Source organism: Pholcus phalangioides, unplaced genomic scaffold (genome assembly GCF_987345545.1).
Source record: "Pholcus phalangioides strain wild (caught in Gottingen) unplaced genomic scaffold, Ppha-v1.0 ptg000003l_1, whole genome shotgun sequence".
Lineage (NCBI taxonomy): Eukaryota > Metazoa > Arthropoda > Arachnida > Araneae > Pholcidae > Pholcus > Pholcus phalangioides.
Window position 1 is genome coordinate 55,077,932 of NW_028301596.1, and position 72,089 is coordinate 55,150,020.

General features: G+C 36.0%; 2 protein-coding genes and 1 non-coding gene across 3 annotated transcripts; all 3 read left to right on the forward strand.

Annotated features, from left to right (window-relative positions):
- The first annotated feature begins 7,833 nt into the window (after positions 1-7,833).
- On the forward strand, positions 7,834-7,942 carry LOC149088907 (U6 spliceosomal RNA). Its single transcript, XR_016195456.1, has one exon. It is a non-coding gene; the product is annotated as a U6 spliceosomal RNA (small nuclear RNA).
- Positions 7,943-15,054: 7,112 nt separating this feature from the next.
- Positions 15,055-20,694, forward strand: LOC149088908 (uncharacterized). Its single transcript, XM_089250558.1, has 3 exons — positions 15,055-15,120; positions 16,644-16,759; positions 19,178-20,694. Exons 2-3 carry the CDS (start codon positions 16,644-16,646, stop codon positions 20,415-20,417), a joined length of 1,356 nt encoding a protein of 451 aa, XP_089106684.1. The 5' UTR covers positions 15,055-15,120; the 3' UTR covers positions 20,418-20,694.
- Positions 20,695-37,845: 17,151 nt separating this feature from the next.
- LOC149088909 (uncharacterized protein F54H12.2-like) lies at positions 37,846-39,165 on the forward strand. The gene has a single exon (XM_089252410.1). The coding sequence runs from the start codon at positions 37,846-37,848 to the stop codon at positions 39,163-39,165; it is 1,320 nt and encodes a 439-aa protein (XP_089108536.1).
- The last annotated feature ends 32,924 nt before the right edge of the window (positions 39,166-72,089 follow it).

Below are 72,089 nucleotides of genomic sequence, written 5' to 3' on the forward strand. Positions count from 1 at the left end.
AAAACTTTAATTCAGATTATGATTTCTGGCTGTCCAGTCAACGAGTTACACCGAATTGACTTCTGACCAAGACTTTGTAGACTTAAGAACATGTGCGGAAGCATTGGCTTGTCGAAACAAATATTGTCCAGAAGTTATAAGAGGAATAAGTGGAAGCAGATTTTTTACCAGAATGTCTTGATACTCCTCTGAGTTGATTTTGCAGCTTATGAAAGCGACTGGAGTTTTTCCTTGGCATGCAAAAAACCTCCCCAAACCATCACTGATCCACCTCCGAATTGATGTTTCGAAATTATGGCTCTGTTGCGGCGTAGATCATGCCAATAACATTTAAAGCTATCAGGTTCATCCAAATTGAACTTCCTCATCTGACTCGGCAATGAAAGATAAATGCTGTTTGGCCAATTCACATCTCTTTTCTCTGTGCCGTTAGGAAGTTTGTACCTCGCATTTGCATACCAACATTTGCAATTTTTTTTATTGCATAATACTTTCTTCAACTGATTTTGACCATTATATACTATTATTTAAATATTTTTTTTTCTGGAATAGTGCAGCACTCGCCAAAATTATTTTCACTGGAAAATGTTTAGTTTCACTTATACAGTCGATCCCGCTTATAACGTTTTTTAAAAACCGCAACTAAAAACGTTATAAGCTAGAAAGCATTTTGCAAATGTTTATAAGAATTATAAGATAGTTTTTCACCGACCATAGCATATTTATGTCATTTTTAATTTATTAACAAACATTAAGGCACACATAGTGATTTAATAAGAAGTTACTGTATTTGTGTGTTATAACCGACAAACCAGTCACGGCCCAGGCTCTGTCCCTCCAGGGATATAAGCCTTTTACCCTTGCGGGTTGGGTCGCGCTGGGGAGTGTGTTATAACCAGTCACACTATATATAACAGTTTTCTTTTATAACAGTCAAGTTTCCGTAAAACCTGGATGACATCACATGGTGCATTTTCTTGCCTTTAAACAAAATATCGGAAAGTTTCCGGTCCCTTAATTGCTTCTGCAAATGTTACAACTGGTAATGACTGTCACTATGACATCTACAAATTTAAGAGAATTTTTATTTTTCCCTTTAAACACACATAGAGCTTTTATTTTTAACTTTCTCTCTGAGACACTTTGACTCGAAGCATAATCTAACGCTTTTATTTCTTCATTTTCCGAAATTTAACAGGTCATGAAATCATCGTATTGGCTGTTCTGTGACGAATCGAATTCCAAGAAGTACAGTTGAGAAATCCGATTTTCCTTATCTGAAAAAAAAAAACCGCTTTTTAATGGTACTTGATGCTGGCGTCTGAAAAATCTGTGAAGTTGTGTATGTTTTCTGTCGATGTCACTCTTTGGCGGTTTGATTTTGTATCAATAGATTCAGAAGTGGATGGGGAAGGCCGCCGTTTATTGCTTTGTTATATGCAAGTCTATAACAAGGGTGGCCAACTTCTTTCTGTTCGCGGGCCAACATAATGGTTAGCTATAGCGTCGCGGGCCGCATCAGTGGTGCAACTTCGATGTATAAGCCGCTCCATTATTAATTAAATTGTTATTAATATTGTTAGTTATTAAATTAATTTCATCACTAGAAATAAGAAGTTTGTTAATCAAGAAATCTGCTGTTGGAACCCCGATAGTTCAAATAATGATCACAAATTTAATTTTTTAACGGTACTTTTACCTTGTCGCGAGCCGCACAAAATCACTTCACGGGCTGCATGCGACCCAGTTGTTGGCCACCCCTGGTCTATAACACCAATATGAGAAGATTCATTTTGTGAAATCGATCTAATGTGACGAATTTGAATAAGACCGCAACGGAAAAAAGTAACCTCTTATGAGAACATTTTCTGGTTCTTATCTAAACAAGCTTCCTATTCACAGACATAACTTCCATCAACCATGAGTATTTGAACAGTGGTAAAAGGGCAATTATGCTCTGTAAAATATTGTTGGACAAAGTGAGAGAACAAGAAAAAAAATGTTCAACGCTGCACACACATAATCACCATTTTCGTTTCTTTACATCAATAAAAGTACGCTGATTTAAAGGTAGGAAAAAGCCCGATGTGAATTTACCGAACGTTGTAAGCGGGAATAGCAAAATTTTTATACCTTGTATACGGGTAAAGTTAACTTTATCAATATAGGAAAAAAGTTAAATTCACGAAAATTAGTCGTACTAAAAGCGAGAACGACTGTAATTATCACTATAAATTTTCATCTAGATATGACGATTTTTAGTAGTACTTGAAGTTCTTTCCAGCACTTTAAAACAAATTAAGAACATTAAGGACTCGGACAATGCCGTTTATTGCATTTCATTCTTAAAATCTTAATACACTTAATATACATCAACCACTATATACATACATTTTTTTTAATTGAATAAAACATTTGGAATTAACAAAAAATATGTTACTAAGTTAACATAAATGCATTTAAGAGTAAGTACTGGCCTTCAAAAGTAGTTAAGTTGTCTTCGATACGGACCTTTATATAGTTATTTTATTTTTGTTCTCCGTTAAGCCAACAGAGAGCGCTAACTTTTCTAATGAAACGTAAAAATCTTAGGTATTGCGATCATTGTATAATTAAATATGATTTGCATTGCATTTTTTTTATGTTTGATTTATTCGAGAAGCTTTATTAATATTGATTCTTCATCTCAGTTTTCAAATACACTAACTCTACTAACGTTGCAAAATGGCGATGGAATTGTTTCCCCGCATAATCGGGTATCCCGCTTTCAAGGCAACGTGGGAAAGAAGCGTTGTCAGCTAGATTTTGCTGTCCTTCCCCAACTTTCTTCCGACTTTTGAATTCAAATATATCAGCGAATATTACATTTGGAAACGTGGAGTTTTTTTTTTACTTCTAAAGAGACAGGGCAACAACTTTCTTATTCGGTTTTTGAGGACAGGGTGTCTGTATAAAAAGTTAAACGTATGTATATTGTCACACCGACTGTATGTATGTTGTCACAACTATTAACGAATGTGCATTGTACCCTAGGAGGGGGGGGGCCCAATATCCCTCCTTGTCATGCGGAATTTTCTCAGGCACAACCGCACCCCTCGGGGAATGAGCTAAAATCACGTAAGTGACAGAGCCAGGTTGTGCTCGGTCTGTTCTGTTATGTTTTACATAAAAAGTTGATTTTTATATTTTGATAATTATATAAAAACCCTTGCAAAATGAATGACGCATCTGAAATTTGCTCTATTCGGGTACTTTTTTCTAATTGGAGGTATACCTCTAGGATTAATGGTTCGCCAGAATAAAACGTGGCAAGGGGAATTATGGAATCTCCCTGTTTGTGATATGACCCTATTATATATAATATGTAAAGTGTTCGAAAGGATAAAAATTTTGTGATTGATTATGGAAATTTTCTTTCAAACCGAGCACAATTCCGGTCTATCACCTCGGGCAATCTACTACTAATTGAGTTATGCGGGAAGTGTGAGTGTGTATACCTAACAGTCGGAGTGCGTGAATTAGTGCTGCCATCTATACTTCAAATTGTGAGTGGAGTGTAATGATTGAATATTTGTAGCGTTGTAGGGCTGCTGCTCTCTGTGGCAAGCTGCTGTGATGGTCAAGTGGTCATAGTGGCGGACTCGCATCGCGAGGTTACGGGTTCCCACCGTCGCCGCAGTGGTGGTCGGCTGAAGTTGGTTTTCTGTGGTTCCCAACTTTCGAGGTGCGAATGAAAGCCGATCTCCCCGTTAAAAAGTCTCATCGCAGAGAGCAACAGGCCTACAACGATAAAATCTTCAAACATTACACTTCACTCATAGTTCAAAAAATATGTGGTAGATGGCAGCACTATAACAAGCATTACACAGAAACAAGCTTCACGGTAGATTCACAACACGGACGCGCACATTCCAACATATACCAATTCGTTAGAAGTTCCGCAGATGAATATGGACAAGGTACATGTGTGGTTTAGTAGTGCTCTCTGTGGCAAGACTTTTTCAATGACTCGCATTCGTGCCTCGAAGTTGGGAACCACAGAAAACCCACTTCAGCCAACCAGCACTGTGACGAAGGTGGGATTCGAGCCCGAGTCCGTGTTGTGAACCTAACGTGTAATTTGTTTCTGTGTAATGCTTGTCATGTGTAGTCGTTCTTTCTTTTTTTCAAATCGAGCACAATTCCAGTCTATCACTGAGCAATCTACTTCTAATTCAGTTACGCCGGAAGTGCGAGTTTGTATACCTAACGGTCTGAGTGCGTATAGAGCGTTGTGTCTAATTTTTCAGTGCTGCCATCTATATTTCAGAAGTGAAATGAGTGAAGTATAGTGATTGACTACATGTACCATTGTAGGCCCGTTGCTCTCTGCGGCGGGACTGGGAGATTGTTGGTTTGAAACTGATATGCTGCATAAAAACGAACAAAATATGTTGTGATACTATATATACATTATTTGTTTATATGCTAAATACCGTTATCTTTCGTAACCATCAGAAACACAGTAACCGTTATTTCGATGCATACACACTTTACACTGGTATTCAAATTAAGAAAAAAAAAACGTAGCTTCCCATACCACATGTATTCGCCATCATCGCCATTTTCATTGTGCATATCGGTTCGAAACTAACAACCCTTCCATTTTGTGAACCGTAAGATGTAGTTTTAATTTCATTCAATAGGTGACAGCTGGAGATTTAAGCTTATAGTGGTTTCTCGTATTGATAACAGCAAAACATGAAATATACAATTCACAGATTTTATATTTTGCTATTACCAATGCGAGAAACCACTTGAGCTTAATCTCCTGCCTTCGCCCATTGAAAGTCAAAAAAGATTCTCGGAAAAAAATTTCCCTTCAATTTTTTTTCCCCCACGGGTTCGCAAATTATTTCTCCCATTTTTAAACCGGTTCAGGAAAATATTTTAAAATAATTTCGGCTGTGTGTCTGTACAACGAGAAAAGCATTGAATTAACTGTGAACTAAATCGTACAAGGCCGGCGCCTCCACACTGCTTGTAACGTCAGCAAGTAGTCCATTTTCCTTCAAAATATTCAGGGGGGGGGGGCGAAAAAAACTCCCTGCTCGTGCCAGTATCGTCACTGTGCGGAAAAGAAATGATCCGGCTAAGAATTGGCGATTTCTATGCCCCATATCCAATTACCACGAGGTGTTTATGAGCCAACCAGGAAGATTCTACGCCAAAATAAAAAGAAACGAAATAAGATGTTATCGGGGTCACGGTCGGATGTTATAGTCACGTAGAGTTTATGAGATTGGTCCAGCACCTGGGCTGACCACAGAGAAACAGAGGGCTCACCCGAGCCAATCAGCCAAGACAGCAGTGGCCCAGCACTGGGGCTGGCCACAGAGACAACCGAGGGCTCACTCGAGTCACCCAGCCCAACACAGCAGTGGCCCAGCACTAGGGCTGGCCACAAAGACAAACAGAGGGCTCACCAGAGCCAACCAGCCGTGACAGCAGTGGTCCAGCACCTGGGCTGACTACACAACAGCCGAAGGAACAAAGACCTAAAACCGGCAAAAGCAAAGACACTCGTGGAAAATAAGCTGCGTCCGGAAAGCACGCGACGGGCGGCAGCTCAATAAATGTGTGAAGACCGCGCCCACTCTCGGGCAACTGTCGCGCAGCTTGAGGTTAAAAGCAAACAGATGCTCAATATTGATATTATAAATTTTCGAAATGTAAATAAAACATTCTGGAATTTTCCCGGGGTTTTTTGGGATCGGGTCTCCGGAGTGTGACCGAGGGGTGGCTTTGGAGTCTGCTGGGTTTGTGGGGTTCTCCTGGGCTTGCCCTGGGGGGGGGGTGTTGCAGGCTGTAGGCTGGGGCTTGCTCTGGACGATGGAGGTAGGGAGACCGGGTCTCACGGCCTGAAGCTCCAATCATAGGGATCGAGGGCTGGAGGCGCGGGACCGGGGGGGGGGCTTGGAACACAAGCCCTTCGGCCCGGCGCCGCCAGCTCTCTCCAGCGTGGTCCAACCCCTAGAGGTAAAAGGCTTTTATCCCTCAAGGGACAGAGCCTGGACCTCGACTGGTCTTACATTTGCAGACGTGGTAGGTGGTGTACGAAACCTGCAAAATGGATTTTGTAAAATGTGCGGTGAATTTTTTTTCAGCAATACTCATCTTTATTTATTTGATCACGATCTAATATACAGGGTGAATCAAAAATCGTTGTCCATAGAACTATCTCTGAAGCCGTTTACTTTAGAGATGTATACTTTGGATTACAAAAAACAAATTCAAATGATACGCGTTTCTTAAAATGTCGTAATTTATTTGAGGGATAGTATAAATAAATAAAAATGAATCCACTTTTTATATATAGTCCCGTGAGCTAAAACACTCAATTAGAAAGTTGTTGCCCTGTGTCTCTCTTGACGGCTAACAAAAAAAAAGTTTAATACTCACTAAGATATTTGAATTGAAATATCTGCGAAAAGTTAGAAAAGAACAACACATAGACTAACAGAAACGCTTCTTTCCCTCATTTATGCTGTTCTATCCCAAGTCTTCTCCGATTTTTGGATTGGAATATCTCAGCGAATATTACGCTTGGAAACGTGGAATTTTTTTGTTTGCCTCAAGAGATATCGAGCAACAAGTTTCTAATTGTGGGGGGGGGGGTGTTTAGCACACGGGGACTGCATAAAAAGTTATTTTCTTTATATTGTTATGTATATATATATATATATATACGACACTTCAAATTAATTACGACATTTTAGGAAACCACGTGTCATTTGAAACTTTACTTCTAAAGTCAACTGTTGCAGAGACTGTCCCATGGACAAACAATTTGAATCACCGAGCATATCAGCAATAATTTTCATTTACTCATTAGTCATTCCATCGGCTGCATGGGCATTTGGTGACGATCTGACCAGTACAGTTTGGTGAATGAAGGTTTCATAGAACCTTTTGATTAGTCCACATGATTTCAAGTGACTAGCGTCCATCATCTTGCGACCGCACAGCGAGGATGGAAGCCACGGGCACGAGAGACGACATTGGCTGCTCGGGAAAAGACTGGAATTTAAAAAATCACGTGTGTAATGATTGAAAACTGAAAAATAATTAAATATTTTTTATGTAAGAATTTTCCTCAACTTTCTTGTGTCAGTTTTTTTTTTTTTTCAGTGACTAACATAACACTTTCCTTTGGTTTCTTTGGCGATTGATCGTTTTCAGCTTAAAAAAAAAAATTACATAATCGAGGGATCAGTGACCAATTAATAATAAATCAATCAAGTAATTAATGATTAATTAAGGAAGAAATGTGAATTGGTATCTAGATTAGTGATTATTGTACTCATTGGAGGTATTAGAAGCAGGTGAAGGCAAAACGTTTGATTCCGAACCACGGCTTCAAAGTCCGAAAGAATGATCATTTCAACCTTTATTGGTTCTAATTGCGATTTAAATTCTGGCAATTAATGTTTTTAACTGATTTCTTGAAAGAAACTATATTTAAAAAATTTTTGTGAAAGTTCGAGGGAATTAACCCGAAGGAAAATGAAATAGGCCAAGGCTTTGAATTAGCCACTAGAGCCAAAACATTAGCTTCTAGAACTATATAAACCGTAGCTTCATTATGGAAAATTACAGTAATTGCGTAATAAATCGCCTTATAGCAACAGTGAAACCTCGCTACAACGGTATTCAATACAGTGAAACCTCGCTACAACGGTACTCAATACAGTGAAACCTCGCTACAACGGTAACTCAATACAGTGAAACCTGCCTATAATGATACTGTAGGGACCGTCGTGAGTTCGGTCCTCACATGGGGCAGTTGAATTTGTTTACTACGCTTCGGCTAATACATATACTAAAATTGGAACGATACAGAGAAGATTAGCATGGCTCCTACTGTAGGGACCTAGAAAAATATTGGAATAGACAGGTTATCGTTGTAGGTAGTTTGAGCATTTGCGTTATTTCCTATTGAATGGAAATTCATTCCGGAAAAAATAAAATATCGTTATAGGCAGGTTTATCGTTATAAACACTATCGTTATGCACAGGTTTCAGCGTATAACGATAAACCCCTCACCAATAATTTTCTTTTCAAATCTTGTTTGGAATTGCCTTTGGGGGGGGGGGGGGTCTAATATTAAACTCTACTCGATACAGCGATATCCTTTACTATGATGAATCCTCTACAACGATATTTTTCTAGAATATAGTGAAACCTCAATATAACGATATTCTGCGGACCAAAAAAAATCGTTGTAGAGCGATTATCGTTATATTGAGAGGCAGCAGTTTATATAACAATAGGGTACAGACATTTCCAAAACAAGACTTGAGAAAAACATCGGTTTTTAGAGGGATTTATAGTTATATCGACCGCGACAATGATATAAAGCGTATATTTCGCTCGTATGTTTTCGTTATTTGTGGCGATGAAGAAAATTCATCTCTGCCCCCACGGAGACTCGAACCCCGATCTCTCGCTTGCCGGGCGAATGCTCTACCATCTAAAAAATAGATACCAGATAAAATAAATGGATAGCTAATAGATAGAATATAGCAACCGTGGAGCGAATATATATGTTCAAAGGCTCCGCACATGGACGGCGGCAGCAATCAACTAATAGCTCGTGAATGACATAGACCACCAGATGGCCACATGTATATAGAATGTCCTCTCCACTTGTTAACAAGTGCACCAAGTCTATATTCACCAAGTGTTATGCGGTAAACTACTTTACAAGGTGCATGAACTAGCTGAACTTTTTTTTATTCATCAACTAATTAACTAGAATTGTTTTTACTGTGCATAGAAACAATCATAAATACATTTTATGGTAGCACTAACAACAGCATAAATTTGGCGATACCTGATGATAATGTTACTTCTTGATATAATGATAACACCCCACCCAACTATGTATATAAATAAATATATATGTATATTTTTTTTTGGTTGGCAGAGTATTGTTATATCGAGGATCATTGTATTTATAAATAATATACATACCCATTAAAGTTTAAAAAGAAATTATACGAAAAGATATAGGAGAGATTATATACACTCATTGCCATAAAAATTTGCGCACCGAGAAGAAGTCGTCAAAATGAAACGAAATTTTACACATGTAAGTACTACGTTGATATAAATAAGTGATTAGAAAATCCAAGAAAAAGGATCATTTATTGCAGAAAAAAGTACAGATGAACAGAAGTTTTAGTACTCTGTTGGACCCCCCTCTAGCGCGAATGCGCGATGCGATAGGAGCGGGCATTGAGGCATACAAGTTCCATATGATGTCCTGAGACATCTCGTTCCACAGTTGCTGTAAATGCGCCTCTAGTTCGACCAACCTCGTAGGGTGTCCGACTTGCCGTCCCAAATGATCCCAGATATGCTCGATTGGTGACAAATCTGGGGATAGAGCAGGCCAGGGAAGGGTGGTAATGTGGCGGAGGCAGTCTTGTGACATCCTTGCTGTGTGTGGCCTAGCATTGTCTTGTTGAAAAATGGCTCCTGGGAGCCCTGCCACGAGTGGCAACACATGTGGCTGAAGGATGTTATGGACGTACCGCTGGGCTGTCACTGTGCCATGGATCGATATTAGGGGTGACCGTGTATCGTAAGCAATGGCACCCCGTACCATGACACCAGCTGTGGGAGCGGTGTGTCGCTTGAAAGCGAAGGCAGGATTGAAGCGTTCACCACGGGGCCTCCACACACGAACACGATTGTCATCACTGCTCAAGTTGAATCTCGATTCGTCGCTGAAGACGACCCGTCGTGCTCGACACCACTCCAAACGGAGGCGTTGGTGGGTGGGTGTCATTGGCAGCACACGTAATGGGCGCCGCGATACCAGATGTCCTTCAGCCAGGCGCCTTGTGATGGTTCGGGAAGACACAGGGGCCCGTAGTGAAGCTGCTGCCTGTGTCTGGATAGCCACCAATGAGGCAGTTGGCTGTACGCGTACGTTTCGGATGATGTGATGGTCTTCTCGACGACTGGTCTGTCGAGGGCGTCCTGAACCTGGTCGCCGTGTATATAAATGACGTCTCTTCTGTCCACTGGTCCCAACACCTCCTCACAGCAAAACCAGAACGGCCTAGTTGACGAGCTACTCGCCGAGCTGACCACCCAGCTTCCATCATCCCGATGATTCTTCCCCTATCGAACTCTGACAAATGCTCATATGGTCTTCGACGGCGGCGTAACGGCATGTCTACCTCAGCATTTCCTTTGTAAACGATTAAATACACTCCAGCAAGCTCTGCTTACCTGTTTTATACTCCAAGGATAACGGAGTTCAACGTCCTCTAGTGGCATTACGCAATGCGCAATCACGCTGCATTTCTGCAAATGATAGAAATGCAGACATGCAAGGGTCATGAAGACACATTCAGACACGATAATTTTTGAATGTACATTGCGGTTAAAACTATATTTTACAGCGTTTTAAACTTTGACATCGAAAACAAGATTTCACGAGTTTTGCAACCTTTGAGACCCAATGCCCATCTCAATGGAAAATAGCCGTAATTTCTTTAAAAATTGAATTTTCATAGGACATGGCGTAAGGGACGGGGCCTCTTAGTGCCCGAAGAGCTTCTGATGACCATTCACAGCAATTAGCATCAATTGTAAGAGAACTGAATGGAGCCCATTGAATTGCTCAGAGAGGGCCCATGATTTTGTTAATATGGCTCTGCCCATATGGGGGGGGGGGGGCTGGCGTGGAAACCCGTCACGAATCTTACTGGTTTTGTTTTCTCGCACTAACTTATAAGGTTAGAAGAAGGGGCCGTGGAAAGTCCTGGACTGAGGCCCTCCAAAAAATAATGCAGTTTATAGGGATCCAGAATGCGTGGGCCATGAGTTTATTGATTTGAAATTGCTGTTCGACGTCACCGATTCTTAACGTGTCACTATTTTATAAATCCGATTGGTTATACAGATTGGGCTCAAAGTCAATAACACATTTCATAATTTATATACTTATATGAAATCAACGAGTTTATGAGAAGGCAGTGCAGTGAAATAAATATATTGCTAGATTTTTTTCCTGGAAAATGAAAAAAAAGTTCGAAATTTCTTGCATAGATCGCACTCTACCGTTTATAACTGGTTAAAATTAATAACTTCGAGATGAATCATGAGAAGAATAGATACTTGATCACGTATAATCGATACTGCAGATCATGTTAGCAAATACATGAATTGAAATAAAGTAAATTTAAGATACGACTCTCTCTCTCTCTTTCTTGGCCTACAGTATATCCATCAAAGTGTAACACTTATTGGAGAAAAGCGGGTCAAAACTCAAATGCCAAATGTTACCGTTTGTCAAAATTTTGCTTTTTGTTGTTTACATGTTTTGAGGTACAATTCAAGCAATGTGTGAAATTTTGTAGAATTTCTTTTAATACGCAAGAAACAATGCTTGACCATTACACTGCAAACATCACTGTATGATGTCAGTTTGTTGATTTTATATTGATTTTTAAAATAAGTAACGAACTTTGGCGCACCCTGTACATTACACATAGCCGCTGAAATGTCTTGCTTATCTTCCAATCATTTTTTTTTTTTTGAAAATTCTTTGTCATAGAATCAGTTTCCAATGAAGATATAATTGAAATTTCAAGCAGAAAAGAACGTGACAAGAAAATGCTGGAAAGAAGTTTTGCTCCCTTTAAGACCCAGCGTCCATCTCAATGGACATCACATTATCTTCGTGCAAATGCTTAAATACGAGTGCAAATGAAAAATTCCATGGAATAAGTAAAGGGTATAGAGATGCTGTAAAAATAATAGTGAAGGAAATTCCACGGTAAAGGAATTTTTTGTGAAAGAAACAAAAACGAACTTTATATTGTATGAGCCAAGAAGCACGATTACTGACATAAATCGTGGCAGCCTTGCCACCTTAGTGTTGCCAACGTAGAAATATGAAGGGATTGTTGTCAATACCACAAAACGTCGATAATGAACCTTAGCACACGATAAACATATTTGCTGTGAGCATTTGAAGTTATGTCCGTTGAGATAAACGCTGGGTCTGAAAGGGCTAAGAAACATTCAGTATTTTTGCTGATCTCAGTACAAACGGGACAGAAACTTTTTAACTGAAAGGTAGAGGACTGGAGATCATATAAGAAACTGAATTTTGTATCACGGTGAATATACTGCTTCCTAATAAAGTAAATGACATACCTAAAATGGGCGCGTTATTTGGATACTTTCTGAATAGAAAAAATATATTTTTATTCAAACGGTTCACAATAAAAACGGTGTACAGTCGACGCTAGATATAACGACCCCCTTCGTTCCCATCGAATACGGACGATATACTGGAAGTGTCGTTATATCGAAAGGAAACCATATATGACAGACGTTATATGAAAACGTTTGAAACTTATCCTACCGGCCGTTGTAATGGAATGGTTGCTATAACGTGGGATCGTTATAACAATCATTGACTGTATAAGTACCTTACTTTCCGCACGGTATACCTGGCACAACCAAATGGTACATCGTGCATACCTCCAGCAGTTGTGATCCGATTCCGAACTCAAGTTACGTACAAGTTTCTTGCCTATATATCAGGTCCAAATTTTCTGTAAGTTTTCCTTTAAGTATAATCAACTTTCCCTCTATGGTTCACCCGCCATAAATAAAATATTGAAAAAGTTTTAGTTTACAAAAACTGACATAAATTGGTGCTGCTAGAATATTTTTAATTGAAATAATACATCAACACAGCAAATTAATTAATTAGAGTGGATTCTGAAATTAGCTGAAATGGTTAACAAAAGGTGAAATATACAGTTTGCATTTATTTTACTGTTATCTATAAACTGATGAAATCTTGCTCAACAAAATTGAATAATTGTTACCTTGAATTTTATTTCCAATCCCCTCTTTTTAGTGCGATTTTATAAATCTCTGAAAGCGTAAAATTTCAGCAGCTCTCAAAAAATGACACCGACGAGGAATAAACTCTTTTAGATAAAAAGTTATTGTGCGGTAAAACACTCTTGTCTTTTACGGTCACTGGCGGAACAAAAAAAAAAAATCGTCCGTAAAAGAAGGATGACCGTTAATCAGGGGTTTGAAATGCATGCTTTCATTATACAAGGGGGAATTACTATTTGACCTTAAAAGGGGGGGGCGTAACTGCATCTGAGGGGTGTCCGTTAAGAGGGGTTTTACTGTATTCACCATGTACAGTCAATTTGCGATAAGTTGAACACTGATCTGTTTAAATCGAAGTTTTCATTCACTCCAGAACTTTTTCCGTATTTTTAGTGTGTGTGTGTGTGTGCTAAAATTTTCCCTTTTAACTCCCTTAACTTGAAATTTCCTTCCTTTGAGACGAAGTTTTCGGGGGTGAGAGAAATTTAAAAAAAATGGCATTCAGCAATAGAATTTATCATTTAGCAATATAATTCAACGTTTAGCAATAGAATTCAGCGGATTCATTCGTCTGTTTGCAAAAAGTGAAGGACTTTCTCACGGAAAAAGACGTCAATGTAATTGAATAAAAATCAATTCAAAATAAAGGAAACTGTTTAGTTCATGAAAGCAAAAGTTTGAGTTTGTACTGATTCAATCTCATTTAAAATTAAATATAAAATTTAAAAATTTTGAAATTGGAATTTAAAAATTTCCATTTTAAATAAGCTTGAGTCAATGAAATCTCAAACTTTTGCTTCATTTCATAAACTGAACAGTTTCCTTTATTTTGAATCAATTACTTTATTGTATGTCGTAGTATTTTATCCTGCGTGAAAGCTGTTTTTAATGCATTTTTTTTAAATTTACAAAAAAAATTAAGTATCAGAGATATGTAAAACTTTATACTGGCATAGGATAGAACAGACAATGAAGAACATTTGTAAATAATTTAAAGTAAATCAATGGTTAAATAATATTTTTAATAATATTTCTATTAGAGCAAAGTTTTTCATCATGTTAAATCACAGAAAATCAGCCATCTTACACCATAATTAATGAGAATATTTATACTCTTCTCTATTAATCTGTTAATTCTAATTATTTGAAGTGCATCACCAAACATAACTGAAAATACAGAGCATAGAATTTATTCCAATTTAAAAAAAAAACAACAACAATCAAGGCACAAACAATTACACGAAAACTAAACTACCAAATTCCAAAGCATTTTCCCACACTTAAAGCAATCCTCCCACATTTTTAAACTTCCACGAAAGCTACATTTTTTTTTTTTTTCGTTTCCCAAATTTTCTTCCCAAAAAAATTGAATGGAAATAACATATCGCATCGAAATAGAGAAAAATTGCTTGTTATTATAGTTCCGACAACGAAAAACTGAAAAACATAATCATGTTAGTCGACTGGAATACGGGACAACACAATACACACAGCTTAGCACATACTATTTTACTACAACTCCTACAATCCCATACTCAGTGATGTATAAATCATTATTACTATACTCCACTGACAAGATTTACTCGCTGTCAGGTCAGATAAGACAACCTTGATCTGATGATGATGATGGTGAAGTAAAAAAAAAAAACAAGAAAAATACCACTGTCACTAGATGGCGGAGGAGAAAAAGATGTGACATGTCTAGACGGGTCAACGTCATTGTATTTTCAAACGGCACGAAACAAAATGTTTATTCGGGCACGAAAATATTTCATTTTCATTTATTTTGTTTGTTTGTTTTCCCCCCCGAGTTGTTTCCAAAACCCAGATTTTATAACAAGACAGTTAATAAAGTGGAAGAAAAATAATAATAATAAAAAACAATTTTTTCTCAGGAAATTACGTAAAAGGAAAGTTGTTTTTTCTCCTCCTATTTGTTGGTACCTGGTCGTTTCAAGCGATATTTGAATATAGGAAGTGTTTTCTTTTTTTCAATTTTCTCCTCCTCGTCAATAATAATAAGAAAAAAAGAGATTTTTTTCTCTTATTTTTTCCCATGCGTATGCTTTAGGGCTATCCAATGGTCTTGGATATCGAGTATATAAAGGCGAGTTCGATCTTCGATTAGTATCTCATTCGTTAGCAAACTTTCTTACATTAACCAACACTTGTGTTTTTGCATTGCACGCGCTCTCAAGGTATGGATACCGTCGTCTTATAATACTGTAGTATATAATTCTATTGCATTGGATATCGTGTTTGGATTCTTCTATCTCTCGCTTTTTTGGAATTATACGCCGTCACTGTACTTAGAAAAATCGAATATCTTAGCTTTTAGGGTTTTTATCTCTGGTGTGGTTCGAGAAAAAATATTTTTCAAAATTTTTCGCTTGAACGTGATCCTATTATTGGGAATTAATTTTTGAAGAGACTTTAAAATTTTTACGAATTGGCTACTATATCTGTAACTATTGAATATTGCTTGCTTTGAATTGGCTCTAATTTAGTTTTTAAGTCCGTTTTATTCCTCCTATTTACTAATTATAATAAGAACCACGTTTTGGATTCTCTAATGTTTTGATTATATTCCTCCCTTGAGCTTTTAAAATCTGCACGAGCCTACTCATAATCAACTATAGTCATGATAGTGCTTAAAAAAAGTCATTAATGAGCAGTTAAAAATGGTTTTTATTATTACCGTTACTGTACTTAGAAAAAATTTGTTAGTTTTATGATTTTATGTTTGGTGTGGTTCGGAGCCGGTTTTTTTACTGAATATGATTCCATCATTAGGAATTAATTTTTTGAGACTTTACAATTTTCATGAATTGGTTACTATCAGTGTGTTAGAACATTGCTTGCTTCGAGTTGGCTCTAATTTAGTTATAAGTCCGTTTCTTCCCTTCACTGATTGTAATGCCTTTTGAGCTTTATTAACATGCTTAAACCGTGTTTTTGGATTCTCAAATGTTTTGCTGATACTTCTCCCTTGAGATTTTAATATCTGACTGAGCCTACTCATAATAAATCAGTCACGGCAGTGCTTAAAAAAGTCATTAGTGAGCATTTGAAAATGCTTTTTAAAGTTAGTAACGCCTTAAAAAGTCATTAATTGTTTATAATCAAATACGCTTTAAATTGTAAAATTTAATTTTTTCTATATTCCAAATCTCACATCGATAGGAATTATTTGAGACAATTTTATTAAAATACAATAAAACCGCCCATTGGGCTAGCTAGATGTAAAGTTATAACCCTTTTTCAACAACTTTCAAATTATCCAATTATACCTATAATTTCGAAAGAAGTTATCTAAGTATTTATTATATGATTATTAGTTAGTAATTGAACTATTGAAGCAGTATTAATTATCATTATAATTTGCGAAAATGTTCAAATACTAGAATAGGTAGTATTTGTGATATTAAGTATTAAAAGGATAAGGATTTGATCTAAAATTATAAGTTGTAGTTTTTCTGTGATCAACATGAATTGCCAGGGCTGTAACTACGCTTGGTAACGGACAATGCCCCGTAGTCTGAGATTGGGGCCTCCAACGATAAACTGGATTAAAAAAAAAATTTACGCCCGGGGTTCGAATATTAATCTTGCTTCGAGGTTGTTCAGCCCACGGGAGCAACACTGTTGCGTGAGAATACTATTTATGTTATTGTAATTATCATTATTTTTCCTGCCTCATGCGTGTGTTTTCATTTCCCAGATGCTGAAGATGAGAGCGTGTTTCTTGTTGTTGCTGGTAGCCGTTTGCTACGTCACTGCCGAACCCGACCATCATGAAGACCACGAGCCTGAAGATCTGAAGCTCGCACCGACAGGGTGAGTTAGATTCGATACTATTCATTACAACGTAAAAGCCGTGAAAAAAAACGGGATATGCCATAATGATATCGCACGAGCTCTTTTCTGGACTCTGTTGTAGCTTCTTATCTTAATTGCTAAGAACCTTCGAACGGTATTCCCATCAGTTTAGTGATTAATACTGAGTAGTTTTAAAAAATCAGAAATTATCATACTACTACCCTCCGGGCCGGTGGCTCTTTCCAGACGTGGGGCCTGGTGCGAAAGTAGCAGCGGGCCAGAAGTGTCTCAATAGTTTATGGGTCCCTTAGAGACGATTTTATATATTCTGTGGGGTGGAGGGGGGGGGGAATCCGCATCCAACAATTCATACATCACTGTATTACAAATGTTCAGGAATGCTAGAAATATTCGTACAAAAAAAAGTAAATAAAACAATTAAATGATAATTAACAGCAACAAGAAAATTAATGAAAGTTTTCGAACTGAAGAAAATTTTGAACTGATAGAAGAAATATAATTCTCTAAAACCAATTAAAACAAAGACCTAATGAAAAAAAGTTGTCTGAAAAATAACGAAAAATAATGAAAATTCAGAATGAATCGAAAATAACGGAAATAATTGACTGAGATAATTTCAGCAATCAAGAAGGTACAAAATAAATGAAAGAAATAATTCCAGAAATGGCAGAAATTCCGAATTCTGAAAATGATGAATGTTCAGAATTCCGTCATTCATGGAAATTCAGAATTTATGAAAGAAACAATTGCCCAGAACTCTGGTGGAAATTCAAAATTTATGAAACAGGATATTATATTATATTTTCAGAAATAATTCCAGAATTATTTCTTTCCGGATAAAAATAGATAAAAATGCAAAGATTTAAAGAGGAATGAACATATTAAGAGATTATCAAAGAAATAATTCCAAAATTGATACAAACTCTAAATTTATGAAAGAAATTATTATTACCGTAAGTGCGAGATCGCCTAAACCGCACCTGTCGCATCCCCCCTTCACGCAAGGGCGGCTCTTGCCCCGGGTAACTCAATTTAACTACAAGATCAAGATAGACGTATCAAAAATGGCTGCTAAATCTCACAATACATTATTTTGCATCTTTGAATATCCAATAATTTCGTGGATTTTGGCTTTTTATCTCAAAGGAACGCTCTAAAGCAGGCTTCTTTAACCTGTTGCTCGCGAGCACTACAGTGCTCTATGATACGGCTCAATGCTCGTCTAGTTTCATGCTTTGGAGCTCATGATCACAGTAACTCCCAGTCTATTTAAATTACCCGCACCCTAGTGGCACAGTGGCAAGATGCTCCCCTTCCTCTATGAAGGTTGCTGTCAAGGTCCATTGGTTCGAATCCAGCCAAAAAAACGTCAGAAAAAGTTCTCTCTTTACCTATCTCGAGCCTGGAACGACTACCGATAGATGGTCCTTTCATTTCCCACTCAACTCCACTAGTTTGAAATTGCCATATGGCGATGTATGACTGGAGTTGGTGTGCGGTATAGCAGTCTATTTAAATTGCATTAGAAGACTAGCAAAAATCAGACAAGTTCGAGGACATGTCTGAGTTGATACATGGGTGCTCCGATTTTTAACGCTGCTCGAAAAGAAGACTCCCTTTTCTATAATCACACACACACCACTGCAGCAACTAATACTTCATCCGTGATTTACAAGGCTGTAGCAACCGAAAAATATACCTGTTCCTAACTATATTTACCAAATAATGAAAATATTGACAGTTAATATATTCTGTTATAATCAAGTTATATATGGAATTGATATAATTAATCTATATATTTCAGAACTTCTGAAATACATCATAATGTAATTACTCTAATTAGTATGTCAATAAAAAAGTTTTTTTTTTTAGACTGGATGCAAATAGATTCTTAATCTAGATTTCATACGAGATAAATGGATAAAACTGATTAATTACCAGTCATTCGAAATTTCTATCAATCAATATATTTTTATTTTATGATATTCGAAAGATTTTCCCAATTCTTTTAATTGAGATAATATTTAAATTAATTAAGTTGAGCCTATTGGCCTCTCACAGGTAACAAATAAATAAATAAAATAAATTTATTTCAAGATTCAAAATGTTTCAGTTCGTTTTCTGAATCGAAGTATTAACAATTCGAAGTCTGAGTTTGTCCAGTGCTCTGGGATTTAATTTTTCAAATTGATAACGATTTATTGATAATTTAAAGAAAAAACAGTTTATTCTACATTCATCAATGATCAGACTTATTAAATTAATTATTACTCCAAAAGAATTTTCTTAAAGAAACAGCTATTATACTCGGCATTTAAATTTAAAATTTATCATTCAAACTTTACATATATGCAATTTAATAAAGCGTTTTAAATGAAAAAGCTAAATTTGGTAACTTATGAAAATTGTTTTCAGACTGGATGGAAAGCATGTTCTGGTGATAAAGGACCAAACTGAGCATCATCACCACCACCACCATCACCACCATCATCATCACAAGCACGGCCACGAACACAAGCATGGCCACGACCATAAGCACGAGCACGGGCACAAACACGCCCATAAGCACGGACATGCCCACAAGCACGAGCACGGGCACGAACATAAACACGAACACGGCCACAAGCACCAGCACGGCCACGAGCACAAACACGGACACACCCACAAGCATCAGCACGGACACAAACACGAGCACGGACACAAGCATCAGCATGAACACAAGCACGGACACAAGCACGGTCACTTGCACAAACACGGACACCAACACGAGCATAAGCATGGTCACCAGCACAAGCATGGTCACGGACACGCTCACAAGCACGGACACGGACACAAACACGGCCACGAACACAAACACGGTCACGACCATAAGCACGAGCACGGACACAAGCATGAACATGGTCACAAGCACGAGCACGGACACAAACACGAACATGGACATAAACACGAACACGGACACAAACACGGACACGAACACAAACACGGACACGGCCACGCACACAAACACGGTCACCAGCACGGACACAAACACGAACACGGACACGAACACAAGCACGGTCATGCCCACAAACACGGACATGAACACGGTCACAAACACGAGCATGGACACAAACACGAACACGGACACAAGCACGAGCACGGACACAAACACGGTCATCAACACGGACATAAGCACGGACACGAGCACAAGCACGGTCACCAACACGGCCACAAACACGGACACGCACACAAGCACCAACACGGACATAAACACGGTCACCAGCACGGACACAAGCACGGACACGGTCATCAACACGGACATAAACACGGTCACCACTGGAGCCACGTCGGCCACCACCACGGACTCGGAGGACATGCTTTCTCCCACGACTTCGGCAAACATATTGAAGACGTTGAACCACACGCAATTCCCGAACTCGGAGGACACAAGATCGAAGGTGGAGAAGAAGGTTTCATGCTGGACATTGAAGACCACGAACCCAAAGGCGAATCACCATTGAGCGATGACTTGCCCAAGGAAGACGACGGTCCATCCATCTCCGGTCTGGAACATGGAGCACACCTGTACGGTGATCTCGAAAGCTACCCAGACTTGCACGCCAGATTCCCAGAATACCACACCCTGAAGAGGCTCTTCTCACCCATCAAAGTGTAGATTATAATACAAATCATTTTGGTTAATTTATAAATTTGCCTTTGCGGTTTAAAAAGATCAATCTCACTCCGAGATGGAAACACTGATCGACGATGCCATGTTTCTCTCACCTGTGCATGAAGTCATACATTACTTAGCATTTGTAAAAAGTAAAACGAACATTCTGCTGAAGTGTGTTCTATGTAAAAAAATATGTACAGGTAGCATTGAAGAATCGCTATGTAGCAAGAGATGTCATATTATTATTATTTGTATAAAATATCAGTTTTGTTAAAAATTCCTTTGAGTTTTTCATTTTCTACTGTTCTTGACTCTGATTTTATGTCTGAAAAATTTAATTTCAGTATTAGATTCAAGTACGAATGGCTGTTGTTTCTACAAAAATCTTGATTCGTATATGATTAAGTCGGGCATATGGGGCAACATTAAGTACAAGGTAAAGTTTCTTCAGCTTTATAAATTTTTTGAATTTTCCAATGCATACAAATTGCAGCAATATTTTGAGATAAAAGAAAAAAAAATTTATACAAGAAAAATTAAAAAAAATAATAATAACTACCCTATATATATATATATATATATTAAAAACTTGAAAAATCAAAAAAACTAAAAAAAATGAAAAATTTAAAACTTGAAAAAATTAAAAATTAAGAACTTAAAAAAATTAGAAATTTCTACATTTACAAGTTTTTAAAATTAAAAACCTCTAAATAAATTAAAAAAAAACTATAAAATCAAATAAAAACATCAAAGAAACTAAAGACTAAATTTAGACAAATTAAAAATTAGAATAAAATCAAAAAAAGTTTAACAAACCAACAAAATATAACAATTTATCAAAAATTAGAAAAATATTTGCAAAAAAAATTAGAAAATTCAATATTAAAGAAAAATTAGAAAATTCAATATTAAAGAAAAATTAGAAAATTCAATATTAAAGAAAAATTAGAAAATTCAATATTAAAGAAAAATTAGAAAATTCAATATTAAAGAAAAATTAGAAAATTCAATATTAAAGAAAAATTAGAAAATTCAATATTAAAGAAAAATTAGAAAATTCAATATTAAAGAAAAATTAGAAAATTCAATATTAAAGAAAAATTTTAATCTAAAAATCCAAAAATTTTAAATGAAAATTTCGAAATTCAATTGAAACAAATTGAAATCTAAAATGCTTCAAAATAAAGCATGAAAATAACATTGCAATTTTTTTTCAAAATTCAGAAATCCAAGTAATAATGTAAATTTTTTTAAAGCAATCATCTAAAATGTTTATAAATTAATAAACTCAGAAATTACCAAAAAAAAAATTTAAATCATTCTTTTTTATAATAATCTATGATAAGCTTAAAAAAATACACCATCTGGAAATCACAAATAATTGCAAAAGTTAATAAAAATTACGAATTCAGGGAAAAAGTGAAAAACACATTAATTCCTATAAAAATCAATACGTTCAAAAGCATTACGATACCAACTGAAGATAATTAATAATTATCTGCAGTTGGTATTATTATTTTAATAACTTTTACAATTATTAAATTCTAAAAGTATTCTAAAATTCTAAAGGTATTCTGAAATCATTAAGTTCTAAAAGTTACTAAAATTTATAAATTCATGAAAAAAGTTAGAATTCTATCCAGGAAAATTAGATATCAGAGAATGACTGATTCCTGGTTAATAATCAATACGAGAAGTTGGATTATAAGAAATAGTCATGAAGAATGTAAATTAGATCGTATAGCGGGAAATAGAACAAATTCCAATTAAATCGATCTGCTCGAAACGAGGAAACCATTTGAATGTAATTCGCTTATAAAGAGCCCATTCAAAAATACAAAATAACAAATTTTGTCTCTTATTACTCAAAAACGCAGACTTTACACAAAAATCAGTCACGCGAGAGGAATAACAAACACGCTTCGATTTCCTACATAGATAATAATATAACAACAGTAAATTCATATCCAATGTAAAATCTTCAAACTAAATGAGCCGTTACTCATTTTCAAAGGGCATATTCGGTATAATATGCACGCATTTTCTCGCTTCCTCTTATATGAAAATCCTCCCGTAGTTATTGAAAGGAAAGTAAAATTACGAAGTATTTTTCGTTGATTACACGAAAAAAATAGAAAAGTGGAGTCGAGAAAAGATATTGACGAAAATTGTTCGTAGCGTTGCTCTCACATCAAGTGTGACTAAATAGGCGAAGGAAGTAAAAAGGACGTGCACCCTAGAAACAACTAGTAGTTTGGTCTTTCACTTTTTTGATGGAATAGCCATTTTTAAATATAACGGAACTAGTTACTGATGGTTATTCGCCCATGCGAATAATAATTCCCATTTCAAAGTTCTTCTTAAAGGAACTTTTTCCAAAGTCTTCTAGGAAAAATAGCGACATTTCGCTGTTTCTAACACAGGAAAGAGACTTACTTTTTCCCACAAAATTTCTCAGGTTCAAGCAAAGTTTAACTAATATAGACATCTAATAATATATAGGATAGTTTTAACTCTTAAATGCCCATTTTTTTCGAGCTGATTTTTTTTTCTTCAAAGTTAATTACACGTATTGGAAAAGGCGGAGAAAAATCATTTTAAAAAATCTTTACTGTACTACTTATACAGAGCTTTACTAAGGGCTGGAAAGCCTCAAAAATCGCTCATAAAATTAATGTTATTCAAGTGATATCATTTTTTCCAAGTATATAACTACTTTCTTTGTGATTCAAACTATAATAAGAAAAAAAAAATTGGGACCGCAAACTTCAAATTAAAAAAATAAATAAAATGAATGCAAACAAATATGAGGGTTTTAAGGAAGCTTGATATTCCCTAATTGCCAAAATACAAGGCATCAAATTGAAGTCAACCCCGTTGGCGGCGCAGTAATTGTTGGTTGAAGTTGGGTATCTGCGGTTTTCTAACTTCGAGACGCGAATGCAAGCCGGTGTCACATTCTACGCGGAGAGAACTCGGACTTCGAACACGATACAGGGAATTCAGACATATACCATTTTCTTAAAAGTATATAAGCCTGATGGCAGCACCGAAATTACACTAAACAAGCATAACTGCAACACAATACGTAAGGGCCGCTTATATACGCATATACACACATTCAACACATTCCTGCATGTGACAATTCGCTAGAAATTCACCAGAAGAATGTTGACAAGTCGCAAGTACGGTTAAGTTGTCTTCGTAAGAATGACTTTGTCAACCTTATGACTCATCTTTTACTCTTATTTGTGGAAGAAAGATTGAAAATTTCAAGGCATTGGGGATTATAATTATTTATTATTTGCAGAATTTGCATTTTCTTGTTTAATCGACTACTTTGCATCCAGTGTGTAATAAATATTTCTTGAACACTTGGACCCCTGCTGTCACCTGTTGAATAAAAAGAAAACTATCTGTTATAATTCTTGAATTAAAATGAATGTTGGTTTCAAACCAATGTGCAGAATGGAAACAAACAACATGTGGTATGGAAAAACTACGCATATATATATTTTCTTTCATGCTGTATACCGGTGTAATTTTCAAGCGTCATAATATCGGTTACTATGCATTTATGTATGCTGCAAATGCGGTGATCGGTATTATTGTGCATGGAATTCATACCGGTTCGTTGCATGAAAATATAAATTCTATAGTTTCATACCACTTGATGTTCATTTTGATGCTACACATCGGTGTGAAACAAACAACTATTTTATTTCGGGTATTATACCAGATAGTTTGTTTTTATTTTATTAAGTGGCAGCAGGGCTGGCTCCAGCTTAAACATTTGTATACAGGGTGTCCACACTCTTATCGTTGTCCAATGTTTTGGTCCATTTGTTTGGCTGTCCAATGTTTTGGTCCATTTGTTTGGCTGTCCATTTTGTTTTGTTTTTAGAGGCATCTTTTATTCAGAAAAAATAATTTCAAATGATTTCACCCATCATCTTAAATTCAGTTCAAAGGGAAAAAAATATTAACAAAAAAGTTGCAACATAGAGCAGTGGTTCTCAACCGCTGCTCTATGAGACGCACACGGGAGTTGCACTCGAGCAAAGTAAAATGAATCAGTAAATTTTATAGATAATTAAATAATAGAGGACGCCTACAAGGTTCTGCCATAAAAATTATGTACAAAAAAGGGCTCCTCGAGTCAAACAGGGCTCCACCATAGAAATTATATACTGAAAAGGGCTCCGCGAGTCAAAAAAGGTTGAGAACCGCTGTCATAGAGATTTACCTTACAAAATGGCACTAATGTAGTAAAGGGAAGGGTTCGAAATACACCCCCTGCTAAAAATTCGCATGTATAGAGCTGCTATATCTTGCAAAGAGTATATCAGGAAACTCTTCAGAACCATTCAGTCGACCAGTGACGCAGTTGCTTTGCTCTGTTTATTTACGATTTAATTGTTCAAAAATAGTTTTTGTTACAACTTGTTACAGTGCGAAATCAACTTTGAACAGTTATATTTACTACTTGAGGGAAAAGTTTTTTAATCAGTTAGCGATTGCTAATTATATCAATTATATTGTATGATTATAGATCACTACTTGAATACTGCGTTGCATAGTCATCATAGTCGTGTAGCTATAGTCGTTTAGATAAGGGGTGTACCACCTTCTGATTCTTAATAAGAATCCGATTCTAAACTATGGATTTGATCTTTAGTTAAGAATCGAGAGGCAATTTTGCTACCACATTCTTAACTACAAGTAAGAATCGTTTTCCTTCCGTAATTCAGAATTGAGTTAAGAATCAGGTGACACCCACTTCTTAGCAGACAATTTTTTTTTCTTCCATGCGAGATAACTTAAATTCTTAAAATTGAAGTTTTTTCGTTTATATTTATGATCATATTTAAAAAAATTAAAAAGTATTTAACAGATGCCACTTTTATTTCCGAATAAGTAATTCGCCAACTTTTGAATTTATCGAAAGGTCGTGTGGGGAGAGTGGAAAACAGTGTTGGAGTCTATATACAGCACATATGTTGGTAATAGTGATATAAAATATCAGATCATCTCGATAAAGTTTGATCAATTTTGCTGCATTTATCAAATTTACCAGTGATTATGCATAATTCTCAAATTTTCAACCCATAAATACCATGATCGATGGTTCGTAAATACTTCAAATTTTTTATGTTATGGCAATTTGTAGATTTGAAAATTTTTCTAAACTTAAAAAGTGAGAGAAAATTGAATTTTTCACACAAAATATGTGAGAAGTAGCTCTAATCGGCCAAAATGTAACTGCACATGAATATAAAAATCATTATTAACCTACTGCAGCGGTTGTTTTTTCCCACACACTTAAATGTATGTAAGAAAACCGACAGTACAGAAGTGATTTCAATTTTTATTATTACTGTGTGTATATATTATCTGATCACAATTATTTTTTTATTTGGATCACGAAGCAGCTATGCGATGCATGTACAGTACCAAGTACAGAGCATTTTGCCATGAAAAATAATTTAAGAAAACAAGAAGCATATTATAAAAATTATTGTTCGTCTTGTAATTTTAGCTTTACTTACATGCATAATGTAAACATAACGATGACATTTATCACATTAACAGTAGATTGACGATTATGCATAATGACCTGGAAATGTGATAGATTCGAGGTAAATGTGAGCAAAATTTATCAAACTTACCGAAATAGCCGATGATTATTCATAACAACAGTAGCTCTTTGGCACTTTCACCATAACATACCCCGTGGACGTGGGAAGAATCTTTGATTCGAATCATATTGAATAGTTAAGTATGAATATGTTTCGGTTTTTTTACTGCAACATGGCTCAAAAAGCATTATGTAGTTATCATTTCTTCGCAACCATGTTCACTTTTCCTTAAATTAACTCCGCCATTTTTTCAGGCTATAACGTCATTCTAAAATTTCTTTTCCTCTTCTCCCATCTTGTCAACAACACGTTGTTGTTAATTTTTAGCTGGGCGTTGATTGGTTAGTGGCAAAATTCCTTAAAAGGGAAATTTTTCGGCCTGTCCATCGTCACGTGACCTTAACAATTGCCTTTAACAATCGCATCGTGGTTGCATTCGGAGCTCGATTCTTAAGGCGCTTCTTACGAATCGATTCTTGCGTATGGATGATTGGTTATTAAGAATCAGAAGGTGGTACACCCCCAGGAGCAGTCTTAATTTTTATTATAACGGAATTCCTAAATCCGTCTCTTCTGAGTATCAGAGGGAAACTCACCATGTATATGCTTGTGATATATACAGAGTGGGCAAAAAAGTCCGCGCGCGTGTACAAACTTTAAAAATTCATAAAAACCGGAAAAATAACCGAAATAAAAAACAGTTTGCAGAGTTAGTATCGCTAGGTCACGGGAATTTTTTTACGAAAGAAAAAAAATATCTAAAAAATAGCCGATAGGTGGCGCTGACGTACACAAGCCAAAGAAAATATACGCAAATAACGAACAGAATGCCTCCAAATCGTTTATTACAGCAGTATGTGTTCCACATCACCACCACCACTGGGGATAACACATTGCAGGCGAGTCACAAATCCAGCAACGCCAGAGAGCAGCAGGTCCACATACATGGTTTACAACGGTGAACTGGTTGCGGAGTAAGAGCGCAAGTTATTATAACCGTCTCATTTGCTTATTTCCACCAAAGTCGGTCGTACCAGCGACACCTATCGGTTGTTTTTGAGTTTTTCCTATCTTTCCGTGACGTAGCGATGCTAACCCTGCAAACCGTTTTCATTTCGGTTATGTTTCCGGTTTTTATGAATTTTTAAAGTTTTTACGGACTTTTTGCCCACCCTGTATATATATTTCCTGACTATACTTGGATTCATTTTGATTGATGTATAATCATTTGTGACCTTTTTAATACTGCGTTTAACACTTCTATGTCTTATTCATGGAAAACAACTAATTACAGTGAAACCTGTCTAAGACGGACACTTATGAGACGGAAACCTGTTTAAAACCAAATCAAAATAGAGGCTGTTAAATGATTAGTGCTTTGATTTTCACCTTTATAAAACGGAAATCTGTCTAAAATGGAACATTATTTCAGTCTCTTGACGTTCCGTTTCGTACAGGTTTCACTGTAGATAAATATATTTAAGCAATAAATATAACTAATATATAAACCAAGTCCAAAAAAATCTGCTAAAATATGGTCATTGTAGGTTTTTTTTTTCAGATTGAGAGTATTCGGATATATGTTATTACTGATTTCATGAAAATTCTGAAAATTGAAGATAAATAAGTCATCTATATATCTAAAATCACTAATTTTTTCACAAATTGAATTCTCAAAATAGTACAGAAAAATGTTGCCAAAGGCACTGGAAAAACTAGTTCTCATAGAGGAATACCAGTAATTAGTCTGAAAAGATCCGTGCCATTGAAAAAAACAGGTGGTTCTCAAAAATGCAGAACTTGGAGAGATATAACCAATCAATTTTTTTCCATATTAATACAGTTTTCATATTTTTCGAATGAAAATTTACAAATTTTTGAAATATCATCATGAGGAATGATGATATTTCATCTGTTTACTATTTAATAAATAAATAGTAAACAGATTCTCAAAGCCATAAGTTTCCATAGGTTGCAAATTACCATCCCTAAGAAATTGCAAGACTTATTATTATTATTATTTATAATGAAGCCAATGTTTTTTCATTACTCATTTCATTAAGAATTTTTTGTTTTGGAGAATGTGAAAAATTTTTAAACCAGTTTTGTGTGGTTATAACTATTGGTATTACAAGTAAGATACCTAAATTTTACAGGATTTTAATGAAATTTAACAGGGATTAACAAATATGGAGATTTTAAATTATCATTAGAAATTTTTAGTTTTTTGAAATGTGCGAGATTTCTTTTGTGAATTTCCTTGATAGGTCTGTCTGCTTTCACATATGTATTATTATGCATGTGTGTGTGTGTGTGTATTGACTAAAAACTCTTAAGCACTTTACAAAATGACAGGTAATTATCGGCAGCTTTATCAACAACTGAAATGATGAATTTTTTCCGTTTCTTGCAGTAATTTCTTATTAACAAAGAAATCATCAAAAAGGATATTTTGCTTACTTGAAGTTCACTGCGGATGACGTAAATAAGCGCTATTGTGGTAGTAAGCACGTGTAGCAGTTAGTTGTATGTTTTGGTATCTTCGAGCGCATCCGGGAATCGTTTTTACGTCGTTGTAGACTGTGCAATGACGTCAGCCGACGCCACTTTTCAATAACTCTTGTAAGAATTAATGAAATACATCTTTTTGTAGTTATTATAGCACTTTTTGTCGTTCCATCATGACGTCGAAACCTGCATGCGTTTTTCGAGATTTTCACCCTCTCAACGTGATTTGCGACACCATGTTCCATTGCAATTTTAGTTCCTCCTGATGCCTAATAACAACCCTGTGAGCTTCTAGGTGTATTAACAGAACACTCTGTAAATATTTATTTATTTACTAATTATTATCTATATTATAATTATTAAACATAAACAACTGAAATAAATGAGTTGATAATAACGGGAAAGTGGGGACGGTATATGGGAACTTTCCCTTATAAACGATGTCCATAGGCTAATTTAAGTTTTTAATTCAAATACTTCACAATACAGGGATTCCAATTAGATGAATGTTTGATTCCTGCCGGAAAATCACCCGGCCTCCCCAGAACCTTCGGAAACTAACATGAAGTACGAAACAACTTTTAGGATCATTTATTAATCAACATTCACACCAACAATCTCTCAATGTCATTATGAGCAGGAACAGTCATCATCTATTCAATTGGAATCGTTGCGTGTTTGCGGAAAAGCCACGAACGCTTTCTAAAGATCACATTATAAATTAAAAGAGAGTTTTCAAAGAAGCCTCCTCTCGTGAAAGACATTTCGACTTAGCTTATGATTTGATCAGCTAGAAAGAATCTCATGAATATAAAAATCATCAAGATCATCAGCATCAAAAGAAGTTGGGCAAGGCAAAATTATGGGAACATCCCGTATATGGAACGTTTGATCCTAGTATAGGCAACCGAATTTTTTCTGAAAAAACATGTCGTTATACCTAGATTTATCAATATTACTCTCTATGGGACATTGTTGAGACAGTAATTTAAAAAAAAATTAAATAATCTTTATTCAATAAAATTCCTTCAAATTCACATTCAAATTCGAAAAAACACAATACAATATAATGTGTAATGCGATGCGATAATGCGATATATATAAACATATGCAAGTGTATCGATATATATGAGTTGTCAAGGGGTAATTATACCCGTACTGAAAACCAATCAATGAAATTAATGATCATAATCAAAACAATTTTCACAGTCATATATATATAATGCACATGTTAATAATAGTCATAACATAAAGCGGCAATCTTAATTCAAGTACCGTATTCGCATAGTCCCGTGATATATATTCAGAAATAGTCCTCAATGTTAGTGATAGCAGCAATGTAACTAAATAATTCCTTTTTAAATTTAGAATATGAAGCTATATTTGTTAATTCGAATGGCAAGGAATTGTAAGTTTTGGGAGCTAAAGAGACGAAGTGTTTTTTAAATATCTTTTTTCTATGTAAAGGAATTTAAAATATTTCACCTGGTTTCCTCAGAGAAAGGATTTTTTTTTTCGGAGAGCATAAATTCTTATTTTTATGAAGTGTCAATATCGATTTGTAGACAACCACGTGTCGTAAACTCGAAATGTATGGTAGCACCAGAAGTTAAAACCGTATGATTTAAAAGTTATTAATTACTGACGAATGAATTACTAATAATGTAATTACTGATGAATTGAGAGAGAGAGAGTTTTTTGCATCTTTCATTTTTCCATCATTTCTGAAAAAATTTGTAGCATGACTTCAGAATCGACCTGTATACACATTAAAAAAACTAAATTAAATGGACATTCAAAAAATGAAAAAATGGATTTAAAATTTAAATATAATCCACCGAAATTTCATTTATTTCAATTTTTGAAGAAATGCCGAACAACATAACGCAAACGCTTTGCTTTACCTAAACCAAAATAAAAAAAAATTCAGCTCCGATCCTTGTTGAATAATTAATATACAAATCGTCTTCAATATCGCGAAAGAAAAATAAATAATAGACCGAAACCAGGTTTATTCCCTTTTATCCTTATTTTTGCATCTAAGTCAAGATTTCTAAGAATCTTTAATGGAATAAACCAAATCAGTTTCAGCTTCCCAAAAATAATGTAAAAAAAAAGGGATGTAACGAAAAAAGGAGTGTTTCAAAGGAAAGAAAAACTAATAACAATAATAATGCCGAAGTTTTAATTAGAATCTAGCGAAAGAAAAAGAAACAAATTTGTTTCCAAGGAGAAAAAGAAAACATAACTTTTTTTTATTTTCTCTTTGAACTTAAACCAAAAATCCCCGTGATTCTCGAAAAGCTTTTAACATTAATTTTTGCTTTATCTTTAGAGATTCTTCTTATGCGTAATCTATTTTTTTTCTCATTATTGTTCCTTGCGATATCCGTTTCTTCTTGAAAAGTTTATCTCGATTTGAGTTTGGATAAAGATATTTATACTCGCATCCGAACAGTATAAAGAGATATTTATTTCTGTGTAACAACATTTAATTAAACTGACATAAATAAACAACTGAAGTACAAATACATCGATTTCATATATTTCACTTTATTTTTCCTATCATTCCTTAAAAATTTGTAACATGACTCTAGATTCACCCTGTACACACATTACAAAAAACAAATTAAATGTAGATTCAAAAAGTCGAAAGATGCATCTAAAATTTAAATACAAAGTATCCACCGAAATCGCATTTATTTCAATTTTTGAAGAAATTCCAGCCAACATAATGCAAACACTTTGCTTTACTTAAAATAAAAAAATTTGTCTCTAAACTTTGTTGAATAATTAATATACAAATCGTCTTCAATATCAAGAAAGTAAAAAAAATTAATTAATTAAGTCCTGCGACCGATAGAAATTCCGCATATCTAGCGAGCTCTCAGAAAAGTTTGCTCATCACTGTCGTAAGAGATCCTTCTTATCCGAGATTAATTCATTCCTTATCCTTCTTATTATTCCTTGTGATATCCGTTTCGTCTTGAAAAGTTTATCTTGATTTCAATTTGGACGTAAAGATATTTAAATTCGATTCGAACACTATGCAAAGGTATCTATTTTCTGTGTAACAGCATTTAATTAAACAGACAAAAGCACATAAATACAACAGCTGAGAACATTTGACAAAAAATAATGAATTTTATTTCCCTATCATCCCTCAAAAATTTGTAGCATGATTTCAGGATCACCCTGTACACACATTTAAAAACACAAATCATAAGTACATTCAGAATATAGAAAACTGCATCTACAACTTAAATATAATCCACTGAAATTCCATTTATTTCAATTTTTAAAGAAATGGCAAACGACATAACGCAAACGCTTTACTTTTACCTAAACCAAAAAAATTCGGCTCCGAACTTTGTTGAATAATTAATATGCAAATCGTCTTCAATATCGCGAAAGAAAAGAAATAAGGGACTGAAACCAGATTTATTCTCTTTTATCTTTATTTTCGCATCCGAATCAAGATTTCTAAGAATCTTTAATGGAATAAACCAAATCAGTTTCAGCTTCACAAAAATAATATTTAAAAAAAAACTAGAATATAACGGAAAAAAAGGACTGTTTCAAAGGATGGAAAAACTAATAATAATAATGTCGAAGTTTTAATTAAGGAAACTTTGGATATAACTTTCTTTTATTTTCTCTTCTTTGAACTCAAACCAAAAATCTACGTGATTTCGGAAAAGCTTTTAACATGAAGTTTTGCTTTATGTTAAGAGATTCTTCTTATCCGAGATTTATTTTTTTCTCATTATTATTCCTTGTGTGATATCCGTATCTTCTTGAAAAGTTTACCCCTCGATTTGAGTTTGGATAAAGACATTTATTTTCGACTGAACAATATAGTGACATTTGTTTCTGTGTAAGGAAAGGTGTTTTGATCAAATGAAATCTGTTGGATTTATAATAAGACTCGGTTATCTGGTTACCTATTATGTAAAGTAATTAAACTGGTCGATTTTCATAGAAAGCAATTATAATGAACTCCGATTTTAAGGTCAGGGAAATATAATTGCGTCGGGTATAACGAAATATTAAAACTGACTTTGAAGTTGAAAATTAAAATAGACTTTGAAAATGGAAATTAAAAAGATTTTTAAATTGAAAATTAAAATAGACTTTGAAATTGAAAATTTAAATAGGCTTTAAAATCGAAACTGAAATTGACATTAGAATCAAAAATCATAACACATTAAAATGAAAAATTAAAATTAATTTTAAATCAAAAATTGAAATTGATTTTAAATCAAAAATTGAAATTGGATTTAAATCAAAAATTGAAATTGATTTTAAATAAAAAATTGAAATTGATTTAAAAATCGGAAATTTAAGGTGACTTTGAAATCTAAATTTAAAATCAAAAATTGTGACTGACTTTAAAATCGAAAATTAAAATGAACTTTAAAATCGAAAATTAAAATGAACTTTAAAATCGAAAATTAAAATGAACTTTAAAATCGAAAATTAAAATGAACTTTAAAATCGAAAATTAAAATGAACTTTAAAATCGAAAATTATAACTGGAAAATTAATACCAACTTAAAAATCAAAAGTTAAAATTGACTTTAGAATCAAAAATCATAATTGATATTAAAATAAAAAAATATTGATTATAAAATCAAAAATTAAAATTAACTTCAAAATTAAAAATTAAAATTGCGGAAAAAAGTTCAAATATTCAGATTTATCATAGTCCTTTATTTAAGCAGTCTTATGCCTTTCAGCATGGACTAAGAGCCCTAAAAACTCTGCTCTAGTTGAAATATTTCATTAAAACTATTATTTAATCATTGATTTATTTCAAATTTGATATACATATTTTCTATTTCATATGCTATATTACGCCAACACAATTTATACAATTCCTCCAACATCTGTCATTTTACACATTTTCGAACATTAAAAAATGTGTTGTTAACACCTTGCGCGAATGATGAAATATCTTGACATGAATCTAATTGAATAAAAATTGAAAGAAAACTGCTCAGTCCATGAAATACGGCAAAATATTTGAGATTCTATCTTAAATATTTTATTTATAACTTGTTTCTTTTAAACTTGAATTTTCTCACAGAGTTCAATTTTAAATGTGATTAAATAAATTAAATTTAATGTTTTGACTTATTTGATGGACTGAGAGCAGTCTTTATTCAATTAAGTTGTTGTCATGCTGTTTTATCGCTCATGGAAGGTGTCGACAACACATTTTATTACTAAATGTTAGGATATTTGCTAAAAAACGTAGGTATTGGAAAAATGGTGACCATTTTGTTATTATAGAACAGCATATAAAATCGAAGATATGTGTGTACTAAATTTAGAATAAATCAATGATTAAGTAATGTTTTTAATGATTATTTCAGTAGTATGAGCATGACTATGGCGCTTTTTTTCCGGCACGCCCCCTGTGCTGTGGACCCTCCGTCTCAGGTGGGCGTGGTCCAAGGAGGGGGCGTGGCCATATTGGATGGTCGTGTTGTTGGACGGTGGTTTTCTTTATGTGCTGGCTGTCGTTGGGTCACGTGATGTGAACACTCCTGGGGGCGTGACGGCCATATTAGATGGTCGTGTTGTTGGACGGGATTTTTTTTTTGTGACGTCATGTTGTCGTTGGGTCACGTGATGTCCCCCCTCCTCTAAAGGTGGCGTCTCTCTCCTACAGCGATCACGTGGCGCTCATGTTGATATTTTCCTGTTTGAATGCCGTTGGTGCAAGACGTCCGTCATGACCGATGCTAGTCCTCCAGCAAAGAGAATGAGATCAGAGGTAAGTTATTTTGCATACTGTGTTTATTTTAGCTTTAAAAAATATATATATAACAAATAATTTAATTTTAATAATTTGTGTGCGTAGGGTTTCATCTCGCATTTAGCAACTATCGTATTTTTTCACGCTCTAACATGATTTCTTTTTTATATTTTTCAGGCTGACCAAGAAAAAATGGCGCTACCAGTTCATTTTTATTCGCTAGGAGACTCCGTAATGGCAAACGTCTGCACCTACAAAGGAAAGATTTTAGTGCACGTCCGAAAATTCAACTGGTACAACGGTCGCTGGCATCCTACTGATCTTGGTATAGCTATGAACCAGGAAGCGTTCAGTTCTTTTTTATCATCTTCGTACAAGGTCACCTACGAGCTGGATTTCGCTACTGCAGTGGCTTACGTGAATTCTTCGAACAGCATCCAAGCAACGGTCAACCCTGCAGGAAAGACGGTCACGCTCAACAAAGAAACTACCTACAAAAGTTTGACAAAGAAGACATCTATCGAGTTGAGCAAAACTCAGTGGGAGAATTTGATGGAACAAGTGCCGCACATTCAATTGAGTGTAGAATGTTTCAAGCTGGACGATATGGACATCACTTCGTGTTATGAAGAATATGTGTGTTTCGACAACCCTCGAGAGCCAACCATGCCAGAACAGGAGTCCATGAAGGAGTGTCTCCATACTGCATTTCGTACGCACATCGTGAAGAAAGGGGACTTGAAGCCGGAGAGGTATATTGAAAAAACAAACTATCTTAACTCTCTCCCGGAATTTGTGAGTGCTGTGCAGTTCGTTCGTATTTATGATGTTATAGACGAATTTATTTCAGCTTTACCACAAACCAATGGTAATCCGAGTTTGTTAAACCTAGTGAGTCGCGATTTCATGAAGTCTATAAAATTCACTGATATTGTTATGGACGCAAAACGTCGCCTGGTTGATTAATTTGTATCTGTTAGAAGTATGTGAAATAAATCCATTGAATTAAATTTTTGTGTTCGTATTTTATTTATATTTTTTGAGTGTTTTTACTATTTATTTAAGTGTAACTCAACAAAAGTTTCATTATACTTATGGATGGCGTTAAGGCAGTTTCATTCGGTCCAGTAACCGTTGTTGAAGTTGAAAGTTATTGCAGGCGCGGGTTCTGGGCTGAGGACGCTGCGAGATTTAAGTACAGAGTTTTAGAATTTGAAAAGATCTGGATAAATACTGTGAAATGGAAAAATATACAGATCCAACAGAACCAGGTAGTTTTGGAGGAATAAATTCTTTGCATCGAAATTTAAAAGAACAAGGTTATAACGTTTCGCAAAATGAAGTTAGAAAATGGTTAGATGGTAATGAAGCTTATACATTACATAAGCCAGCGCGGAAGAATTTTCGCAGGAATCGTGTAATTGTTGGTGGTATAAATGAACAGTTCCAGGCAGACTTGGTAGACATGCAATCTCTGAAAAAAGAGAATAATTCGTATAAGTATATTCTTACCTGCATCGACGTGTTGTCAAAATATGCTTGGGCTATCCCTCTGAAAGATAAAACTGGAGAAGAGGTAACTAAAGCATTTAAAAAAATATTCAAAGACAGAATTTGTCAAAACTTGCAAAGTGACAAAGGAACAGAATTCCAAAACAGGGTAGTACAAAGATATTTTAAATCAAAAAACGTGAATTTTTTCACTAGTGAAAGCGAGAAGAAAGCTTCAGTCGTGGAAAGGTTCAACAGAACGTTGAAACAGAAAATGTTCAAATATTTCACGTTCAAAAATACTCATAGATACATCGATGTTTTGGATCATTTGATCAAGAGTTATAATAACACTTGGCATCGTAGTATCAAAATGAAACCCATCATGGTGACAGAGAAAAATCAGTCTCAGGTATGGCAAGAATTATACAAAGACATCCTTGGTGAGAAAAATATAAAATTCAAGTTTTCTGTCGGTGACACTGTTCGAATAAGTCGATCAAAGATGATTTTTGAAAAGGGTTATGAACATAACTGGACTCGCGAAATATTTACTATAAAGCAAAGAATAGGCAGAGATCCCCCTGTTTACAAGATAGATGATGCTGATGGAGAACCTATAAAAGGAACTTTCTACGAGCACGAGTTGCAAAAAGTGATACCTAGTGAATATTACCAGGTTGAGAAGATCTTGAAAAAGCGTAAAGTTAAAGGGAAAATCGAATACTTTGTGAAATTCAGAGGTTACCCCAATAAATTCAACGCCTGGGTCCGAGAGTTAAAAAGGATATAAAAAGACAGTAACCACTAACTTGTGACTCATTAGGAAAAATGTCTTTCTTCCTAACACTTCCTAGCGATAGCTCAGCTGCGTACTACCCAGGTAACACGATATCTCATTACATTACCCAACTGCCAAAACCGATTCATTTGTCCGGAGATTGGGAATGTGGACTATCTGAAATAATTTACCCTCATTGCTGGTACAACGTGACGGAAGACTGCAATCTTATTGGATTTGACTTGGGTGATGGTGAACTGCAAGGACGACATATTCCAGCTGGGAATTATGAAACGGTGCCCGATCTAATAAAAGGTATTGAAATTGAATCTTTCAAAAACAGAATTACATTCCACTACAACCACAGCTCCAAGAAAGTAAAAATTATCCTGAACGATGGGGCAAGATTAATTTTGAACACTGGTATTGCTGAACTATTAGGTTTTGAGCCCACACTTCTAAAAGAAACTACAGAGAGTCCTTTCGTAGCAGACACAAATGTATTTTATCCTGTTTTGTACATTTACACCGATATAATAGAACCACAAGTGGTGGGTGACGTTCAAGCACCCCTCCTACGCGTAGTAAGAGTTAAAGGAAGAGACAACGAAATAGTTAGTGCATACTATGACCGACCACACTACTTTCCTCTTTCTCGACGAGTATTTCAAACCATCGAAATGGAGATAAGATCAAGTTCTGGTAAACGCATACCTTTCAACAGAGGTAAAGCCATTGCAGTATTGCATTTTCGCATTAGACAAATACTATAAAACTGTTAAATATACAAGTTCAAGATCATTTTCGAGTGAGATACGAAACTGTAAAGATGAAGGTTCCATATCACTGCTGTACAAAATCGTTCGAACAATATTATTTGGAGCAAGCAGGAAGAGGATTACCATACTATTCTGGAGTTACGTTGCAGCGAGGAAATGGATTAGGCAATATATTCGGGAGTTTATTCAGAGTCGCGTTACCATTTTTGAAGCAAGGAGCCAGAACTGTTGGAAAACAAGTACTAAGATCTGGAGCGGACATTGTGGGTGACGTAATCAAAGGGGATAAAATAAAAGTTGCTGCCAAGCGTCGTCTCAAGGAAGCTGGAAAGATCTTAGCCGATAAAGCACTGAACAAGACAAAAACCATGTTTGGTGAAGGCCATAAAAGGAAGCGTCGAAAGGCTCAACGCGTCATTTTTGCAAAGAAACCCAAACGGAGTACACGTGACATATTCGATTCGTGATGACTTACCGACTCAAAGATTCCCCTGAACTTGTGAAGTCCGAGCTAAATTTATTTTCTTTACCTGGCACGCAAACAGTAATAGAAGGTGGCAAATGGGTAACTTATCACCCAATAGCAAATGTATCAGATGGAGGTCCCATAGAATTTTACATTTCTGGCAGTGGAGAAGAATACTTGGATCTCACACAAACCCTGTTGTACGTCAAGGCCAAAGTGGTGAAAGGAGATGGAAAATTTTTGACCAAAGAAGACAAAGTAGGGCCCGTAAACTTATTTTTACACTCTATGTTTTCACAGGTTGATGTTTCACTTAATGATCGCCTGGTTTCGTCATCAAACAATACTTACGCTTACCGTTCAATAATTGAGACACTTTTGAATCACGGTATTGATAGCAAGACAAGTCATCTCACTACCGAACTGTATTATAAGGATACTGCTGGAAAAATGAACATCGTTGATCCTGAAGCAAAGGACGGAAACGAAGGACTAGCCGAAAGGGCTGAATTTATAAAAGAAAGTAAGACGGTTGACATGATTGGATCTATCCATGGAGATATTTTTTGCCAAGGAAGATTATTATTGAACCTCGTTTCCCTAAAGATAAAACTTATTAGAAGCAAGCCCGAATTTTGCCTCGTATCTTCAACCTCAAAGGCCGATTACAAAGTCATGTTAGATCACGTATCTATTCAAATAAGAAAAGTGAAAGTCTCACCGGGTGTCCTCGTTGGTCATGCCAAAGCATTGTCTCACACATCCGCAAAATATCCGATAGATCGCATTGTATGTAAGGTCTACTCACTTCATCAAGGAAATATGTCCTGGATTCAGGATAGTATAGTAGTGGGCCAGTTGCCTAAAAGAGTTGTCGTTGGTTTAGTAGATAACGATGCATTTTCTGGCTCGTACAATAAATCGCCTTTCGAATTCAAGCACTATGATTTGAATTACATAGCAGTGTATATAGATGGCGAGCCAGTACCCTTCAAGCCCCTGGAACCCCAGTTTGACCAGAATCAATACGTACGAGCCTATCACAGTTTGTTTCTTGGAACAGAAAAGGCCTGCAAAGACGAAGGTATTGATATTTCTAGAGAGGAATATCCGAATGGCTATTCGCTCTTCGTGTACGACTTATCAGCCGATTTATGCCACGGTGGTCATTTCAATCTAATTAAACATGGAAATCTACGACTGGAAACCAAGTTTAAAGCACCGTTGCCTAACCCAATCTCCATCATTGTGTACTTGGAGTTTGATAACGTGATAGAGATCAACCAGACCCGCAACATATTGTTTGATTTCAGCAGTTGAATATGTATTCCTCCCAGATAGAGAAAGTGTTAAAGAATGAATCACCAAATTTTATCGGCGTGTTTCCCTCTGATAAGATACCCAAAGACATTATTTACCCGGCTTCCTTTGTGGTCAACAGCGATGATCACACCAAGCCTGGGTCACACTGGATGGCGGTTAATTTACTGGATAAGAAGATAGTGGAGTTTTTTGATTCGTATGGACAGAAGCCAGAAGCATACGGAAAAGACATCGCTTCATTTGTTGATAGGTTCCCAAAAGTTTTGCGGAATGAAACACCTCTACAATCTCTGACTTCAAATGTTTGTGGCCAATATTCTATGTATTTCTTAATCAAGCGCAGCGAAGGAAAATCTATGGAAGATATTGTAAATTTTCTGAAAATGAATGGTTGTGACTTTACTTTGTATCAATATTTCAAGAAGAAATATGGTGTAAGAATGATTTTTAATAAATAAATAATAATAATAAAAAAAAAAATTAAAATGAATATTTCTTGTGTTTGTCGTTATTGTGTAAATTACTGTTTGAAAATAAAAAGACAAAAATAAATCAGAAAAGACAATTTTTTTTACATTGTTGATTACATTTATTTTTTTTTTCTCATAAATTAGTACATAGTTAACCACGAAGGGTTTTTCATTTCTTTCATAGCTTCATCAAATAATTTTTTTCCAGTGGGTACATTATTTTTATTCAATCGATTTACACGTTTCTTCTTCTTCTTCATAGAATCTTTGAATAGTTGAACAATATCGCTTCCAGGTACAACTTCACCTTTATACACGAGTTCTCCTTTTTCGTTCCAGAAAATCAGTTTGTTATTTTGTTTCATTTTCTCGATCAGTTGCTTTGTCATCTGCTTTTTCTTTGGAGCTGTAGATTTCAATATAGAATTTTCATATTCTATTCCATCGGATTCTTTGGTCTCGTTGTCGACTTTGACGTCGGCTTGAAGTTCTTTGGATGAATTGTCAGCAATTTGCAAGTATTTTTGCAACACTTGCAAATATTGTTTTGCTTTCTCACCGTCATCAAGAACTTTTTTCTTTAGAACGGAATTAATATCTTTGTCCAACAGCCCGAGTTGTTCTTCGACGGCATTGAGATGTCGGTCTGCCGCAACAATGACGTACTTTTTAGCGTGTTCCATTTACTAATGTGGAGATGACGGAAATCGCAGCGGGTAATAACAGGCTTAGAAAGCCGTTTCCTTTCTGAACCAATATGCGTCTTTTTGTATATAAAGGTACCTTCTTGGCGGCTAAATTTCTTAAACTTTTTCTATACTTGCTGAGTTTATCTCTTCGGGATTTGGTAACGGGTATATTTCCTTTTAGTAAATTCAAACAAACCTCACACAAAGCTTTGATGACGCTATTACGACTTTTTTTAATCAAGTCGAGGCGTTTCTTTGGTTTGGCTTGGGAGATCTGTTGTAGGAGTTCAAGGTGGTGATGCGCGTATCGAGACATCAGGATCACAAATGGGGAAAATTTATCTGTTGCCTGCTATACATACCGAATTTTACAGCCTTGGTGAGCGCGCAGTGGTCAAAATTCGCACTGTGCTTGAAGCACTTCACGTGAACAGGGGGTAAGACAGAAACTCGGGGAAAATCTTCTAGGTCGTTGCACTCCATGTCACAAACATAAGTTATAAACTTACATTTCTCGAGTCCCTTGCAATATAGTCTGGAATGGGAGCGGGATAAAAAGGTTAGTATGTCCGTGAGACTTTCGTAAGGGAAGTCACCGCCGGACCAAGACATGTTATGGAGATTGGCCATCACCCATACAGCAGAACACTTCTCTTTCATCGTTAATTTCGCCCATTCGAACGGTGGTTGGAAAATGTAAACGCCGTAACTACCAGAATCTACCGAGAAAAAGGCAAGTTCCTTCACTATGTATCCCTCCGTCTCAGACTGGAACCCTTCGAAGTCAATTATTACACTCCCCATGACCGCTGCTGTTGGTAGCTCAGCTAAAACTGACTTATCTGGACTGATAGACGTAGTGTATATCGTCTCGGAAAATACCGGTTTTTAGCCTAAGCCCCTCCTCTGTAACCGGTTTTAAATCAACTAACAAGTATCCATACGCCTGTTTGGTTGCGTCATCAAAAACTTCCTGTAGAAACTTGCTTTTACCAGGGTACATCTGTCTCGCTAAATGTTGTATTTGACTACGGTCCCTAGGATTTTTAAATAAAATCAAATAATGGGCGTTCAGGGAAATTTCCCTCATCTCACTTCCTTTATGGAAAAAGTTCTGGACTATAAACACCACCGACAAATTTTTATGATGACTTCCTCGTGTGAAAATATTTGTTAATCGCTTGTCGCCACCCAATTCTGACATCAAATCGTCAATAATAAACAATGTTCTCTGACCGATGAAGGAGTTGTAATTTTCGGGTAATCCCTCAATAAATTGAACTCCTGGAATTTCTTCGTAAAATGACTGGTAGACCCCATAAAACCAAACTATTTCGGTAGGGAAAGGTTCTATCATCTGCTCTGCAAGCAACCTTGATACAAACCTAGTTTTTCCACAGGAAGTGGGTCCAGAGCATACTGCCGTAAAAGGGTGTTGAAGCTCCAACACGTCCATGTCGAATGAGAGTTACCGAAGGCTGCGATCTGCTATATAAGGAAGAAAATACATGTATAAAGCACTAAAAAAAAAAAAAAAAAATCTGATCTTTATTGAAAAACACTCTTTTTTCTGAGCTCTTAAAAAAGCTTGTTAGTCAGGAATGCGATTCAGCTACACCTCTAATAATTTGGGTGGCCCTTAGAAGGGCCGTTTGTCTACAATCTTCAAAAACCTAATAACCGTATGGGATGGTTGAAAAACCGTCTATGATGACCCTCTTGTCATACACCAGACCATAATCTTTGTCTTCTGGTTTGCTTAGCACTTTTCGACTCTTAGCATCTCTGGTGATTTTACCCGGGTCGTGAGTCTTGATTTTTTTTGAGAAATCCAAATCTGAGACCAGTTCTTTCATAGTTTCGTAGTTAAGAAGCTCGGAATTCCTGTAGTTTAAGGTGAAACCTCTAATCTTGCAACTGGTACTTTCGTCATCTAACATATAGGCATAGTTTTTCGCCCCTCCTGGAAATTAAGTATAAATAGAACAGTTATTTTCTTTTCATTCTTTAATTTTTCAAAACATGGAATGAACCATTTATAAAAAAAATTAAAGTGGTTCTTACCTGAAACAAACGTTTTTATGTTCCGACCAGCCAGTTCATCTGTGAGATCTCCAAGAAAATTCCCCAATTTCACGTCGTTTGAAACGTCACTTTGATATATGATGCTGTCAAAGAGGATGAAAAATAAACTTTAAATATCACTTCTAATAAAATAATAGTAATAAAATGTATATAAAACTCAAATTTATAGAATTAATATGATTTTTTTTTTTTTTTTTACCTGTCGGTATCGAAATATAAAACAGCTTTTCCCAACTTTTCAAGCTCTTCATAGAGTTTTAGTCTCGCATGGGCTGTTGTAAATGTAGCGAGAAAAATATTTGTTTTATCTGTCTGGGACACAAATTCGCCTTTGTAACTCCATTGAAGAGCTGCTACTTTGTCTGACGGTAAATACATGTCCTTAACCTGAAATAAGCAGATACCATAGCGAAAAAACAATTAATAAACGAGTAGGGAAAAAAAAGTTTTTTTAATTAAAAGAAACTTGAAATTTTATAAATATTAAACAAGATAAAAAAAAAAAAAAAAAAAAATACCTCAATTTTGCTGTCGGCCATCATTTCATTAAACTCTTCTAATTCCGTCACGAAAGATAGCTGGGTCTTGTTTTCCGCCATTCCCCATCGTCCCCAGAAACTTAAAAAAAAAAATAAAATAATAATGTGAGTCGTTATAGGTAACAGTACACACACACACACACACACAAAATGCATTTTGTTAAAAGAAAATACATAACGTACCTATTTAGACATAGCTTTGCGACAGCTCTTTTTCCCGGATTCTTTTCAATGTTCTGTGCTTCTAATGACACTCCTTCTCTTTCTTTGTATAAATCCATATACGCTTGCTTTGCTTCCTCACTCTGACAATCAACAGGCCAACCACTAGCTTCTTGCTTGAGCTTCAGAAATGTGTCTACGTATTCGGAAAATAGCCCGACACGTGTTTCCTCAAAATGGTAAACCTAATAGAGAAACATAATATAAATAATTAAAATAAATAAATTGTTTAATAAGTAATTAACACTCAGTAAATTACAAACTAATTAAAAAATAATTATATTAATAAAAAAAAAAATCTCACTTCATGGATTTTATGGATTTTGTATCCTTTTGCAACGGCCGTTTTAATCTCTTCTGATACCCATGTGCCTCGCAAAGCTCTCTGGCTGTCATCGTGTTCACATTTCTCTTGAGCTCTGGTGCCTACACACGTTCGACATAATGGGAATGTTAACTTACCACTCGATCGATAAGGAAGCACTGGAAGATATAAATTTCGAGGTGGAAAGATCGTACATTGGATGATTCCAAAATAACTGTCAACGTTTTCGAAATTATCAGTTATTATCTTTGGGTGTTTGACTGGATATCTGAAACAAAAAGAAGAAAGATAAAAGTCAAAATCAACAGAAAGTAGAAACATATCATTCACATGAAACTTATATTATTGAAATTGAAAACTTACCTGCAGTATTTGTTCACCCATGGGTATAGACTAGTAAAATCCACATATTTGATATTTCCCTCGGAAAACAGTTTCACGGCATTAGTGCGACCACCAAAGAAAGAATCTCTTGGGTTTAGCCTCGGGATGACATCGTGACCTTCCAGGAAAGACTGAAGGTCTCTGTCAATCATCTTCATACGAGAAAATTCATGCTCCCATATCGATACCACCCTGTATCCAGCATCAATAATTTTTCCCTCGATGAAATCGGTTTTCTGCGACAGTTCCCACATAAACATATCGTTTACAGGATTTTTATCTGATGGGTTGTAGCAAATATTACACCCGTGCCAAAAACAACCTAAAAAATGGAAAAAAAAAATTAATTAAACGGTACATGAATGATGCACAAATTACCTGTGTATATAAGGTTTTAAAAGAAATAAACCTTCATTTTATCGCTATGAGATTTAACCTTACCTTTGAATTGGTACACGACTTGTGATGCCTCACAGAAGCCGTCAACGTAATGACCACAAATTTTCTTTTCCCCTATACCATTCCTAGCATGCAGGATATTCTTATCTTCTTTGAAAGAGATGTAGTCGAGCCACTGGATGCTTGACACACTGTATCTGACGCTGGTAACATACCCATGTTGAGGTACCATTGCTATGGTATCTTCAGGGATAAAATTGGCTCTGTACGAAGCCATACAGGCACTTGCTATCGTAGTGTACGCAAAAGGATCCACTTTGGCAGCAGCAATAAATTCAGCTTGGAATTTCAGACAACACTGACGAAGGACTTCAACATCGGATCTGAGAAAAAAAGGTAAATGTAATCAAAATTAATATATTTATGTTAATGAATAAACAAGATAGAAATATTAAACTAAATATGATTTCCGAAAAAAAAAAATAATAAGTGAAATGCGAAAATAATCTAAAATAATGCTTTGATTACTCACCTACAATACTTCAGCATCTCTTCCTGAAAATTAAATGCATCCCGTCTTCTTTCATCATACCATGTATGAAAGTATTTTCTCATATCGACGCGCATCGAATCTGGGCTGAAGAAGTGTCTCTCCGGCAATGGACCTTTATAATCTTGATTTTCTGGAGTATTGAAGAAGTGTGGAAAAAAAACCTTTGGCCACAATGTGTTCGAGACCAAATGTTTTCGGCATGTTGCTTAACGACATGGCCAGAAAATTGAAGGAATCTATCATTCGGATGGACAGAGATTCCAACTCCAATGCCATAATTTTGGAGCCGTTAGGGATGATTTTCGGTTTGAGACCCTGATCAAGCAAATACCCCAAAACAAATTGTCCATCAAAACCTTTCATATTATGTGCAATTGCCACATAACCCTTATGCTTTGGACTAAATAAGAATTTGCAAAACTTTTCGCAAGAGTCGTATCCTTTAAAAACGAACTCTGTACCGTCAGAGTACATGGCAACACAAAAATTCACCACATGTGTTCCACTGCTCTGATCTGTTTCGAAGTCAAAGAACAAGATTTTTGACACAGGAGGTTTTGGCTCAACTCTCTTCAAAAAGCAAAAATGTTGCCCGTTATGAAAATCCTTACAATTCGAACAGAAAATTTCACCGCATCGATGAAGAAGCATGGGCCTCTTATTTGATTCCAAAAACCTTCGGCACTTTGAACACTGATAGAATTGTTCGCAGTAAGACCGAATCTTACTTCCACTTGATTTGTGACGATCAAAACAATCGTTTGACCTGCACGTTCTATTGCAATCCTTGCAGAGCACTGGGGTTCCATGATCGCAATTTTCAAAGCACACGTTGCATCTCGTCACACATTTGTGGTATTGAACATGGTCGAACTTCACTTCGCAATCTGAGCAGTAATAGTTAGAGGAATAGAAAGCATTCATTTTGCGTATTAGGTCATAATGGTCATCGTGCAGGTACAAGTATATTTTTTTCTCTCTGTTCGGGCCCTTGTATGTAACCTTAAAAAATAAAAGAGCATTTAAATTTTAACAGAAAAATAAAGGAACAAATAAAATAATAATAATAATAAATATATATTACGGATAAAAATAACCAGACATATAAGACGTATAAAAAAAAAAAAAAAAAAAGACTTGCTTTGTTTCGATGATCAGCTGAGATTACGTGCACTTGCACGTCGAGATGATCTTCAAAGGCTCGGATTTGTATGGGTCCACAGGGACCTAGAGGAACACCCGCGCTGACATGCAGCTCTTCAGCCATAGTTCTCTGCATAGGCTTTCTACCATCTCTAATAGTGTTCAATTTGGGATCTTCTTCCAAGTACGCTTTTCCAACAATGATGGCACGAGCGCAGCATAGATTCGATTCATCTATTGGAATAGAAACTATAGACCTCTTTTTCAATCGATCCACCGAGATGTTAACAAGCTTTCTCTTTCCACCTCCATCTGGAACACGAACCGTAATAACTTCTATCCTCAGCGTTGGGTCATCCATGGGAATTTTGTCTTTGCTCTATGGAACAAAATGAATGAGAATTAATTCATAAGCAACCGAAAAATAAATAAATAAATATTTGTTTAATATATATTATTAAACTCAAAATGAGATTGGGCGGAAAAATGTTTTACCTGTAAAACTTTCAAGATGACAGATAATAAATATTCAATGGTCATTTCTTTCACCGTCCTCAAATTTGTAGAAATTGGCTTGTCTAATCCATCACAACTAATACAGAACCTAATAATGAAAAATTTGTTACTACGTATACGAAAAAAGAAAAAAAAAATGTTATTCATTATAAAAAAAAAAGAATACCGTGGCATTTGCGTAAAAGGTTTTCAGATCACACATCAGAAATCACATCAATGCGAGTTCAGAATCTGTAAATAAATATTTTGAATAAAAATACTCCAATCGAAAAATTACTCTAAATGAAAATTAATTCAATTTAGACTTAAAACAAGGCATGGAAAAAAAAGAGTTTTACCTGATGTAGTCATTTCCTGTCAGACCTTGTGTTGACCGTTCGATTATGCTGGTAAAAAGGTTCCTTAAAACGCTACGAACTGAACCCAAAAAGTTTCCCCCAGTTGATGGAGCAGGTATAGCCTCAGGGTTGATTGTAACTGTATGGATGGTTTCGACAGCATTCAATCGTCGGTTATGACGTCCAGTTCGTGTTGTAATACTAAAGGGTTGCCTTCCCGAACCAGCTCCCCTTTGTTCTGTGAAGTCGTATACAATCTAACAAAATAAAAATACACATTGGTTAGGATAAGAGTTTGAAGCCAAAAAAAGAAAAAAAAGAAAAGAAACAATAATAATGTATCGTTGAATAAAATAACTTCACACTCACGTCATTTTCTATCTGAGTCCACGGAATATTCTGAGAAAATGGGTTAATGGCCATGATCCAGTCTTCTTCTTCAATGGACGGCAGCGAATTATCTGCGAATTCCCAGTCGCAAGAGTCGATGGAAATTGAAGAAGCAAATGCTTCCTCTTGCGTCCATGATATATCATTTGGAAAAGAGTTGTTTAGGAACACCATACTGACATCCTGAAAAAAACAATAAAAAAAACAGTTAATTTATGTAACAAGTGATTTTAAAATAATTCTAAAACGTTTGAAATGATTGTTATTCTTACCATAGAGCCTTCTTCTGGCGTCGAGTGAACAGCGAACTGAATCGCCTCTGCTTCTGAATCGGTAAACTGCAAAAGGAAAATATGAATTAGCGTCGAAATCTAATAATGAAGATATAAACAAGAAAAATAAATAAAATAAAAATAAATAAATAAATGAATTTACAACACTTACCATAATAGATTTATCAGTGACAAACGGAAAATTATAAGAACAGCGAGAAATCTCAGGAGAGAGAGAGAGAGCCTTGAACGAGCGATAAGATGAACGATCAAAGAACGGACTGAAGCTCTGGACATCTTGCTATTTAAAGGGGGTCAAGCTGTCAATCAAAATGCAATACCAGTGCGTACACAAGGGGCGGAGTCAGACCAAACAACTTCGCGATTGGACGAATGTTGTCACGTGGTCACAAAGAGCCAATAGAATCGTCTTTTGACGTGTTGCCAACACACAAATTCTAAACTTTTCAAAACCCACAAGTCGAGTCAAGTCATGAGCGGAGAACCAATAGGATAGGCCAGTACGTACTGTATTGCGGAAGGGGGCGGAGTCAGACATATCACATCGCTTCCTAGGGTCCAGGATCCTTTAAATAGCGAGTACATACCGAGCATGAACCATTGTCATGGATTTTTCGTATCCCTCTGACTGGCGAGCGAAGGCAAGGGCCAACAAAGCCCGAAGCCAGAAGATCCGGGATGATTTACTCGCTGGAGGGCGAGTAAAATCAACCGGAGAGCCCAAGAAGAAGGTGACGGAGGTGAAACCTCCTGAACCTGAAAAGGTTTGTCCTTCAGAGGACGACCTAATGGAGAATTTGTATTCTCCATCAGGGCAACGCGTAGCCGCTTGTGTCCACTACATGTGGAAGCAAGCTGGCGACGAAGTTGCAAAGTTCCAGTGGACTTGAACCGTCCATTTGTGGAAGACGCGGACAAACATTCCAAATCGGAATGTGCAATATACAATCAACATAACCAGCGGTATACGCAGGTCACATCTATGAACTAGTCAGGGCGAGTCATAATTATTACGATAAAGAAAAATCATCACGATATTTTTTATATAAGTCATAATAACACGTCACAAGATAACTGCTCTGTTGTACAGTGGTTAGAGTACGCGCTCATAACGCAATCGTCCTGGGTTCGATACCAGGTATGTCAATTTAGCGGAAAGTTTTTTTCCCCGAGAAAATACATCAGTAGTACTACTGCCATCTAGCGTAGAAAATTGGAGGCATCATAGTGCCACCATCAACATGAGCGCCACGTGATCGCTGTAGGAGAGAGACGCCACCTTTAGAGGAGGGGGGACATCACGTGACCCAACGACAACATGACGTCACAAAAAAAAAATCCCGTCCAACAACACGACCATCTAATATGGCCGTCACGCCCCCAGGAGTGTTCACATCACGTGACCCAACGACAGCCAGCACATAAAGAAAACCACCGTCCAACAACACGACCATCCAATATGGCCACGCCCCCTCCTTGGACCACGCCCACCTGAGACGGAGGGTCCACAGCACAGGGGGCGTGCCGGAAAAAAAGCGCCATAGTCATGCTCATACTACTTATTTCTACCAAAGATAGTTTTTAAGGATTTTTGTCAATCTTAAACGGTATGAGATCCCCTTAAACCTACTCCAAATATTAAAACAGAGCTGCATTGTTGTTTCAATGTGATCTAATTCAAAAATCTTTGTGACTAATTTATCAATGGCATTTTTTGTTAATTAATTTAATCTAAAAATTATTCATAAAATAATGAAATTTTAAAAAGAAAATGTATTGATTGAGATGGTTCGTGAATTTAGTGTTATTTTCAATCTATCGGATTATGTTTTATTTTTAGACTTTTATATGCCTATATTTTTTTCATGTGTGCACATGAGAAATAAACTGCAACAGAGATTTAACATCAAAAGACGTGACATGAAAATGCAATAATAATAATAATAATAATTGCATGTTGTTATTGAAGAATTTTTCGGAAAGTAATCTTGTTATTCAAACAACTTTTGATGAAAGTTCAATGAAATAAAAAATTGGGGATTTAGTGACATGATACCTTTTTTCCTCTGTGTTATATTTCTATGGATTTACTGTGTAATCTTCTCTTTTTGACGTCCTGAATTTATTTTTCTTTGACATCTTCGATGTTCTCAGAGTCATATTTTCATGTTTATCTCATTAATGAAGCGTATTTTTTTCATATTGTTTATTAATTTGATTTGTTTTTATTTTCGTTTCATGGAATTCAACGTATGTGTTGCGAGAAATGTTCATTTAGAGTAGGGGATGCTAAATAAAGGTACAGGATACCCCTTGGAGGGTCGAATGTTATTCCGTTATTAAAGGATCAATATACACATTACGATAAATACCAAGCCTGACCATATTTCCTTCATAAAAATTACTGGATATCACCTAAAACATTGTCAGATGCAAGTAAAGTTGCCAGTTACAGCCAAAAAAATTTGTCAAAAGCACGTAATGTTTCCAGTTGCAGCCAAAAATATTATCAAGCGCAAGTGAAATTGGCAGTTACAGCCAAAAAAAAGGGTCAAATAGAAGTAAAGTTGCTAATTACAGACAAAAAAAGGGTCAAATAGAAGTAAAGTTGCTAATTACAGACAAAAAAAGGGTCAAATAGAAGTAAAGTTGCTAATTACAGACAAAAAAAGTGCCAGAGGAAGTAAAGTTTCTAATTACAGCCAAAAAACACATAGGCCTACGTCTAACAAATATGTGAGATGAATATATTTATATGACTATAATAAATTATGACATATTGCACAATAATTATTATGTAATCCATAAGCCATGAAAATAATCCCAGTTTATTTCAAAAATCTAACAAGGCTCTGAAAATAAGGAGAAAAAAACATTTTATAAAAAAACTGGGACGATCAAAATTACGAGAATATGCCGTAAAATATAGGTCTTATCGTCACTTTTCATATACAAGTTTCTGGCACGCGGAGTGGAAAAGTTGCGCAACCCCGAATTTGGTACAGTTTTGCTTGAATACTATGACAATCGAAGAACTTATGGCCATTCTCATCTGACTCTTTTTTTTCTGTCCTTTCCACCCTAAAAGTTTCCGATGAAAAAAGAAATTTGCTTATAAACTAGGAAAAGTTCATTACCATGAACTCAGATAATTCTCTGGGGCTAAAGATCATTTACGAATAGAATGTCGATTCAAAAAATCTTAAGCTCAATTGATGATTTCAGAGAAATCTCAAATATTTACGACTCGATGTGAATCGAGACCCCAAAAAAATTAATAAATGCATATAACAGTTAATATTTTCAAAAGAAAACCGTCTACATATACGTAATTTATACTGTTTGACACAAATACTATGGAGCAGTGTTATTTTTCGTCATACCTAATCATAGACATCCGTCAAAGAAATGAAACTTTGCACATGTTTAAAGTGCAAAGACTTCCTGAAGTGTAGCTTTATTATGCAAAATGGAACAGATGTCACAACATGGCAAAACAAAATAAACAAAAGAGTAAAAGATGCTCTTTACGGTAATTGTAAACAGTTATATATACGAAAACTTGTTCTGCGCTAGAAATAAGGACAGATATGAGTTCGTCCGTATGAAGTGTGACCTCCTCGGACACTCACATTTGACATTTGTTGTGCATGTTGGCCGCAAAAATTGTTGAGGAGAACTCGAGGGATTTGATCCCTTTAATACTTCAAGGCAATTTTGAGTTCCTGTATGGTTCAAGGAGGGTTGTGTCTCTGAGCAATACGTTTGCCGAGTGCTACTAGTACTACTACTGAACCACATATGCACTTCGTCCACATTCCGCTGCGGAATTCCTAACGAATTAGTACATGTTGGGAATGTGCGTGTGCGTGGTGTGAAGCTATCGTGAAGCTTGTTACTATGTGGTGCTTGTTATGTGTAGTGCTGCCATGTTCCATCAATATTGCTAACTATAAGTGAAGTTCAATGATTACATAATTGTACCGTTGATGTCTGCCGAGCGCTGGAAGCCGTGGGAGGATTATCACACCCCCAAGAGGAAAAAAATGTATATTTCTGATTCCTAGAGTGGTGCGAATATCAGCAGAGTGATGGTGATCCTTTCCTAAAGATCCATTTCGAAGGCAACGCGAATTCCGTAAACCATAGTCACAAGATTCGAATGGCCACCACGAAACTATTCCGAGATGGTTTACCACTTAGTGCTCAGACCCCAAGGGGATTTTTGCGCCATCTTTGGGCATAGTCTGACGACTATCGCTGCAGCCAATCTCAGTTCCCTACCCTGCGTTTTTGTTTTTTTTAACGATTAGATTAAGACACTTTTAACAGAAAAAGCTGTTCGAGGATGGAGGACGATGAGTCCGCCTACTTCTCTATGTGCCGTAGTAATGCCTATCATCATCGGGTAGTGAAGAATTCTACTCCTGGTCAGATAGCCGCAGACCTTGAAAACGGTGCAGGCACTCGCGAATTTGCGAAAGAGATTTCTCGGCGATCAAATAATGCTCTCTCATGTGCAAGGAAGCCTGAAAATGCATTCCGCTACGATCACACCATCGTCGAGATTATGTTGGTGAAATGAGCATATTCGTTAGAAATAGCAACATGTCAGCGAAAGACAATATCACCAAATTATTAAAATACTATGGTGACATCTATTAGCCAAAGTCAAGTTTAGTAAGTAATTTCACTAACCGATGCATATGAAATTCCAGGCTCGATAAATGAACCAATTATTTCATCTTTCTATCTATCAGATTCCAAAAAAGTTATGTCTTTTAAACATTAAGGGGCCCTTTCTGAAACACCCTGTGAAAGCGAAACTGAAATAATACGAAAATATTATTTCCCGTAAAAGTAAGATGCTTTTACCACAAAATATCACTTTGTTTTTCCCTAATCCTATTAATATCCCAGAATCCTGTTATCATAGAGCAATCCATAATAATAAAAGCCAAGGATAGTGACAATTACAAAAACAAACGTCATTAGTAATTTCTATCTAACTCCCTGGACTCTTAATTTATTACGAGTTCTCTCGCGCGTCTACGATATGCATCTCCGTAAATACATCAGCGGTCATCTGGCGAATGTAAATAGTCATTTGATGCCAAAAGCGACGCGAAACGTTAACGTAAGTCACGCTGGAACGAAACTCCAAAAAATTATTAATTGCATTTACGTACAGTTCTTGTGTGTGTGCATTTTTGCTATTTCCCTCTCTCACTTCTCTTCATTTTGCATTAAACAGATCTTTGGTGGTATTTTGAAGAAAATTAAATGTACGTAATTTCGGTGTTTTTGTTCATAGATCTACAGTATGTATATGTTATGGTAAATGTGATAAATTGTTTATTATACATAATACCCGGTTGTTATGCATGCTTAGTAATTGTCTTGGGAAGTTTAATAATTTTATAGTTTTTACCGGCGATTTTGATGAATACTAAAAAAAATTATCACTTCTACCAGATATTAAGCATAATACCCAAGCGTCGTTGGCAAATTTGATAAATACTTGAAATTTATCGCCTTTATCTGTGATTATGCAGTGTAACTGAGGAATTTGATAAATATGGAAAAAATTCCAATGGAATCTAGTAAGTGCGATGAATACAATTAGATCCCAATATAATGATAACAAATTTTATGATCGTACCCCCAATACAATGATACAAAACATATATGAATTATCATGTGAAGTATATATGTTTAAGTTAGTACCATTCATCATGTCACCAATGATGCGGCGGTGCTTGGGTATTATGCCTAATCATCGGTAAAAATGATTAATTTAGGGAAATATTTGTCAAATTTACCAATCAAGCTTGGGTGCTATGCATAATCGCTGGTAAAAGTGATAAAGGTAAAGAAATTTATTAAACTTACCAAAATGCTTGGCGATTATGCATAACAACCGGATCACGTTATGTTAACCGTAACATATATATTGTAAAGACTATTTCACAAAGTTACTTTGTTTTCTGGATTATTTTAGATCAATTTTCGATGGGAAAGTTACTTTTTAAATTACTATGAAATTTGATTCAGAAACGTAAAATAAATTTGTAAACATTTAACCCTCTATATATCAGTATTAATCTCAGCATGAATTTCTTATATTTTTTAAATAAATTAAAGCTGGGAATCGATTAAAATTTTTAACTGGTTAATCAAAAAATTTTAATCGATTAATCGAATTTTAATCGAATATTTTTGCGACCAAATAATATTAATATATTCTATGAAAATATATATATTATTCATTTCAGGTCGATGTAAACAAATGTAGGAATAGGATAAAAAAATAAAGGCTGCCCACTTCAAGCAATTTGATATGCTGAACATATAATTGCCTAAACCTGTGATTTCTTCATTTGGATCTTGTTGTTTTTTGAAAAAAAAAATCGGTTACTTTTTTGGTTATTATTCACTGATTTCAAAACTGCTTTCGATTATACTGTTTTGTTTGTTTCCCTAGATGTTCCTCTCGAATGATACTTGTGAGGGGATGAGCTGATGATCCCAAGAATACGAAAAATTTACTGTCCATATAGTGGAAACAATACATTTTGGTCGTCTTTTAAAACTCCTTTGATATATAACTTTCACATCGACACCTACACACCCATCAAACTCAATTTGAAAGTGAAACAATCAGTTTTCATTGAACCTAATCTGATCAAAATATTGATTCAAATATTTTTAAATATGGTCACTTAACCAAAATGTTCTGTATAGAACACGATTTTTATGACATTTAATCGGTTTTTCAAATAATCGAGTTAATTCACAAACTTGTATTAAAAATTTTAGTCGACTTTTAATCGAATTGATTGAGTCAATTAACTCAACTAAAGTTTTTAACTGCGATTAACAATTGATCGATTAACCGACCCGTATAATCGATTAATCGGACATGCCCTAAAATAAATATATATTTTATATTTTGAGCAAATTTCTCGGCATTGATGCTCTTCTAAGCTATTCCTAAACATTCTATTTTTAATTTTGAACTGTTCATGAAGTTCCTATAATTACTAGCAGAATGGCTCAAAGGTACACGTCTCCTATTTCTTGGCAAGCCGAGCAAGAATGATTTTTGGCCCTTGCATTTTCGAGTCAAATACCCCATGTGCGGAGGAGACATATTGCTGTGCATTCTTCATCAATTGAATGATGGAAAAGTAAGTTGGTGAACAATTAATGACATTTTTATACTATTTAAATCTAATCATGTAAATACAGCGTGTTCCTGAAGTGCAATATCCCATACTTTTTTAACTATTGACCTCAAATTTTTTGTCCTCAGGATATTTCAATGCTTGGTAATTAAAGGGTTAAAAATGTAGGAAATTAACCATGAATTTCTTTTTTAGATTTTTATAAACTTTCTCCAAAAATGTCATGTGATACTCGACTGTCTATGTTAAAAAATGTCTAATCATTTTCTGTAATAGTACGCAACTATATGATTAAACTTTTCATGACTTGTGTACAATTTTATTTTAATTGACTGGGGACAAATAAATTATGTTATGCTATATAATTACAAACACAAAATGAAGTAGCCTATGCAGTTGTGGTTGAAAATTTGACATAGAAAAATTGAGGGGAGATGGAGAACATGAAAATGAACTATTATTCACATGAGAAAAACTTACCAAAAGACACTACCCGATGATGATAGGCATTACTACGGCACCCAGAGGGGCAAGCGGACTCATCGTCCTCCATCTTCGAACAGCTTTTTTGTGTCCATAGTGACGTAAAATCATTTAAAAAAATACAGGGTAGGGAATGCGCGTGCGCGGAGATTGGATACAGCGATAGCCGTCAGATTTCGCTCAAAGACGGCGCAAAAATCACCTTGGGTCTGAGCACTAAGTGGTAAACCATTTCGGAATAGTTTCCTGGTGGCTATTCGAATCTTGGGACTATGGTTTATGAAATTCGCAATGCCATCGAAATGGATCTTTACGAAATGATCACCATCACTCTGCTGATATTCGCACCACTCCAGGTATTTTCAAAAAAGTACGACCGAAATGCATCACCGCATCGTAGATGTCAGAGAGAATGCATCACTACATGATATACGTCTCGCATGCGTAACTACATCGGAGGTTTCGAATATATCGCATACATCGTAGGTATATACGTATAGCGCTTAGCATTACCGGAACACAGGTGATAAGTATGTATTAGCGGAACGCAGGTTATAATCACGCACCACTGCATCCCAGATCATGGGCCTAGACACTGGGACATGGAGAACGGGCGTTGTCCCTCCACCCCCCTAACGTGACACTAATCTGACACCCATCAATTACTGTAACACCCGCGACAAGCATCCATCATGCATCGTATGTGCGGCGCAAGCATTTTGCATCCGATGTGCGACGCATGAATTTTGCATCCGATGTGCGACGCATGAATTTTGCATCCGATGTGCGACGCATGAATTTTGCATCCGATGTACGTCACGCTTACATCACTGCACCGTACACGTCACATCACACATCACTGCACCGTACACGTCACATCACACATCACTGCACCGTACACGTCACATCACACATCACTGCACCGTACACGTCACATCACACATCACTGCACCGTACACGTCACATCACACATCACTGCACCGTACACGTCACATCACACATCACTGCACCGTACACGTCACATCACACATCACTGCACCGTACACGTCACATCACACATCACTGCACCGTACACGTCACATCACACATCACTGCACCGTACATGTCACATCCCTGCACCGTACACGTCACATCACTGCACCATACACGTCACATCACTGCATCGTACAAGTCACGCTCACATCACTGCATCGTACACGTCACGCTCACATCACTGCATCGTACACGTCACGCTCACATCACTGCATCGTACACGTCACGCTCACATCACTACATCGAATGTGTCACACACACGTTACTGTATCGTAGGTAGCAGGGAAGTGTTTCCTACACGCATCATTGCATTGCAAGTGACAAGCACGTGCCATTGCATCACAGGTGACACACACGAATCACTACATCGGAGATGACACGCATGAATCACTATATCGGAGGGGGCACGCATGCATTTTGCATCGCAGGGATCACGCATGCATCATACATCCAACACGAAATAATTTTTTTATTATTCAGGGAAATTAAATTAAGATATTTCTGAAAGTATTTAACACAATAAGTTTAAAAAAAACTTGAACTCTTATTAAAACTGATAAATTTCTCAACTTCCAATAAATTTTGCAACATTTATCATTTTTTCCGGAAACTATTACCGAAATATTGGTGATTCCAAAATAAATAAAAGAAAATATTCGAAATACTTTCATTACGAATGATAATCACTTTAACCAAGGAAAAAAAATTGTTTTTGCATATTTTATAAAAAAAATAGCTATTTTCAATATTCCAATTTAATTTTTTTTTTAAATTTTAATGATTCAGACCTTTAATTAACACGCGAATATCTGATACTTACATTTTCAAAGATAATCATTACTAACAGTACATATAACACGAAGAATTTTTTTTCCTCCGAATGTATTTTATGCAGAGAAAACATTAACACAGACTAGTTACAAGTTTCTAGAAAATTCTTGGAAATAGAATTTCAACTCCTTCGGGCAAATTTAACGTGAAAAATTGTTCGAGAAAATAAAAGTTAGATTTTATTTTTATTTACTTTTAGCATTTTAGGGAAACTTGGATCCTAATTTCTGACAAACTTTCCGAGTTTTAAAAGAAACTTATCAGGATCTTATTATTGTTTCATTGAAAGGGGTTTTTAGTTTCTTTTCTAAGAATAGTAATAAAATAAGATATTTTCTCGAATTGCTTATGGAAAAAAAAATGATTTATATTTTTATTTTCAATGAGTGGAAGTAATATTAATTTCTCTTTCATTGTTTTTTGAAGAAAAAGAATATCGGTAGTGCTCATTTTACACGATTTTTTTTAAAAATTTAAATTTCTTTTTTAAAGGTGAAAAACTATGCTTCATGGAAATGACATTAAAAATGCTACTTATTTGATTTATTTCAAATTTTTTGCACATTTTCAATTGTATGGGGCCGTTTAAGTATTATGTCAGCAGATTTTTAGCCATTTTTGACCTCCCCCCCTTACCCCCACCTTGTCAGCAAAATTCTGACCCCCCCCCCCTCTCCGTCAGAACGTTTTCTCGTCAGAGCTTCCCCCTACCTCCTAACTAACGCATATTGGGATCAGATACATACGCGAGGGGGGGGGGGGTGGCACGATCCCCTCTATGCCCTCCCCCCGGTTATTAAAAAAAATTCTAGATCCAAAAAAATATTTAAAAACAAATTAAAATTTCGGAAGAAAAATGTTATTATAATCAATTTCTGTTAATTGAAGGCTAAGAACACAAGATTTCTCTTTGGGAAATTCATTGTAAACCATCCTCTAAGCCAGAAATGATAAACTTATGGCCCTCGAGGTTTTCTGATATGGCCCGCCACCTCAAACCTGATTTTGTAAAAATGAACCAAGTGGCAAATTTACAGATCACTTGAGTGACCCACGGCACAGTTCCAGAACACTTAAGCGGTCTATGGCACATTTAGAGATCCCTGATGTGGAATGTGGCAGAGTTTTAGAGCACTTACGGCGCGCAGTGTCAAGTTACTACATCACTCAAGTTACCCGCGGGACATTTCCAGATTATTTAAGTGATCAACGTCATAGTTACAGATCATTTGAGTGCCGCGCGGCACAGTTCCAGAGCACTTATAGGCGGCTAGCTAACATTTCTAGAACACTTGAGCGATCCGGACGCATTTCCAGATTACTTGAAGGATCAGCGGTACATTTAAAGACCACTAAAGTGGTTCTATAGAGGACCTACCAATACAAAGAATTCTAGTTCAGGTACCCACAATCCAGCGAAAGGTTCTTCTTGTTTTTGATACACCCAGTATGATGCCATTAAGAATATCTCACATTTTTCAGTTTATGTCCACCTATGGTAAAAGTTTAGTTGTTTTTGAAAAACTCGCGGCTACTTTCTTGCAAGGGCTTACTAGGAGGAGGGGGTGGGGTGGAACATGTGTAATACTTGACGATTTAAAATTCTCATTCATCAAAAAGAGTTCGATGTGGTCGGATATTGTCGTGCCCATTATCCGGAAATTTGATCCACCAACCCCGGAAAAGACTATCATTATGTTCGATAACTTCTATTACCTATCTTCCGCCTGGTCTGGACATTTTTCATCAATAAAAGCATAAGAAATAGAGCTCACAAATACGGGAAGAAAATCGCCAAAAAAGTTGCCAAACATGGGAAACATCGGCAACTATAGTTAAAATTGTTGAAACAATTTTCTCGAAAAATACAGAGCTGAGCAAATCGCAGTGAATTCAAATTGCATTTCAGGAAAAAAGAACGTTGATCCTGACAAGAAAAATATAAATTTTTATTCCGTCAAACTTGGTTATAACGAGACGTCGGAAATAACGTCAATACTTCAGGGGGTCAAAGTCAGAGTGGTGTAAGTCACATTTTCAACAATTCTGACTAGAGCCCAGAAATGCAATCTAAACCATTGAAAGAAAAAAATTAACTAAGAACGTATCAGCTTTAAGAGTTTGCCACTTAAATTTTGTGAAATCACAAAATTTTTAACATTGGGGGGGGGGGGTCTCTGTTAAAAGCAATTATATATTGTAAAACCTTCTTTTTCCTCAAAATGAGAATTAATCGACTTACACCTCTCTGACGCCCTCAATTGGTGGTTCTAGCTTATTCGCATAGTGATTGATGTTAACGAACCTTGTTTATGATATCGGTGAAAACGCAGCAACCTCGGATATAGCCACCATTTTTCGTCACTTTCGCTTCCGTTTTTATGGCCTTTATCAAAGAAATTCCTAGAAATGAAGCTCGAAGCACTGAGGAATGATATATTATTTATTAAAATGATTGTAACATAATCGACGCACCAACTTGTTCATTGACATGACCCGTGTGTGTGTGAGGCCGGCATTACACTATCAAAGTTTCAGAAAAGTTCTTTTTCTGTAAAGCATGAAAAAAATGCAACCAATAAGCGTATCGGCTGCATTCAAGCTAATGTATCCACTAAGCTCACAGGCTTATACTAAATAGGCTTATTGTTTTTATTTCAAGTTTTGTAAAGTAGCTTTTGTCAAACATTTATAGTGCTATTCTGGCCTTATAAAAATGTCCCATTTGTCAATGAAGCTTGCATTAATTCACGATATTCACTACAATCGGGGATGGAGAGACAATGTACATAGTCATAGTTCAAAAAATTATATTTTCTTGAATATTGAATACAGTGGAACTTCGGTTAACGAGCAATTCGCATAACGAGCAAACGTTTTGAACAAATTGTATCTCGTTTAACAAGCGATGGTTCGCATTACGAGCAAAAACTTTGTGTTCCTTCCATTTAATTTGAAGTTATCATAACTGAGCTGATGTTCTTTTTACTTTCACCCGAACGCGTGTTATGGAATTTTGAGTAATATTCTCCCCTACGGTCTCCGGTAAGCATGCCTCAGTAGGAAAACTAACACAAGTGCGAGTTTGAATATTTACGATACGACACTAGATGTAGCATGGCAGCGATGCATATGTGCACTTGAAGTTTATTTTAAATACAAATACAAATACAACTCCACAACAGGCAAAATGCCCAACGAGGTTGCTGAGAAAAAGATGTCCATAAAAATATGGATGTCATATATTTCAAAAATACAGCAACCCAATTAAAAATGCAATTAACACATACATTTCTTAGAAGATTTAGGACCTCCACGTCTTCTACTTGAATATCGTTGAGGATTTTATTACCCCATGCAACACCTGTATATCGAATATCATTATCTCCATTAAACACCGACGCGAAAAAGTCATTGATAGCACTACACATCCCCCCATTGCTTTCTAACCTAGAGCCTTCTATCGAGAGGGGGCCAACTGTCCCCTTACATCCATTATTGACGTAATGGATGTAAGGGGTGACGTAATTTAATTCTGCTTGGAAAAGAACTGTGGGTTGATTGGATTGCATTATTGAACGTGATTTTGTGGGGGGGGGGGGGGAGGGCTAACTCATGAACAGAACCATCACTTGTTGAAGAGATTTTGTGCTTGGGGAAGACCATGGACTAGAGGTGCATGAGGATGGTATTTAAGAACAATGGTGAAAAATGTCTAGAAGTTGACAATAGATGAAGTGATGGATCTCTTTTGCACGCACCAGCAAGACTTCATGGACGGTATCTAGGCTGAGGAAGAGAGAAGTAAGGAGGGGTCCTCACAATAAAATGAGCATAGAGAGATGTGTAGAGTGTGGGAATCTGTGCAAAACTCGGTAGGAAAGAAACACCCAAATGAAGCTGTAGCAATGTGCCAGCAACAAATCTCCAACGAACATTACAATTTACCATTTCCCAAAAATCCTAAAAATAAGGCAAAAGCAAGAGTCATTGGATAAGGTTCTTTTTGAAAGTCACGCAAAAAGATTCAGTTACGAAACAACAGTGAGTCTGTGTAAATCGTCCTAAACGATAGTCCTCCTCTCTCTCGTCGTTTTTGTTTAGAGTGAGTCAATTTGTAAACATTATCGTATTTTGTATGTTTATTTATGGCGTTATTTATATTATGCATATTTCATTGCATTATGTATGATTATTATTGTGTTTAATTACTGATTGAATGCCGTTTTTATTAGTCATTTTTATGTGCATGAATAATTGTGGAACGAATTATCCGAGTTGCCATTATTTCCTATTTGGAAGTATGATTCGAATAACGAGCTATTCGGATAACGAGCACGTTGGCGCAACTAATTAAACTAATAAGTATTAATCTTACAAATTTTGTCATGTTTCAATTTTCTCCTTTTTCGTGAAATTCATTTTAATTCACTGCAACTTGTAGTATTTTATTGCCCACCAATGATCATAATTACATAATTAATGAAGCAATTATTTATATGCAATAGTTGGCGATTTCACAGACAATTGGTAACATTTTTGGCGAGAAATGGCAATGGCCCGTATTCATCGCCCTAATTTCCCGTGTTTTTCCCTTTTAAAATATAATACCCTAATCATAATGAAATGATTTCATGCTTATTTTTTTTTATTGCATCTGATTATATTTTACCACACTCTTGAAAGGTATTAGAAACGTCAGCCTCGGTTGTAACGACACATCGGTTACAATGACAACATTTATGGAGTGTTCAATGTTAGTATAACTGAGTTTGACTGTATTTGTTGTCATATGCCAGGATTATACTATAAAAGTTTAATACAAGAAATTTTATGAAACTTTTATAACGTAATCCCGGCCGTAATATAATTTAAAAGCAATTAAACTTATTCTCATAAATTTCATATAAGTAAAGATTACAAATTCACAAGTAAACTCTCGTTGGGAAATTTTTCTTTTTACAAAAAAAAAGTCTGGATGGCGAAAATTATGGGAAAATACTGGAATATCTGTAAAATACAGATGATATGGTCACTCTACTTTGTCTAAATATTTTGTTTCTTGAAGCCCACAGATACCGAAGCTCCATTGCCGTCCGGCCGAAGTTGATAGCAGAGACCATAGGCTACTCCGAATAATTTATAAAATATTCAGCATACTCAATCCCGGAAAAAGAAATTCACATTTGGTCAATTATTCAAAGTGATTGACTCAAGTAATATGGATGTCCCATAAATTCGAAACAGTTTAAAAATTCATAAAAGTTGAAGGAATTGGTATTGTTTCGGATAATGTCTTTCACAAGCACTCGAAATAGCAAACCACAAAGCAATTCGTAGGACAGAGCAAATTTATTTTATAGAACAGCTATATATCCTAATAAGAAAGATAGAACGGGCACATTTCAGCAAAAGATGAGGAGTATCACCGAACAAATAACAAAGGAAAATGCAGTAAGATTACAGGAAATAAATAATGGAATATTAATTTACTGCCAGAATGAGAAGGAAAAAGAAGAAATTAGACAAAAGATTTTACAAAACGAATTCTGGAGAAATATTATGTACGTACGGAGTCCAAGACTCAATAGAAGAAAGCAAAGCATACGTTTACCAAGGAACAGAAATTATCAAATATACAACCCCAGAAGAGGATATGCGAATACATATAGAAGAACAGAATGGTATGATTATAAGCAAGAAAATAACAACAGATATGAGCGAACAACAAACTGGAACAAAAGTGAAGGAAACGAGTGGAATGGAATGGGGTATAATACGAGTAGAACTAACTTTGGAAGCAATATGCAAGCACGATGGAACGATTATCGACGACAAAACACCAATGGATATGAGAGAGAAAGGCGATGGAATGATGAAGAAGAAAATGAGCGGAAAGACAGACAAAACAATACAAATAGGGCCAATTATGTAAACAACAAAAATGCACTTTATATTTCACAAAACAAGGATACCTCTAATGACTTGCATACGACTTACAGACCTATAAAAGAAGGAGGGATCCTCATAACAAAAGTTTTCAACAATAAGAAATATTTCTAAGAGTAAGAGTGGTTTTAGCGTGAAATAAAATATACAAACACATCTAACATTTAGAAAAAAATGAATATGGAAACGATACAGTGTGGTCAAATAAACTTGAACCACTCGTGCTATGCGACGTCTTTACTTGAACAAACTGCCACAGAAAAAGAAATTGACATCCCCAGCCTCAATGAACCATATGTCTTCAAAGGAAAAGTTATGAGGATTCCTATGAGATGGATGATAATTGCCAATGAAGAAGAACCTCAGCTGACCTGATGTGTGTATAGGATTTTTTTTTTCTTTTTCTCTTTTTTTTATGTTGAAAGATCAAATGATTGTCGGACTCGTGTGATGATATGGGAATGTCTATTTACAGTGTGATAATTACAATGTAAAATATAATACTTAAGTGAAGCAATTATTACAATTATATAAACCTCAGGGACACTAAATTGCTGCTCGCGAGTTGTTAATGGTTGCTCCCTGGGGTAAGATGTAAAGCTGATGATTTATTTTTTTTTTGAGAAAATAAATGCACCCTTCGGGGAACCCCGTATGGCGAACTATGTTTGCCGGGCCGAGGGTTAGTATCTCTTATAGAACAGCTATATACACGCATTCAAAAGCAGCGGTTTGAAACACGACCTACAAATAAGGCCTTCTTTTCCGATTAAAATTCAACAACTACTCCTCTGGTGCCACCAGTTTTTAGGCACGAGAGGAGCTTTGAAGATTGTTCTACCATCTTCTCGTTAGTTCCCAGCCTTTCCGTATTTAGCGACATGATGTCACCAACTTATTGGCGCTGTTGCAAAGCGTGCCAACTTGGTGATATTTACAGAGAATTGCATTAATGGTTATTTACAGGCAAAAAATACAAATGACATGATACATGATAAGCATTGATTATTCAAATAATTATCGTAGCTACATAATTATCCGTATATTTGCATGCGGTTTGCGAAAAAGTTATTCTTAAGAAAGGGGAATTCTTTTTTATACGAAAAAAAAAAGTTCAAAATTTTTTCATTAGAGAGCGCGCCACGAAAGCAAATCAATGGAAATATGCAAATCAGAGATCTATAAAATGCAGGGTGCACGATTAACACACACACACAGCTTATTTCTGAATATCCCTGTTACTGGCGCTTACATAAGATTTTTATTATGATGTTGACAATGGTGGATAAACACTGTTGATGAAGTTGCTTTAACTCAGCCACAAATCACCTGCTGAAAACTTGCGGACGTTTCGGACACAGATCAGATGAGATTGCAGAAAGGTTCGGGGTCCAATCCCTCCTGCCGGACCCTCTTCCTAAACCCTCTATCGACAAGAATTCAATTCCTTCGATTTGTATGAAATGTTGACCTATTTGGGAATTTATCGGACCCCTTATATAATCACAGTTATTATGTTCCCGACCAAAGACATTACCAGGATTGAATGTGTGCATGGCCAGTTCGAAAAACCAAAAACGAAAGTACTATTTCTGGAAAAGGTCAACGTAGAGTATTTTTCTTTGGAAAGCCTAAGATGCGTACCAGGCCGATGAACCATTGAAGCAGAATAAAGCCACCATAAACTTTTTATAAAAATTATTTTATAATACTTGCAAAAAACTACCAATAAGCCCATCGGTTAGATTCCAACGAATGTAACCAATAGGCTCAGTGGTTGTTGTTTCTTTCTTTCATGTTTTGTAAAAGATCTTTTATGAAACTTTGATAATGTAATCTCGGCCTGAGACCAAATTGCCTTAAAATTCTTAATTTTTTACTAAATTAAGCTTGAAATAGGTTGAATAGGTTACTGTTGGAGATCATACGCGCACTTCGGCATGAAGTCAAATGATTTCAGTAGCAAATGATTCGCAATCGTCCTGATTAATGATCACCACCCACTCCCTTATTGCATAACTGTAATGAAAGTAATTAATTTCCAAATGATTCGAGAGAGAGAGAGATTCCTGATTCTGGAATCTTCGATGAACAGTTGCTGCCTTCTTGAGGAAATAAATGAACTGAATGATCTACATTCGAACTCATTAGGTAAGATTTCGTAAATCACCCGAATGATAAATCAATACCTTGAATGAATATGAAATCGGGGAAAATGTGCGTGTATGTGCCGTAAAACCCATTCAATATTTGCGATCATTTAATCAATATTTCAACAACAAGACTGTTTTTGAGAAAATTTCAGTAACGCCTAAAGAGTGTCAGTTCGAAAATACAGATTATTAAGTTCCTGTAATGTTGAAATTGGAAAACATTAAACGGATATTTTGGGTGTCTTTGGAATTGTTACTGAAATTTTGATAATGGATTAATTTACTTAAGAATATCGAAGGCATTGAAAATTAATGACGTATTTTCTAAAGAGACGAACTAAATTAAACGAATTATTTTCTTCAGCAATTTAGATAATATTGAAGCAAGCGTCAATTAGATGAATGTGGTCCGTTCCCTCTTTGCCACTATTTTAACGTGTAAATGGGAATCCTCAGTACTCGTACGCGTCAAGATTTTTATAGGTCTGCCGTTTTGTCCTCGGCTGTGGAGGATTAACTTACCTTTTACATTATTCTGGTCGTAGTTGACGGCTTTGATTGCCTATCACAAATTTTTGGGCTGTAAATTGGTGACTTTATTTGCCTTTGACAACTTTTTGGCCTGTGATAGGCGACTTTACTTCCCTTTGACATTTCTTCTTTGGCTATAATCGACAACATTACATTCCTTTGAAAATTTTTGGGCTGCAATTAGTGACTTTACTTGCATTCGAAAAGATGTTTCTGTTGTAATGTGGTGACTTTACTTGCCTTTGACAAATGTTTTGCGGTAATTGATGACTTTCCTTGCTTATGACAATTTTTTGGCTATAATTGACAACGTTACTTGCGTTTGACAAATTTTTGGGCTGTAATTGGCAACTTTGATTGGCAAATTTTCGGGCTGTAATCTGTGACTTTACTTGTTCTCGACAAACTTTTGAGCTGTAATTGATGACTTGTCTTCCCTTTGTCCAATTTTGGGCTGTAATCGACGATTGTAGTTGCCTTTGTCAGGTTGCCTTTGACAACTTTTTTGACTGAAATTGACGATTGTAGTTGCCTTTGACAACTTTTTTGACTGAAATTGACGACTTTTCGTGCCTTTGACAATTTTTTTCGTTGAATGAATGAACGCCAGAACTTTACCACTGGATTTATCCCGTTGCCGAGATCCCTTGCAGCCCAGCTTCGTGGCAGAGTCCGGAACGCTTTATTTTGAGTAAAAAAAAAACAAAAAAAAACATACAAAATTAAATTTTTTTTCGCTGTAATTGGCGACTTTACTTGCCCTTAACAAATTTTGGAAGATGTAATTAGTGGCTATACATGCCTTTGAAAAATTTTCGGGCTGCAATTGGCGACTTGACTTGTATTTGAAAAATTTTTTGGCTATAATTGGCAACTTACTTACCTTTGGCAAATTTTTTGGCTGTAATTCGCAACTTTACCTTTGCCTTTGAAATTCTCTTTTGGTTATAATGCCTTTGTTATACTTTACTTGCCTTTGACAAATGTTTGGGCGGTAATTTCACTTGCATTTCATAATTATTTTGGCGATAACTGATGATAACTTGTATGGGTTGTGATTTCTCGTATTTCTATAATGGAAGCATGGTCAACCGAGGCATTTATCGTGTTGTATGTGATTGACACTTCTGCACCGGACCACCATTCGCGGGCCGGATGGAATCTCTCGCCAGGCCGCTTTTGGCCCGCGGACCGGAGGTTGTGCATCTCAGAATTAGATGGATGTAGGCTGTTCTCTCTCTACCACGTGTTTTAAGGCATAAATATGGATCCTCAGTACTCTTGCTCGTCAAGATTTTATAGGTCTCCCGTTTTGGTCGCGGATCTGGAAGATTACTGAGTGTTTTTACTGGCCAACTTGTCTTCGATCACAGTTTAATATGATTCTCCTGTTTCTCTTTGAGTTCTCATTCATCTCCGCGTGAACAAGGCTGTCTGTCTTAAGGTATGGGTCTGCCGGAGCACAGTTTTTGGGGAAACTCCAGATGAATAAGGAGGGTCCTCAATGATAATGAGATCTAGTATCGAATTACACTTCCTCTCACTTGCCGGGTGAGCGCACTAGACTACAAAGCCAATGAATCCTCTTTCCTTAGAGCTCGTGTGCGTTGAACGGGGCCGCACATGGCCAGCCAGACCTAACTCAGGCCAAAGTTCACAGTTTCTGACCCTGCCGTCACAGATGGCGATTTATCCGATGTCACTCTCCGCTATTACTACGAGGGTAGCGGCAGAAATTGAGAGCTTTGGACACGAGTTAGGTCTGGATGTCCGTGTACGGCCCCGTTCAGCGCACGCGAGCTCTAAGGAAAGAGAATCCATCGGCTTTGTAGTCTAGTGGTCTAGGGCACATCAGCCAACTGTCGAATGCTTTGTAATACTCATGCTGCCTAGATACCAGTACTAGTAGATACCAGAGGACACAGGGGCAGCTCAGCATGCGTTTTCCTAAGGCGGAGATATGGGAAAAGACCGTGTGTTATGAGATAATCAATTAATCAAGTCACGCATAAAAAATAGATAAAACTACAGCGTTATCTAAAAAAAGTGTTTTGTTAAACTCCATACACAATTTCTTTTTTAAGATGTGAAATTCTATGTTTTTTTGTTTTTTTTAAATTTTACGAAAATAGAAATTTCGTGACCCTTCGCAAAATGGCATCAGAGAGAACAGAACTTACATGGCTTCGATACCTTTTCAATAACGAAATCGTACTGCTGAAGTAAACCCATATAAAAAAGGGAAAAATCTCGAAAACATAAAATATTTTCGTAGAGAGACATAAACATGCTTTAGTTCTAGTTAAATTTAATATCGGTTACAATAAGAACCAATTAAGTATCTTCCCTTAACAGAAAAATCAAATTTAGCGATAAATAATAAAAAAATTAATTGAGAAGGAATTATTAGTTTTTTAGTAATTATAAATAATCATTTAATGGAATTCATTTTGTATTAAATTAAACCGTTAATTCTGAAACTTATTTCGAAACATTAGTGAAAAATTTCATTAAATACCATAATATGAATTTAATGTATGAAAAATAGTCGGGATTTACTTTGCAACAAAGTTAGCTTGTTGCCCTGTTTCTCTCATATACTTATAATTTGATACTTAAACGGTAGATAATTTAATTACTTTAATTTCACTCTTCCATTTTCGAATTCTTTTAACTTTAAAATAACTACTAAAATGATACATAAAAATGAATATCGTAATATGCACCGGCAGAAATATCCGCAGATGCCTTATTTTACGTCACAGACCTGAAATGATAGTTAGTAAGAAATGTTAATGAGTCATTGGGACAGGATTAATATATTTCTGCAATTTGTAAAATGACACTGGAGAGTTATTTCCACTGTGTAAAATACAGGGTTGGGATATGTTCTGGATAGATTTTAAAAATTAATAAAAATGAATAAATTTACAAAAAATGGTGCGGTTTGCACTACTAAACCATATACATGCACTTCTTTCATATTCCTTTACGAAACTTCTAATTAATTGGTACATGTTGGAATGTGTGTGTAGTGAAGTTCGTTTCCGTGTAATGGTTGCTATATGTGTAGTGCCACCCGCCATCTGACATCAGTTTTTCTAACTATGAGTGAAGTGTAATGATTGAATAACCATCGTTGTAGGCTTGTTGCTATGCGGCCAAAAATATGCGGTTTGCACTAAAATACTTGTCATAACCGAGAGGTGTTTTTTTTTCTCAATTGAATAAAAAAATAGTCCAAAATTTCATTCCTGGGTGGTGATGCATCACGAGAACTCGACATACACAGGACTAGTAAAAATGGAGTATTGCATTTTACTGGAAAACCGTTGATCGCAGAGGTAACTTCCAATTAGAAAATTTTCCAAATAACGTGTAGTACTCAGGTATGCAATTTCATTTTTCAAAGGGTTGTATAGTTATTAAAATTAAAAAAAAATTAACTTTTTATGCAGTCCCCGTGTTCCCTAAAACCCGGTTAAGAATTTGTCGCCCTGTCTCTCCCGAGGCTAACAAAAAAATTCCATGATTCTAAGCGCAATATTCACTGAGATATTTGAAAAACGGAAGAAATTCGGGGGGAAAACAGCGTTAAATTCGGATAGAACGGTTATTCCGCATTTACAGCTGTTTTTTCTTTCCTCCGTTTTTTGAATTCGAATATCTGAGTGAATATTGCACTTGGAAACGTGGAATTTTTTTTCGGTATCAGGAGAGACAGGGTGATAACTTTCTAATAGGGTTTTGGAGCACACGGAGACTAAGAAAAAGGTAATTTTTTACTTCGATAAATATACAACCCTAACATGAATGACATATCTGAGATTATACACGGGATTTGGATACTTTTTCTAACTGGGGGAAGTATGCCTCTAGGAACAAAGGTACGCCAGTGAAATGCCATAACCCCCTGTTTGGTATATGGACCCTGTATAAATTGCAATACAAACAGTGCATTATTAATGTTTATGAAGATTTGCGTTAAATAAAACTACATTTCAGCATATGCAACTTTTCACCCGTTTAGATGTAGCTCGAGCTACAAAGGATGCTCATACGAATGAGTCGTGGAGGAGTGATGTTTACGTCTGGTCGTCCGAAGAGTTCGCCTTTGTATTTGCTGCGTCCGAGTGGTCTTTGGATGCGAATTGGGGGAGCCATCTGTTGCAAAGTGTTGAAAGTTTTGTCACGACTGAGGTTAATAAATCCTGTCCAAGCTGACGAAATAGGTGGCGTGTTTCTTCCATCATCGGCCGCTGTGGTGGTCGAGTGGTTATAGTGCCGGACTCGTGATGCGAGGATCCGGGTTCGAACCCCACAGTGGTGGTCGGCTGAAGTTGGTTTTCTGTGGTTCCCAACTTCAAGGCGCAAATGCGAGCCGATCTCCCCGTTAAAAAGTCTCGCCACAGAGAGCAACAGTCCTACAACGGTAAATCATTCAACCATAACACTTCACTCATAGTTAGTAAAACTGGGGGCAGATGACAGCACTACACATAACAAGCATTACACAGCAACAAACTTTACGTCAGGTTGCACTACACGTACACGCACATTCCCGCATGTACCGATTCGTTGGGGGGTTCCGCGGGGGGGGTGCATGTGTGGTGTAGCAGTAGTAGGTAGGGGCTCGGGGATCCATGATGTTCTTAAGTCAGCCACCTCGTTGGGCAATTTGCCTGTTGTGGCGTTGTATTTGTATTTGTATTTGTATTAACGAGGAAATTCTGGCATGTTCTGATGAAGCATCCCTCGAGAAAATTCAATTCAGAATTGTGTGTTGCTTTTTTAAAAACAAACGCTTTATCAAAATCAAAATAATGTGAACGTTGCCAACAGTGTTGGGCAGTAGCCGAATTATCCGTCCGTCCCTTCTCAACATGCTTTCGGTGTTCGAGAACTCGAATATTTAGATTTCTTCTAGTTTGGCCAATATATCCATTTTCGCAATTCTTGCATGGGATGAAGTAGATACCAGATTCTTTGGAGGGTGAGATAGGATCTTTCAGATGGGAAAAGGTGAGTATATTTGTTGGCTGGAATATTGTACGGAAGTCAAATTTCTTGAAGATAGAAGAGATCATGAAACTTGAAGAATCGAATGGAAGAACAACGGTATTAGAAAACTGTTTTGAGTCAGCTGGGAGCAGGTTCGTGGTGCATGTCTGGGTCATTTTTATGAGGACCTTGTCGATGATAAAAGGTGAAAAACCCCGATTAGAAGCGATGTCACGAAGGATATTGAGTTCATTCTGGAGGGAGGCTGTCCTTTCATCCTCCCAATCAGAAACTTTCGGCATTTTCTTCTTTTGTTCATCGAGCACTAAAACTTTGCAGTGATTCAGCCTCCCTCCAGAATGAACTCAATAGCAAATATGAACTCGCAGCAAATACAAAGGCGAACTCTTCGGACGACCAGACGTAAACATCACTCCTCCACGACTCATTCGTGTGAATTCTGACCACGAGGTCCTGATGACGGCTCTCCATTGAAGAGCCGAAACGCGTCGACCATTCGACCAATTGAATTTATTTGTCTTAAAAACGTGGCAATTTTTGTATAAATTTAATGAATTTATACTGCAATTTCGTTGAAACACTGCTTATTTGTTGAGAAAAGATAAAAACGTTGAAGCATTTTCCACCAGGTGGCGTTGTGGTTATTATTTTCTTGAAGAGCATAGCCGGTTTAGTGCACCTGGAAATTTATTCCATCATCTTTGTTTGTTCATGAGTTATGAGCACTTGAAGATCTCGTATACAATGACATGCGCAGCCTCTTACAATCATTTTCTACCTCTCAGAATCATTTGGGATGCCCGGGAGCAAATATAGAAATATATATCCCGAGAAATAAAGAACAAGAAAAATTCCATATAAACTTTAATATGGCAGACAGTATACGTATACGCGCAAGATGATAAGAATGGTTACAGAGCCACCTGGTGACAAATGGAGTAACTTTTTGATTCTATCTTGAAATCTAAGCAACATAAACAAAAATTTTGACAACAACGTCATAGAACGACATTTAGTTGATAACATGCATTCTTGATTATAAGTAATATGTGAATTATGAATAATGTGTGAATTCTGAATAAAAACAGTGTGAAAATTTTTTGGATCAAAGGCCCGGTTCTTATTCGCTATTTTACTGCTTATACATATTAGCCTTAAATCTTTCTTGATAACAATAACTTTTTCGTGGTGAAATTTTTAGGCTTTCTAATTTTTAAAAAACTGGTACGATTGACTATAATTTGTATTAAAGGGAGTGAAGAGAGAAAATAATTGTTTTTTATACGCACAATGTATGATGAATTTAATTTTTAATTAGTATAAATACTCGACACTGTCCTTGTTTTTCCTATATACTGCGAGGAATAACAAACTTTGGTAAATGGAT

Excerpts from the sequence above, each read along its gene's own strand:
- LOC149088909 (XM_089252410.1), top strand. The coding sequence starts at position 37,846 with ATGACTTACCGACTCAAAGATTCCCCTGAACTTGTGAAGTCCGAGCTA.
- LOC149088908 (XM_089250558.1), top strand. The coding sequence starts at position 16,644 with ATGCTGAAGATGAGAGCGTGTTTCTTGTTGTTGCTGGTAGCCGTTTGC. Across the intron at positions 16,760-19,177 it reads CTGAAGCTCGCACCGACAGG|ACTGGATGGAAAGCATGTTC; the intron begins GTGAGTTAGATT and ends AATTGTTTTCAG.